This window comes from Bos taurus, chromosome 18 (genome assembly GCF_002263795.3).
Source record: "Bos taurus isolate L1 Dominette 01449 registration number 42190680 breed Hereford chromosome 18, ARS-UCD2.0, whole genome shotgun sequence".
In the NCBI taxonomy this organism is placed as follows: domain Eukaryota; kingdom Metazoa; phylum Chordata; class Mammalia; order Artiodactyla; family Bovidae; genus Bos; species Bos taurus.
This window is the reverse complement of record NC_037345.1, coordinates 13286716-13340085: the sequence shown is the minus strand read 5'-3', so window position 1 is coordinate 13340085 and position 53370 is coordinate 13286716. Positions and strand designations below refer to the sequence as shown.

The following is a 53370-nucleotide window of genomic DNA, read 5'->3' as shown; positions in this document are numbered from 1 at the left end:
ACAGCAACTTGACCATTCCTCCTGCTTCCATGTTCAGGACCACGGCTTCTGCTAAACTTAGGAGGAAGCACGAGCTCCCTTCCCATGGGCCTGGGGTGCAGCCCCACCCAGCTGGGGTTGCTATGCCCCATCCATGGGTCTGGGCATCAGTCAGTCCCTTCTCCACAGCCTCCCCCGGAGCATGGCATCCCTGCCTCCTCACCCCAGCCGCACCCTGGTACTGTCGCTGTTCTCACACTGGCACCTCGTTCCCTGCTGTTTTCCTGAAGGCGGTGTTCTTGCTTGCCTGCCCTCAGCGCTGCGTGAATACCTGCTGGGTGGACACTGCCCGAGGTGCTCTGGCTCCAGGTGCTGCCGGCCCCCCCATCAGCTATGCCCGCTGCCCCGACCCTGGACTGCTGCCCCATCCCGGGAGCGCCCTAGCCCTCCAGCTCTGCGCCTGAACTTTTCTCCATTACTAGGCTCCCCTCCTGTGATGTTCTCCTCCATCACCCAGCCCTCAGTGCCGGGGGCCTCCCGCCCGTGCGTGCTTCGCCTGCATCACACATTCTCGGGTGCTTACAAGTCGCCCACAGGCCATGGGTCCTCGGACAAAAGTTTTGTCCTTCCGAAGTTAGCCGTCATGGCATGTTAGCTGAGTAGATGGAAGAAAGCGAAGGTATTAGATGTTTCAGTTCAGTTCAGTTCAGTCGCTCAGTCGTGTGTGACTCTTTGCGACCCCGTGAATCGCAGCACGCCAGGCCTCCCTGTCCATTACCATCTCCTGGAGTTCAGTCAAACTCACGTCCATTGAGTCGGTGATGCCATCCAGCCATCTCATCCTCTGTTGTCCCCTTTCCCTCCTGCCCCCAATCCCTCCCAGCATCAGAGTCTTTTCCAATGAGTCAATTCTTCGCATGAGGTGGCCAAAGTACTGGAGTTTCAGCTTCAGCATCATTCCTTCCAAAGAACACCCAGGGCTGATCTCCTTTAGAATGGACTGGTTCAGATCACCAGATATTCACCTCCAATCAGGGAATTTGGTGCTTATAACTTGAGAAGTCCAGAGAAAGTAAGCAAAGTGCAGCAGGTGTGAAGGAGGTGTGGAATCTGCATGAAGCAGGTGTAGGACAGGTGTGGAGCAGGCATGGGCCAGGAGTGGGGCAGACGTGGGGCAGGTGTGGGGGAGGCATGGGGCAGGTGTGGGGGAGGCATGGGGCAGGTGTGGGGGAGGCATGGGGCAGGTGTGGGGCAGACGTGGGGCAGGTGTGGGGCAGACGTGGGGCAGGTGTGGGGGAGGCATGGGACAGGTGGGGAAGGCATGGGACAGTTGTGGGGGAGGCGTGGGGCAGGTGTGGGGGAGGCATGGGACAGGTGGGGAAGGCATGGGACAGTTGTGGGGGAGGCGTGGGACAGGTGTGGGGGAGGCATGGGACAGGTGGGGAAGGCATGGGACAGGTGTGGGGGAGGCATGGGGCAGGTGGGGGAGGCATGGGACAGGTGTGGGGCAGACGTGGGACAAGTGTGGGGGAGGCATGGGGCAGGTGTGGGGCAGATGTGGGGCAGGTGTGGGGCAGACGTGAGACAGGTGTGGGGGAGGCGTGGGACAGTTGTAGGGCAGACGTGGGGCAGGTGTGGGGGAGGCATGGGGCAGATGTGGAGCAGACGTGGGGCAGGTGTGGAGCAGACGTGGGGCAGGTATGGGGCAGACGTGGGACAGGTGTGGGGAGGCATGGGGCAGGTGTGGGGCAGACGTGGGACAGGTGTGGGGAGGCATGGGGCAGGTGTGGGGCAGACGTGGGACAGGTGTGGGGAGGCATGGGGCAGGTGTGGGGCAGACGTGGGGCGGGTGTGGGGAGGCATGGGGCAGGTGTGGGGCAGACGTGGGGCGGGTGTGGGGAGGCATGGGGCAGGTGTGGGGCAGACGTGGGACAGGTGTGGGGAGGCATGGGGCAGGTGTGGGGCAGACGTGGGGCGGGTGTGGGGAGGCATGGGGCAGGTGTGGGGCAGACGTGGGGCGGGTGTGGGGAGGCATGGGGCAGGTGTGGGGCAGACGTGGGGCGGGTGTGGGGAGGCATGGGGCAGGTGTGGGGCAGACGTGGGGCAGGTGTGGGGCAGACGTGGGACAGGTGTGGGGCAGACGTGGGACAGGTGTGGGGAGGCATGGGGCAGGTGTGGGGCAGACGTGGGGCAGGTGTGGGGCAGACGTGGGACAGGTGTGGGGCAGACGTGGGACAGGTGTGGGGAGGCATGGGGCAGGTGTGGGGCAGACGTGGGGCAGGTGTGGGGCAGACGTGGGGCGGGTGTGGGGCAGATGTGGGGCAGGTGTGGGGCAGACGTGGGGCAGGTGTGGGGAGGCATGGGGCAGGTGTGGGGCAGACGTGGGGCAGGTGTGGGGCAGATGTGGGGCGGGTGTGGGGAGGCATGGGACAGGTGTGGGCAATACGGCACAGGTTTGGGGCAGGCGTGAGGCAGGCATGGGGCAGGTGTGGGGCAGGCATGGAGCGTGCCTGGTTCACCATGGAGAAGCAGGGAGCAGCCACACTGCTCGGCCCTCACAACAGGAGGCATCATGTAGAGGACTTAACAACATCCTCCCAGACATTTCTGAAATGCAGAATTGAACTTCAAGCTCCCGAAACCTGCCTTGGCTGCTCCGCCCTGCCGCCCCTGCCCTGGCGTGCGTGGCTGTCCCCTGTCTCTGTGCTGGAGCTGGGAGGGAGGGCCAGGTAGCCCAGGTGAGCAGCTCTGAAAACCGTGGGGACAAACAGCACAGGTCCCTCCAGAAGCGATAGGATCACAAGAGCGCCTGGACCCCGGTCCTGCTCAGCACAGCGTGGGGGGTGCCGGCTCAGTCTGCGGCACTTTCATCGTGACAGACAGCCTGGCTCAGGTTCCCTGACCCACAGATTGAGTCACACCTTGGGGGCTCTGCAGTAGAAACGCCCAGCTCCCGCGTCTGTGGAAAAGTTCAAACGTGCGTCAACAGGAAAGAAAGGTCTTCTGTTTCCGCCATCCTTAAGATACATTCACCAACCACTGCACTGAAGATAAAAGCTGTATATTTTTTCAGTGTTGAGATTATTCTGTCAGAATTTCCTCAGTCAGTGAGTTTGTTTTCTTTTACTGGAATTTAAATAGGGAAATTATTTTTAAGCAAAGCAAAACCATCTGATCCTTTTTACTGAACTCTGGAAATCCAGAGGGGGGCCACCCTCCAGGTGCGCTAGCTCCCTGAACACACACAAACACAAATCAAAAGTGTGAACATCAAAAACAGGCCTGACACTCAGGCTCCACTTGCCATGTTCTCTGCCTTGTTTCACAGTTTCGTAATGACACACACAGCCCCTCTCCAGTCTGACACCACTGTTTACCGAACACCCCCTGGCCGCGTGTACCCATTAGTGGGCAAGACAGTCAGGGAATGTGGGTGACGAGATGACGAGCGGAGACCCCGGCCCCTGTGGTGTCTGCATCAGCAGGGGAGACGGTCCAGAGATGATGGGTGGGGCAGGCCCGGCGGGAGCAAAGCGACAGGTGGCCAGAGCTCCGGGAAAAGCACCATGGGCAGGAAGCCGGGTACCCGGTCAGAGTGGGTTTCACTGAGAAGCTGACAGTGGAGCAGAGATTTGCACGAGGTGAGGGGGTGATATCAGGATGGTTCTGGAAAGTTCAGGAGCGGCAGAGGCCAGCGCAGCCGAGATACAGTGTGTGAGGGTCACAGTAGCAGGAGAGGAGGTCAGAGACTGACCAGACGGGCCACATGCAGGGGTGGAGGACTTTGCTCTGAGAGGCGTGAGGATGGCTACGGGGCACATGCACGTCTCACCCAGCTTCTCAAAGAGGGGAGACGCGGGGTGACGGACAAACCGCAGGTGGAAAGCCCCCTGAAGGGGGAGTGAGAAGTGCCAGGTGCAGGACACACGTGTGTCGTGATCTCCAGCCCTACCAGCTGGAGGTGCAAGAGAAAGCGGGGCATCAAAGATAAGGCCAAGGGGACTTCCCTGCTGGTCCAGTGGATGAGAAGCTGTCTGCCGATGAAAGGGACATGGGTTCTATCCCTGGTCTGGGAAGACCCCACGTGCCACAGGGCAACTAGGCCCGTGCCCCACAACTACCGACCCTGCGCGCTGCGGTCCGTGCCCCCAACAAGAGAGGCCACCGCAATGAGAAGCCTGCAAGCAATTAAGATCCAGCACAATCCAAAATTAAAATAAAATAAATAAATAATACCGTAAAAGAAAAAAAAAGGGTAAGGCCAAGGGCCTTGGTGCAAACAGCTTGGAGGATGGAGTTGCCCTCAGCTGAACTGGGAGGCCGGGGTGGAGAAGCTCTTGGGAGGTGACAGAGAAAGCTGATCAAGGCTACAAATCTCCCACTCCCTGCAGCTCTTGAATTCTTGCTCGTTTTCTTTCTTTCTTTCTGCCACACATGTGGCATGCGGTATCTTAGTTCTCCAACCAGTGATCGAACCCCGGGCCCCCTGCAGTGGAAACATGGAGTCTTAACCACTGGCCCACCAGGGCAGTCCCTTTGTAGTCATTTTAAGTTTCAAGAGCTGTGCTTTTAGTCTTAGCTGTCTTGTTTTTCCATTACCCACGCATTTTCTAGAACCTAAAAGGGGCAAAACCTAAAGAAGGGGCATACACTGAGTGGAGGAAGAGTCTCAAGCTCTCAACCAGCAGGGCAGCCCCACGGGCCACGCGGGAGCCCACGCTGCTTTGGGGCAACATGGGTGATGCCCCCCAAAATGGACTGCTTGGCAATTGGATGCAGGGAGGAGGGTCTCATCCTGGGGCATCTGGGATCTCCCGAGGGAGCTGTCTAGTCACGTGAGTGTGAGCGACAGAGACACCGGAGGCCTTCCCGTCATCATGTCCACTCGGGATGGAATCACGGACAGGCCAGGACAGATCATGCCAGAGTCCTTGCTGCCTGCCCAAGCTGGCCACAGGGAGTTGGCTTAGCGCTGTGAGCCACCTCATCCTCGCTGCTTCCCTCCAGATGTCCCTGAGGTGGCCAGTCCGAGGAGGGAGCGAACGCTGGCTCCCAATGACCTGCAGGTTCACATCAGCGTCTACAGGACCCTGTGGGGGTCCCGGCAGGACAGCAACTCATCTGCTCTCCTTCCTTCCAGGCAGAAGCTGGTTCTCCAGGGCACTTTCCCCAGCTGCTGTGGCTCTGGGCCCCGTCCCCTTCCTCTCTCAGGAAAGGCTGGGCTGCCCACAGAGCTGGTGTTGGTGTTGAGGGAGAGGCTGGCGGGGGACACAGTGCACCAGCCAGGTGGGCCTTCCCTGTGCCTGCACGGAATAACGAAACAGCGAGACCCAAAGGGGCCCCACACGGAGGAGCTCCACCTTTTATGACATCTCACAGTGGTTTGGGGCCACTGAGACTGTGTGCCACAACATGGAGGCTTTAAACACCTGAAGTTTGTCCTCTCGGCGTCTGGAGGCCTGCAGTCCGATGTCAGGGCCGAGCCCCCTGCAGCCTGAAGGAGAGGGTCCTTCCTGCCTCTTCCGGCTCCGTGTCACCGGTGGTCTTGGCTTGGGACCACATCCACCCAGCCTCTGCCTCCACCAGCACCCAGTGTCCTTCGTCACGTGGCCATTTCTTACGAGGACACCAGTTGTACGGGGTTAGGGGTCACCCTGCTCTGAGATGACCTCCCTAACTAGTTCTACCTGCAGTGGCCCTACGTCCGTCCAGAGGAGGTCAGCTTCTGAGGCCCTGGGGTTAGGACTGCAGCGCCCTGTTTGGGGGGGACACTCTTCAACTGTAACAGTGGGCAGGGCAGCAGCACATCCCAGAGGAGCCCCCCATCCCAGGGCAGGGCAGGAGGGGAGCAGAAGGGTAGACTGCACTTTATCTGTGTGAAGAAATCGGACTAGAGTTCAGTAGCCAATCCTCTGCTGGTCAAGCCAGGCACCTGGAGCAAAGCCTGGGAGGAGGACTCTGCATCGCAAACCCACATGTGTGGGGGTAGGACCCGGACGGGCGGCCAGGCCTGACCAGGGGCCAGAGCTCGTCACGGAGTGGCCGTGGGTGGGCCGCATGTCTCCTCTGACACCAGGTCCAGCTGAGCTCTGCCCGGAAGGTCGAGGGCAGAATCGGGGCACCTAGCCGGTCAGTCCCTAGGTCCCGGAAGGTCACTGTCTGTCTCACCCTCACACCAGCCCACCAGCCACAGCTCTGTCAGGTATGGGGGCTTCACCCTGCTACCTCACCCACCTTGCAGAGGCCAGAGGTGATGCTGTACCCGGTGTGGAGGGGGACTCTGAATCCTGGAAGCTGAGTTGCATTTCCCACCCCCCACCCCGAAGCTCCATTAGCCTCTCCATTAGATGCAGAGTCGGGGTTTGAACCCAGGGCTTCTGACTATAGGCCTGCATGCTTTTTTGTTTTTTTCAGGTACAAATCCACATAATATGGGCTTCCCAGGTGGTATAGTGTTAAAGAATCTGCTTGCAATGCAGGAGACGCAAGAGACACGGGTTGGATCCCTGGGTTGGGAAGAACCCCTGGAGAAGGAAATGGCAACCCAGTCCAGTATTGTGGCCCAGAGGATCCCATGGACAGAGGAGCCTGGTGGGCTACAGTCCCTGGAGTCTCAAAGAGTTGGACACGACTAAGCACGTAAACACACCCCCCCCACATAATATGAAGTCAACCATTAACCATTTTAAAGTGAACAATTTGGTGGCATTCAGGGTGTTCACACTGTTGTGCAACCTTCACCATCATCTGGTTCCAAGAAGTTTCATCACCACAAACCTGCTACCACTCACTCCCACGCCCCTCTCCCGCCCCAGGTACCACCAACGTACTTGGTATCTCTCCAGCCTCAACATCCTCTGTCATTTCATGTAAATGATACCAGACACTCCCAGGCATCCAGCCATTGCCCTGAGCGGAGGGTTTTCACAGTTCGTCCACATTGTGGTAGGTCAGCGCCTCACTCCTTTTTATGGCTGAACTGGACAGTCCCTTGTGTGCATGGACCGCCTGCATTTATCCATCATCCATCCATCGATTCACTGACAGCTAGTCCTGAACTCTCAAGCCCTGTTTGCCACCACAGTATTGCTTCTCTAGACCCCTCAACAAGCAGGGCCGGCCTTCTGAGCACATAATCAGCCCCCACAGTGGCTGCCACAAGCCTAGAGCCTGGGTGCTAGGCAAACTCTGATTTTTCTTTTTTTAACTTAGTGGAGACCACCATAGAAAACCTAGCCTCAGTGTCTCCAGCTTTGCTTCTACTGTTACTCAGAAATCCCCAGGTCTTGGTTCCACTCAGAATTACAGACATTCACCATGTCCACCCTGTGAACTTCAGAAAATTGGATGACCTTGCTGAGAAGCTGGAGGGTGCTGGAAAGCCTGTGTGGGGAAAGTCACTAAGCCTGCCCTCCACAAGAATGGGGGGTTTCCAATGAGAGAAATGAAACTTTCAGAAGCCCCCAGGAGAGCTAAAATAAAGCCACTTGTGGCCAAAAGAAGTCACACTCATCAATCTAGTCCGAAGGGCAGGTGGCCTGGTTGGGTGAGTGGGAGGTCACAGCATCACAGCTACGATCAAAGGCCCATGGTGGGTCTGAACCTGGCTGACCACTCAGTGTCATATAATAAGCCAGTGTCTTATTCCTCCAGCCACAATCGGGGTCAAGCTATGGCTGATGCAATAATTAAATGACACAAAACATCTTCAAGTCCTGGTTTGGGCTCAACAGTCAGTGTGACAGAGATGCCACACATGTGTTGGGGAAACAGAACTGAAGTTCTAAGACTAATGAGGGCAGTCCCCTGTTCACACGTGCAGACAGGAAAAAACTAACAGAGGAGCACCACCAAAGCACGACTTTTAAGAACGAGTTTCCTGAAGAGGAAAAGACATTTGCTACGTGAAAAGGACACAAATGTGAGTTCCATGCGAGTGCGGACAGACAGCAGGGCAGCTGCACAAGGCAGGGTGGCTTCCACATCAGTGAAGGGCTTATCGGGTACATTTTTTTTCCAGGAAAAAGAGTGAGTTAATGATCCAGGCCCTAGTAGGAGTATGCATACTCAGGCCATCACCCTTGGATTCTGCAGAAGAATTACAACCACAAATCTTGAGTGGTAAGAAGTCTGAGACTGTAACAGCAAGCAAAGAGCCATCCATTTACCAGCATCCCAGCCTTCTGCCTCCTTGCCACCATCTGTGGTCGCTTCCAGCGAGACAGAGGGATGATATAGGTCAACCTAGTCAGAGAGGGAGGCTGTTAACTCTTGCGCTCTCTGAGAGGCTGTACACGCCGTATCTCACTTAAACTTGAAACAACGTGAGAAAGAAGCACCATTACTTCCCCGACCCTGGTGCAAATGTGGAAGGTGAGGCTCAGGCTGACCCCTCACCCCCGACCCCAGAGCATCCCCTGGAGCCTGGGCCACCAGCCCATCTGCACACGCGAGGAAGTGCAATTCTGGACCAGCTGTCGAAGCAGGAGCGCCCTGAGTGCAACCCAGGGGCACGGGCACCTCTTAGACCTTGGGGATGCCCTGCCTGTCAGAGCCCAGGGTCTGTAGGTGCCGCAGAAAGTCACTCGCTCTCCGTGTCTCTTTTGTGGGTTGTATGTATCCATAGAAACAGTAGGCTTTAGGGATTCCCTGGTGGTCCAGGGGTTAAGACTCGGTGCTTTCACTGCTGGGGCATGGGTTCAATCCCTGGTCAGGAAACTAAGATCTGCAAGCCACATGGCACAGCACCACCGCCCCTAAAAAAAAAGAAACAGTAGGCTTTGCTTCCAGTCAAATGCACCTCCTGACGACTTTTGCTTGGAATGCCACTTGACATTGACTCCACTTCTGCTGATTAAAGATTTTTTTCAGGCCATTCAGCTCTCCCCAACTGTTTCCTTCCCAAGGTGAAAAATTTCAGAGTTTGCCCCTCTCCACAAATAGGCAGAGACCAAGCCAGACAGGCAGAAAGGCGTCTTCACAGAGACTCGTATGTTCCCTGAGGAAGATCGCAAACCAGGGCAGGAGAGAAGGGTGCAGCTGGGTTTGGAAAGGAAGGCTGAACTACAAGGCTTTTTCTGTGCTTGTGACTAAATTTTCTTTCAACGTTGGGAATTTGAAACTGAACTCTTAAACAAGATTCACCATGTAAAGAGAGTATGTTTCACTGTAGGTAGTTGAGGAACAACAGAAAAAGAGAAAGAAGAAGAGGTCAAATAGCAGGTGCACCCCCCCCCCATCTGAAGGTGGCTGCTGTTACCATTTTGGTATAAATTTCTTTGATTTTTCCAGCCACGTTATAGGCTCTACTACTACTACTGGGGGTTGAGTTGTTCCTTTGGGATAGACTCTGATCTGAGCACTTCACATATATTAGTTCATTTGCAGTAGGTACTATAATTTTCATTTTACAGAAAGTGAAAATGAGGCCCAGAGTGGGGTAGGTCTGCCCAAGTTCCTTCAGCAGGTATGCAGCGGGCCCAGGTGGGGACTCAGGCGGTCTGACCTTCAAGCCCATGGTCTCTGCCGCTGCTGTGAAATCGCCTTCGTGTACTCTTTGCCCCCAGTTTTATTGGCATATAACCTGGTGTGCGTTTCAGACGTACAACATAGTGATTTGATATGTGCTTATTTTGCAACGTGATGACCACAGTAAGTTCAGTTCTCATCCACCACCTCACATAGCTCCACCTTTTTTCTTGTCATGAGAACTTTTCAGATCTACCCTCTGAGGAGCTTTCAAGTATGCTGTACGGCATTATTAACGATGGTCGTCAGGCTGTACATTAGACGCCCCCCACCCTCCCCGGGACTTATCCATCTCAAAACTGGAGCTTGTGCATTTATCCACCTTCACCCGCTTCCCCACCCCCACCCCCCATTTTCTGAAGCCCACATTTTGCCAGGAGGAATCTGAAAATTCACTGGTTTGGAAATAACAGGAGAGAGTTCAGAGAGCCGGCAGAAAATCTTCAAGGCACCTCCTACACTGGCCCAACATCCAGCCTACCCTTCCTGTGACGGGCTTTTCTCTCCCAAGACTGGACCCAGAGCCGCCAAGCCCCCAGACAGGAGAGACTTCCCCTAAGGGATCATAGTGTGCAACCCCTGACCCAGAGACACAGATCCTCTCATTGAAGTGTGGGGATAGGTCCTTGCTGGGCTCAGCTTCTCCAAGGCCAACACTCCCTGTTCCAAGAGGCCCTGGGAAAGGCTCCTCTGTGGAAGAGGCAGCGACTTGGGCCCAGATTGCATCGTGCAGCCGAGAATCAAACTGCTTGTTCCTCCAAATGTGGCAGCTCTCCCAGAGCTCAGCACGCACCTGGGCTCCTCCAGAGCACCCCCAGGGCCCACCAGATAGGACTCTGGAACGTGACACTCCATTGTTTCACTCATCTGTACGTCAAGAGCGCATTGTGCTTAGAGGTGTACCTCCGGGTTTTTAAGAGCTACGCTGGATCCCACCACACGGATGTAGCAACATTTGCCAAAGCAAGTCCCCAGGGACTTTGGATTATTTCCATGCTTGGCGACTTCGTTCTTAAAACTACAATAAACAATCATGTAGCCAAAACTCAGCACAATCCTTACCACCTTAGATCTACTTCTGCAAGTGCAATTACAGGTCAGGTGAGACACACGGTTTTAAGGTTTTTGACTGAAACTCCCAAGCTCTCCCTGTAGAAATGCCCAAGTTATTCTCCACCAATCCTTGTGAGAATAAATGACATAACTTTTAAGAAACTACTGGCTAGCATTGAAAAGAGTGGGCTTCCCTGGTTGACTCCGTGGTAAAGAACCCGCTTGCTAATACAGGAGACCCAGGTTTGATCCCTGGGTCTGGGAGATCCCTTGGAGAAGGAAATGGCAACCCACTACATTATTCTTGCCTGGGAAATCCCAGGGACAGAGGAGCCTGAACAGCTTCAGTCCATGGGATTCCAAAGAGTTGGACACTGAGGGACTAAAACAACTGAAGAGCACCGCAGAGTGAGCAGAACTGAACCTGCCTGGGACAAGAAGTTGCTTTTCTGTCCACCAGATGGTGCTGTTAGCTAAGGTTTTTGCATCCTGCATGCCAAGTCACCTGTCTCCTGCATCTCCTGCAATGGCAGATGAGTTTTTACCACCAGCTAAGGTTCTCTTGCCTGGAAAATCCCATGGACAGAGGAGCCTGGAAGGCCGCAGTCCATGGGGTCGCTAAGAGTCGGACGCAACTGAATGACTTCACTATCACTTTTCACTTTCATGCATTGGAGAAGGAAATGGCAACCCACTCCAGTGTTCTTGCCTGGAGAATCCCAGGGACAGGGGAGCCTGGTGGGCTGTCGTCTCTGGGGTCACACAGAGTCGAACACGACTGAAGTGACTTAGCAGCAAGGTTCTAAATTTCTGGTAAGGGAAGTCTGAGGTACACACACACACACACAGACAATCAAGTTTACCCTTGGAAATCTAGTACACTCTCACACAAAAACCAGGTAGAAACTGACAATGGTGGCACAGCTGCCATGAGATGGTGGAAACACCACTGGAGGTTGTTACCATCCAGCTATTAAGTCTTCTGCAGGTTCCCAGAAGCCCCCACGGGAGACACCGACAAGTCCACATGCATATCCCGTCCCTTCCATCTCCCTTGTTAATTCTTACCCTAGGAAAGCTGTAGTGGAGTGGCCTGGTTCCTTCCACCTGGCTCTGGCTCCTTAGAGCCCTGGGCTTATCATGGTTGTTAATTTTACACTCTGATGAGCAATTATTGATTGCCTGTCTATGTCTGGAGGAGGTGCTCCAGGAGGTGCCTGCTATGGGAGTACAGGGTGGAGGAGCTCGGGACCTCTCCTTAGAGCATTGCAAATAACTGCCATCCTCGTAAAGCAAATTTAGTGATAAATAAACCACAAGAAGAGAGGCGACAGAATGAGCACCACATAGGTTCAGGGCACTGGTCAGACAAGTCCCGTTGTTCTGCTGAGACTGTTTCTTCATCTACAGTAACATCAGCAGCTCTTCTATTAAATGAGACTTTGTACACCAAGGGCTCACACCTGATAAAGGGTCAGAAAGTTTGCTTAGCTTTGGTTGTCTGGTCTTTGCAAGGCAGCACCCTCTAAAAGGACAATGGGAAGAACAAGAGCTGAGAGGTTATTCCTGATTCCACCAAGTCACTGACTTAGACATCTCGCAAGCTAATATTTGTGCTATGTGATCTTCCAGCTGCCAAGGCTTGTCGAAGTGTTTGGTTCGAACACTGCAGATGAAGGGCTGGCCTGTTGGGGACAGCGCGGGGAGAGGGGGGATGTGGAAGGTCCAAATGATATGCCTTGGCTAAATCCCCGAGATGGGATTCTAAATTCTTTCTCTGTGCACACATCAATTTCATCAGCAAGCATGTCTGACTCCTGCTTGCAGGCCTGCAGTGACTGGTCATCTTGCATTTCCCCTTCTGACTCAGCACTGGTTACCTGCTGGCCCTCCAATCCAGGTGCCTCTGGAGTCCTTCAAGGCTAAGGCCCTTTCACCCTGCAGACCGGGCTCCTTCAGGAAACCCTCATTCTGTCAATGTAACCGAGCTTTCTGCAGAGTCCGGTTTTCCCAGATTCTTTGTCGCTGCTCCTCCAAGCCATGAGCCCTTGAACGCTGCTCATTGGCAAAGCCGTTCCCCCTGCGATAGAATGAGAATTTCCGAGCCCAGGAATGAATGAGCTCAGATGCGAGATCGTGCTCCTTCAGCCCTGGGATTTAGGGTCCTAGGCCCAACCTGGATCTCGAGAGCTCGCCACCCACCCCCACTCCCCAGAGGCGGTTCTGACCATCTTAATATATTCCCCAGGTCCCCGGGATGAGCGGACCAAGCGGGGTCCTACCACCTCGGGCCTTGGGCGCCCTCCAGGTTGGCAGGCATTGCCTCCTCTGACTGAGCCCCCAAGACGCCCCAAATCCCACTCATCCTCTGCGGTGGCCCCAGGTCGTCGGCCCTGCTGTAACCCACCCGCTTCCGCTCGAGCAGCTGGGGTCCCCAGTGCACGCGGGAGAGGGGCGGCGATGACCACGGAGCTAGTGAGGGGGTCGAGGAGCCCAGTGCTCCGCGCGCGCGCGCGGCGGAGCCGGGATTCCCGGGACCACGTGGGGCCAGGAGCACCAGCCATGCAGGTCACTGCGTACTTCGCGTGAGCCGAGTGGGAGCGTCCGGTTCTTAACGGCTGTGGAGGCCACACCCCCGGGGCGAGGCGCGTCAATGACGGGGCGGGCCGGGGGCGGGGCCACCGTCCCGGTATAAATGGTGGAGTTTTGTTGGCTACCGCCACGATCGCGGTAGGAGAGCCGGTTCTCTCCGGTGGGCGGCGCGCGCCGGGTGTCCGGACTTTCCCGGCCCTGCCCGGCCCGACCCTGCGCGGCAGCATGGCGGGCTCAGGCCCCAAGCGGCGCGCGGCGGCGGCCACCCTCCCGGCGAACGAGAAGGAGGAACGGCAGGCGCGGGAGCGGATGCTGGCGGCGCGGGGCGCGGACGGCGCGGAGGGCGAGGTGACCCTGCAGCGCAACATCACCCTGCTGAACGGCGTGGCCATCATCGTGGGCACCATCATCGGCTCGGGCATCTTCGTGACGCCCACCGGAGTGCTCAAAGAGGCGGGCTCGCCCGGGCTGGCGCTGGTGGTTTGGGCCGTGTGTGGCGTGTTCTCCATCGTGGGCGCGCTCTGCTACGCCGAGCTGGGAACCACCATCACCAAGTCGGGCGGCGACTACGCCTACATGCTGGAGGTGTACGGCTCGCTGCCCGCCTTCCTCAAGCTGTGGATCGAGCTGCTTATCATCCGGCCCTCCTCGCAGTACATCGTGGCGCTCGTCTTCGCCACCTACCTGCTCAAGCCGATCTTCCCCACCTGCCCTGTCCCCGAGGAGGCTGCCAAGCTCGTGGCCTGCCTCTGCGTGCGTGAGTACTGAGTACCGGGGCCCTGGGACACCGGCGGGCGCGGGGAGGGTTGGAGTAGGGGATGTGTGCCGAACCGTGGTCGCCGCATCCTTGGCCCTCCCGGCACTCCTGGACTATCCCTACACCCCGCGCCCCCGCCCCCCTCCCCGGTCCGACCCCGGAGTTCTAGACTGAGGGCAAGGGCCCCAATACCACGTGCGTTTCATTCATTCCTTTCCACACAGTCTTGGGAACTCCGCAGTGAGTTACACAGCAGGGTCCCCGCCCTGAGCCTCGCCAGAAGCGCCTTTCCACTCGGTCCTTCCGGAACCATGCTTAAGCTGACCCTTACTTACCTCCTGAGAGGCACCCACGTGGAGTGCCTGAGAAGCCTGTCTGTTTCTGTGTTCTTTGATTTCCCCAAGCCTTACTGTTTGTGGAGAGAGATCGTAGTTTAAAAAAAAAATCAACAAACGTCATTCAAACATGCTCAGTCGGGAAGGGCTGACTCTTACAAAACCAATAATACATGTGTGTATTATTGGTTTTGTAAGAGTCAGCCCTTCCCGACTGAGCATGTTTACCTGTGATGGATTCATTTTGATGTTTGGCAAAACTAATACAATTACGTAAAGTTTAAAAATAAAATAAAATTAAAAAAAAACAACCAATAATAGTAAAATTGTGCGTGGGTAATGAATGAGTTGCTCTTGTAGACAATGGAAGGTTGCATCCTCTAGCCAGTCTTAAAAGAAGGGGCTTAACTGCATCTTAAGTGTGTGCAGGGTGGGTGCTGGCTTTGGGATCCCAAGCTGTGCTGAAATACACACACTGGGCACAGCCCAGATGTTGGTGGAGGAGGTCCCAGGATGTTGGTGGAGGAGGTTCTGGTATGTTGGTGGGTTGTTTTCTGGTGGTATTTCAGGAAAAAATTTTTGTACTGAAAGCCACATGGTTTTCGTATCTTTGTCTATGGCTGCAAACATCTCGGGAGACGTGCAGGGTGGAAGTGTCCAGCCACCTGATTTGAGGCCTTGCCTAAACCTTGAGGTGCACAGAGGTGTGGAGCCAGCAGGGCTGGTTTCTGTCCAAGCCCCAAGACTCAGGGAGCCGTGCCATCGCTTGGAGCGGCTTTGACCAGCAGTACGCGCTGGTGCTGTTGGAATTCTGGAGCCTGGGGCACCAGCTCACTGTGTGTGTGTTGGGTGGGGGGCTTTCAGAGGCATTCTCTGAGAAGTGGTGTCCCAGGGAGACCTGAGACCACAGAGCGGCCGTGCCGGGGGAGGGGGACGTCTTGCCTTTGAGGGGAATTTCAGCAATGAACATCTCAGCTTGTAAAAACCTTTGGCCCAAATCTAGGAACAGTCACAGAGATAGTTGATCTGCCTGAAGGCAGGGGAACCTGTGGCTTCCAGTGGGCTTCTCAGACGATGCTTTGGGCCGAGTGAGGAAAAGCCCCTCTTTGTTGATTTTCTGTCAGTAGAATTTTCATTGTCCGATTTTCATCGTTGCTAGGTCTAATGTTTGGGCCCAGGATGTGATGACATAACACTGCCTTAAAGGGCCCCTCTGTGATCTTGGAAAGTGGATTCCTCACTTTCTCAAGCTTTTGGGTTTAAGCAGGTGAAGCCATGGGATGGATTCTGGAGTGGCTGTGGCGGATAAGCCCTCACCAGGACTCCTGTGGGCGGCAAGGAGGGTCACATAAGTTCCACCCCTTCTCATGCAAGCTGGGATGATGTTCTTCACGTGTCCATTGGCCATTCTCTGCTCTTTTCCCTGAACCACCCTTGCGAGTGTGTTGTGTGTGTGTTGTGTGTTGTATTTTCTGGTGAAAAGGAGATTTATAGTAACACAAGGATATGCTGTCTGAAGGAGGGAGCGCTAGTCTAGAGCCTGCCACATATAGAGGGGGATGGGGGCTTGTCCGAGGCTGGCAGGAAGGTCACAACCACCCAAGAAAGGGTCTGCTCTTGGGCGCATCTGAGATGGCAGTGAAAAGCCACAGTTTCTAATTGTTGTTGATTATTGCACACATGCCAGGTTCGCACTCCCTGAGCCCCCCGCTTGTGGCAGCAAGCCCATGCGCCCCAGCCCAGCAGCCCACAGCCTGAGCCAATGCATGGTGAACAGCCCAGGGGCCCACCCTTTGAACAGCATGTTGTGGAGCCACAGTTTTGCCAATTGCCTTTCCTGCCCCAGGCATGCCCCAGGACAGCTGCTCTCTACGTATGGTGGCTCACATTGGCTCTGGTGCTTAGAATGATCCTGCAGACAAAATAAATGGGGGAAGGTCCCTTTTCTTATAGGTCTTTCCACGTCAGACCTACATGACACGTGGAAATGACAGCGTGGGGCCCTTTCATGGTGCGACCCTGGGGTTTCTGTCTTTCCGTGAAGGTGAATGACACAAGCTCCGTGACTCTTTGCTGACAGCCCGGGAGTCCGCTATGACAGCCTGGGAGTCTGCTGTGCGTCTAGGTTTGCAGGGATCATCCAGCACTTACTGATGGCACCTGAGATTCAGGTGACCCTGGCTTTTATCAGAGTGGCAGAGGTCACTCAGGTGAGTGACTGAGGATCTCTCCAGGCCAGACTCAGAAGCTGTCTGAGTTTGGACACAGAAGGTGACCTCGAGTCGCCCAACCTCCCCCTCGCCCTCTCCCACAACCCCCTAGTTATCACCCATCTGGTGGAACCTGGCAGGTCTGCTGGTGGCCAAGAGTGGGACTCTACATCCCCTTCCAGCTTGGTGGCCCTTAGTGGGCCTGGAGAGCACAGCTTCCCTCCTTCTCCCAGGGGTCAGATGGGATGCCAAGGCTCCCCTAGGGTGAGCTGGCCTCACTGGGCAGCCCGTGTGGAGTGGGGGTGGGGTCCTCAGCTGTTGTCCTCGGGGACCCATGACCTGGGATATCTCCTGCTCGTGGCAGGTGAAGAGCCTGCATTCTACATGTGGACAGACTTGGGTTCTGTTTTAGAGAAATTCACACAACCGCCCAGCCTGTTTCTGCATCTGTGACTCGGGTTCCTGGTGTTTGTGGGAACTCTGCCATGACGTGTCTGATGCACGTGGCACCCCACACAAAGGGTCACACCATGGCCGTGATCATTCTCGCCCTCGATGTCTTGAGCTAGAAGCCATTCCTCGCACCCCCTTTTAGCGTGGGGGGTGGCGGCGTTTCAGCCCACCCCACTGGCGGCCCCTCCCAGCACTGGGGCAGCCATTGCTAGCTGGCTCCAGGACAGGATGGTCAGTTGAGGTCATGACGTGAAGAGGGGCTGTGTGGCAGCACACCTCTCCCCCAGGATTCCCATTGTGGTCCCCCCTTCCTGGCGATGAGAGACCCTCCTGGCGTGTCCACCACTGTGTCCCTGGGCCTTAAACCAGGCCTGTCCCAGCAAGGCCGGCACACCATCCGCACCCACTGCAAGCTGTCTGGATGTCTGCCAGCTGCCCGGCCTAAGCTCCTTGCCTCGCGAAGCAGAGGCTTCTGGGTGTTTCCAAGGAGCTGGCGACCCTGGGATTGCAGGCTGTGAGCTGAGTGCAGACGACAGCCGGGTAATTAGCCCTGAAATCCAACTTTCCCGGCCAGACATGAAAGCGCTCCGGCCCAGTCACGGGGTGCAGCGAGTACTCGACAGAGCGCGTGACCCAAGGGAGGCGGGAGACAGCATTTCTGACCCTTTTCCTCTGGGTCACGGGCCCCTTGATGATCCCTCCCAGTATGCAGACCCTGCCCAGAGATGTTCCCCCCAAACCCTCAATCGCAGGTTCCCAGACCCCCGGGACCGCTGCCCCTATCTTGAAAGAAACGCCCAGCCTTTGAGATCTGCCATCCCCTCAACTTTACAGCCAGGGAGACAGGGTGTCCTCGTCCTGAGCCACCTCTGTCACCCGGCATGTGGGGACGTGGCCATGTCTGTGGTGAGGGTGGAGGGTGCCAGGGTCTGGGACAGTGGCCGATACCATGTCCAAGTGCCTGGTCATCAGGGGCAAACACTAGTGGATCTGAGGTTTGTGCCCTGGACTTCCTGGGAAGCACTCCCCGCCATATTCCACCCCTCACCCTGTATCTTCCCCCACTGTGGGGAGTCAGACCTCTTACAGGGAGCTGTTTAGGAAAACGCCATATTCCTCTCAAGACCTTCCCCTTGCAAATGACGTTCCAGAGCAGGGTGGCCAACAGCTGCCCTATGGGTTCCAGCTGCCTTGTGGCCACGGGCCCTGTCCTGTGCCCACGCTGGCCTCCAGTTCCTGTCCTCTCCTTCCATGAGAGGTGCCGGGGACTGGGCATACGTGACTCCACACCCCCAGTTGGTGTGACCTTCCTGGGTCTGCTGGGTCTGGATTGACCAAGGGATCCCAGAGCACACCTGACGCCCCCACCGCCCAGTTTTGCCCCTTCCCTTCCCCACAGTGGGACCACTGCTCCATCCAGTGGTGGTTCTTGGCTCATGGTTGGGGTCCTGTCTGCATCCTGGCAGGAGGCCCCCACCCAACTCTTTCTTTAGTCCTGGAGGAGTCCTGAATTCTTGCTTGGGAGGGTGGGCTGGTAGGTGGCCTTGACACCCTCTTGTGCCGGAGGGAGGTGTATCCTACCCCAACCCGGTCCGTCCAGACCAGCCTCCAGGCAGAGGCAGTTCTCTGGGCCCCACCCACCCCACCCCCGGGGGATTTGCCTGTTCAGAAGCCTCCAGCATGCTGTAGGCAACCCAATCCGCCCTCTGAGTCACCCTGACCTTGGTTGCTGGCTGTCAACCCAGAGGAGAGTCACCCCAAGTGTAGCCAGTACAGAACCGAGGTCTCTGCCCAAGGCCAGTACGGGATTCAGCCCTCAGCAGGGACACAGGCTACAGGGCTGGGTCTTCTTCAATTGGTACTTGTCAAGGACATCCTGTCAGCCGAAAGGCTCCTGAGGCCCTGGCTGTGTAACCCAGGGCTGGGTGCTGGGCCTCTCTGGTCCTGGGTTTCAGAACCTGGAGCAGAGCAGTGCGGGCAGGTTGTACCTGCAGAGGGTGTGTGAGTTCTGACCCATTTCAGCAGGGGTCCACTTTCGGAAGGACTGGCCAGGCAGGAAATGACAGAGCAGGTGTGCCTGGCAAGGGGACCAGGAGCTCCGGCCCCACTGGGCACAGGGAGGGGCTGTCTGCTCAGGGGGTCTGGGCAGGGAGGAAAGGTCACCAGAGTCTTGACAATCATGCATTCATTCCCTCGGTTATGGGGATGAATGGGGGGGGTCCCTCCAGAGTTGGTGGCTGGCCCATCACAGGGGACCAGGGGAGTGTCCTCGGGTCGTGTGGGCAAGGCGCTGTCTGCCTGCACTTTGGTGCGGGGTCCTCAGGCCCTGAAGTCAGCCCTGTTTGGTCCACATGAGGACTCTTGCTGGGTGTTGAGGCTGAGTCAGGGGAACAGATTGGGGATGGGGGCAGCCTCGCTGGGAGGCAGACACGCATGAATGGGGGTGTTCACAGCGGAGGGCAGGCTACTTCATCGTGCTTCCCCACATCCTGCTCGGGACCCCTGCCCCAGGGCCCCCACCAACGTGACAGCCTGCTTCAGAGTCCCCTCCCCTCCAGGGATGTCAGCAGTGTGTGTGTGGTGGGGCCCTAAGGACTTGGCCCAGTTGATGGGTCCCCCCACTGACTGCATTGGAACCACCTGGTTGGGAGGTGTGACGTCCAGGCCCCCCAGGCTGACCAGTCTGCAGTAGCACAGTGTGGGAGCCTGTCACAGGCACCGGGGCTGAAGACCTCAGGCAAGGGGCCACCGCACAGGAGTGGGACTCGGGAGGCCTGGATGTCCTCACCCCCCTCCCCTAACTAGCAAACTAGGTTTCAGAGTGGGGGCCGTGGGGGCCCGTCACCCTCAGGTGCAGCAGGTTTGCAGTGAGCTGGGGGTTTCCAGACCAGGGAGGTGCGAGCCGGGCATGGATACTAACTGTGGAGACACCCGCACGCACAGCCTCGGCTCCTTAGCACATCTTCACTCGACCATGACCGCTCAGTTTAATAACTTGCAGGCTCGACAGTCAGGGCCTGCAGCAGTATTCCCAGTTAGCTGATGAGGAAATACAGAGGCTCAGACCCAGTAAGTCACCAGCCCAAGATCACACAGCATGTGAGAAATCAGGACCAACTTAGAAGGGGCTCCTTCCTGTGGCTCCTGGGTGTTCTTGGGGTTGTGGGGGGCCTTTGGGAACCTCTGTTTATTCTGCAGGGCTCTGCTTTGGAAGAACCCAATAAAATGAGATGTGGCTATTCATGGAGTTTCCTGCTAACTTCAAGGTTTGTGTGTCAGCAGATCTCAGGCAGGACTGAACCTGCCTCTTTCTGGTGTGTTTGAAATGAAGTGTCAGTCCCGGTTTCAGATGCTGGCTGAGACTTCTGCTTCCGAGCAAGGGTGGGGGAGATCTGGCCGGGTGTCACCCAGCCCAGGTTAAAAATGGAAGACACGAAACACGTGTTCCGGGGCTGGTCACATTTTCAAATGTGACTTGGCCTATTAGTAATTGTTTTCATAAGAAATCAGTGATCGACAAGGGCTACGTCCCAACTGGACTGAGGTTTTGTGTTTGCCTGCTCCTGCGTCCACGGCCTGTCTCTGCAGAGATTGGACATGGGAATTAGATGGAGCCCTGGGTCCCGTCTGAGCAGCCCCTGCCCCTGGAATTCCCTCATTTTCGTTCAGTTCTCCAGACTCGGGAAGCTCCGATCTTGAGTGGCCAGTGGTGGGATCGTTGGTGGTCCTGGAGCCGAGCTGCCGCCCTGCGTAGGCTCTGTGCTCCAGTGCCTCTGGAAGTGAGGCCAGCCTCCTGATGTCTGGGGTACGGGTGAGTCCTGGGCATTCACTCTCTTGGAGCCAGTAAAGGGGAATTACATGTCGTGAAGTCAGCTGCTGGTTCTCCGTGTGGGTCCTCTGGACAGCACCCCTCAACTGTCAGAAACGGTGGGTTCTCAGGCCTGCCCAGTCAGATGCTCTGGGAGGTGGTACACTCAGTGGGAGACCAGTCTGTTATTGGGTAGGGGGAGTTAGGGCAGGAAGGGAAGAAATGCTGGGTGTGGGGCACAGGCCACCATGGAGGCTGGGCCTGGGGGTGGGGGGCTCACCCCAAGCCCAGAGGACATTAGGGAGTCCGGGACCAGAGCGGAGGACCTGGTTCACCGAGTACCCTCTGAACCCTGGGTCCCTGCATGCCGAGCGGATTTGGACAATAGGTCAAGGCAGGACACACCCCCGAGAGCAACTCGCTGCCTTTTCAGCAGTCAGCCCCACTGCCAGCCACTCTCCCAGCCACCTTGGCCCACCTGCAGCCAGGGCTCCGAGTCCAGATGCCCAGTGAGTGACCCTGTTTGATGGGTAGAGGCTCCGATGATGGGCAGGCTGACTGCCTGGGCCTGGGGCTCGTCCGGCCGCAGTCGCAGTGGTCAGCACCTGCTGCTCTCTGGCCTGCTACCAGCTCCTGCCCCAGGAGACCAGCTGGCCTGGCTTCCTGCAACCCGTGTGGCCTGCCAGCCACTTCCTCTCCCATCTCAGAGCCCACTGAGGGCTGTCTTGGGGCACTGCTGGGGGCCTGCCAGCAAAGCTCTGATAAAACGGTGCTCATCTCCCTGGCATCTCAGTCCCTCCCACCTGTGTGGGGTCAGCATTTACTCCTGGGCCTCAGACTGTCTTTTCCTCAAGTGTTGCCCCTTTTTTATCAAGGACCCTAAAAAGAAGGCACCTCTTTCAAAGAGACTCACTGGCAGCTTGTTGATAGTGAGGTTCCAGGCTCTGGCCCATGGGCCCTTCATCCTTTCATTCTTGGGGGTGGGGGCGGATGGTCCCTGCAGACCTGGGGACAAGGGAGGGTCCATGGCTGCAGCCCCCTCACAGACATGGGGACGGTGGCTGAATTTTCTGATGAGTGGGGGCAGCCAGTCCCCAGATGCTGTGGTTCTGGATGGTTCTGTTGCCTGCCCACGACCTTGCTCTGGTGTGTTTGAACTCCAGCAGAGGCAGTTAGGGTGAGGGACCCTGAGGGCACTGAGTGGGGTATAGACAGTGGATGCTTATACTTTGCCCCAGCTGTCAAGGTTGTTATTTTGTTATTGGCATGCACAGAATCCAAGGGCAGCCCTGATAAGGCTCATGAGGGTTTTACCTCTGGTCAGAGAGGGAAATGGGTTTTGGTGTGTTTTTGTTTTTAAGTGAAAATAGCCCCCGCTGTGTTTCAAGTCCAGCATATGCTGAGGGCTGGGAGGCTTGCCCCCAGTGGCTGACAGCTGACAGCCTGTGTGTGACGAGTTATCGGAGGTGGACCCTAGGCCTGGAGAGTGAGATAACCGGTCAGGCTGGGCAAGGCTGGGCAGAGCCTTTGGGTGCTGCTCAGATAGATAAATGCCCTGGGGCACACCTCCCGTTTGTATGCTCACCCAGCTCAGAATACCTTCTTCTACCTGCAAGTCGGCATTGCGGGGTGGGGGTGGCTTGCAGTCTGCAGACAGGACTCTGAACTCAAGCCACCTGGTTGGCCAGGTTGCAACTGGAGTTGGCACTCCTGGTCAGGCTCTAAGCATGACCAGTGGTCCAGGGGGCCATGGGTTGCGAGCAGCCCACCAGGCCGGCCGGGGGTTGTCCCTCCCTCACTGGGCAGCATGTCCTGCCCTCCCAGACATGAGGATGGGTGCAAGTCTGTGAGTTCGTTACGGGGGGATAGTGACTTTGCAGGAGGTGGCTGGCCCTCTAGCGGAAACCTGAGGTCCTGACCCCCTTGCAAGGTAGAACTGGGGCGCCCCTGCAGGGCAGCAAGGTGCCATGTCACAGCCAGACAAGGCCAGGACAGGCCCAGTCCTGAAAGCCTGAGGGACCAGCCACCAGGCCCCACCTGCCCTGCCATCTGCCCACAGCCCACAGCCACTCCTCTCCCAAGCCCACCAGGCTCTATCTACCGGCCCCAGCTGTTGCCTGGTGTTTATCTGGGGGGTGTCAGCACTGGGAACCCCAAGGGGGCCAGCTTCCAGCCAGTGCCTGCCTACTGGTGCCCTGGGGCAGACTGTGTCCCCTGCCCTGAAGCACAGGTGGGAGCTGCCCCTAACCATGGTGATGACAGCAGAGACCCTAGTTTTACCCGATGACCCCTCCATCCTGCGATGTGGAAGCTGAGGTGCCTTGTTGAGGTGATGGACTTAAAGCCAGGGCAGCCAGAGGCCGACCCAGCTTCCCAGACGGCCTCCCAGCCCTGCTGTCTAAGGCTGGGATGGAGCCCCATATAGAAAGGACATTATGGGGAGTAGTAAAGCGTTTACTCATCGGCCAAAGTCAATGAACATTAACGTCTCATTCTATGCTTTTATTCTTCTTTCTGTAAAAAGAAAGGAATATTACAGAGTCCCCTTTGTCCTGGGATCCAGCCCATTTCCCTCCCGACCAAAGAGCCTCCACTGTCTGAGACAGAGCTAAGCTCAGGGTCCACGGAGCCCTGGGGGTCCTGGGGCTGGGCTTGGCCAGCCACACCCCTTTCCTGGGTCCACAGGGGCTGGGACGCTTGCCGGGCATGGCCCTGGTCCCCTGAAAGGGGGCCCTGGGGCTGGGCTTGGCCAGGCACACCCCCTTCCTGGATCCTCAGAGACCTCATCTGTGGGGTGGGGAGGGGAGCCCCCGCTCACCCTGGGGCGGAGACCCCCACACCCGCTGAGGTGTGCAGAGATGACAGCAGAGAGGGCTGCTGGGCAGGAGCCCCGCCTCCCCGTCCCGTGGCTCTGGCCACGCCTCTTCCCCGCCCCGCCCCCAGCCCGCCCGGCTTCCGGCTTCTGACGTGGAGCGTGAATGGAGGAGTGATGCAATCCTCCAGCCTCTTGCTGCATGCGGAAACCAAAGCCTCAGGGTTTTCACTTTCCACCTAAGGAAATATAGGACTGCCCAGAAAGGTCCCTCCTCCCCCAACCCTTCCCCGCTCTCTGCTCTGCCCAGGCTCCTCGGGCCACTGGTGGGAGGGCACCTGGGCTTGCCCTCCCAGGGCCCCTCACCCTGGGTCCCAGCCACGTGGTGGGTTGCACCATCCTGGATGCTCAGGAGAAGGAATTCCCTGCTGCTCCACCTCTCCCCACCCACAGTGGGGGTATGTGTATCAGAAGGGCCCCAGAGTCCCGGGTCTGGCCCTGTCACTGAAGACGGGTCCTTTCTAAGCCTCTGGCTCCTCTTCTGTGCTGGGAGTGGCAGTGCTGATGTGCATAATACAGGACAGCTGTGTTGGGGCTGACCTGGAGGGCCTGGACTGAGTGTGTGTCCACCCCCAAGCCACACGCTGAGAGTCACTGGTGCTGTTTGCCCCTTGCACATGTCGGCCCCTTCATCTGAGCCTCTCCCAGCCAGGGCTCAGCTCCTGCCGCTGAAGACGGCTTTGGTGCCCTGACAGGGACTCTGCCCCCACGTTCTCAAGGCCTCACATGGGCCCCACTACCCTGAAGCGGGTCCACCACCAGCTTCTGACAAGTGCAGGACCACCAACTGGGAGCCCTGGGGGCCCGGCCAGGGTGCCCATGAGTGAGGGCCACTCCGGGTCCATTTGTCACAGCCCTCCACTGTCGTACCTGGTATGGGGAACATCTGAAGGTTTCAGTTGAGGAGCAGGGGCCAAAGGCAACTGGTCTTAAGGCAGATTTTAACCTCTACTTTCTGGCACGTGGCAGATGGTCCTAATCAGCCATTGCACAAGCCAGGCTCAGCGTAGCAAAGAGAAAAGGACAGGGAGGGTGGTATTACGCTATCAGTTAATTTCCGAGAGAGAAGCTGTGGGTAGGGGCTGGTCCTAACCAGAGCTCATGGGGCCAGTTCCTGTTTTTCGCCCACCTGGACTGTCGTGTCTCATTTAGTTAATTAGCGTGGATTTATTTCTTTGAGGGCCTTTCTCTCACTTTGTAAAAGTACATGTAATTAATTTAGCTGGGGAGCGAGCCACGTGGCACCTGCCAGCCCAGGTTGGTTCTGTCTAGAGAAGTGCTGTGTGCGGGGCGTGGTGGACAGATGTCCTTCCCATGGGTCCAGGCCATCCGGTTAATGTTAGACTGCCAGCCCGCCCAGCATAAAAGGCCCTACCTGCGCCCTGGCCATCCCCCTGGGCAGCTGGTGCCAGCAGCAGCATGAGGCAGAGCCACCCCTAGAGCCGTCACGCCAGGCATGTTTCCACGGGGGACACAGTGGAGAAGGCATGGGTGTTGGGGGCTGGTTTGTTCCTTTGTTTTCATCTCATCCACAAGGGATGTGGTGGAGGAGGGCACCGGTAGGGCTGGTTCCTTCCTTCCTTTTCATCTCATTCTATTTGCTTTTGAGTTTACAGAGTTGGCTGCCTTCACGCCAGCTCGCCAGGCCCCTGAGCACTCAGCCCCTGCCCCTGCTCAGGTCTGGGGTCTCCCCGGGTCCCAGGTGGGGCCTGCCTGTGTTGTTGAGTTTGTGGAGCCCAGCTTGCCTGCCCTGTGTCCCCACCCCACATCTCCACCCCACCGTGGGGACTGCCTTGGGGTGGGGTCTTCTGTACCTGCCTCGACACCAGCAGTGGAGTTGGGCTGGTTCTCTGGTCTAACCACTGGGACCCCCAGCTGTAGGTCTCCTTCAGCCCCTCCCTGCACCCTCCCCCCTGCCGACTTGTCAGGCTTAGGTCTCATCCTCTGTGTCCCCAAGGGATCCTATGAGGACCCTCTGAAGAGAGGGTTCCCCCCTTGAGAGGTTAGGGTGTCAGATAAATTGTGCTGAAGTGTCAGGTGGGAGCAGAAAAGTGACTGTGTGCACACACACCACCCCCACCCCCACGTGGCAGCTTGTGCTTCTCAAGGGCGCCCCCTGGAGGGACTCAGGTGCGGGTGGAGGTGTTTTGATTCCCCATGGGAGGTTGAAATCTATCCATCAGGAAACCTTCCCTTATGGCAGCCTGGGGGCACCTGTGCTCAGCCTGTAGCCTGGGGTTCCCTCCCTTCTAGAGTCCAGATGGTCAGACCCGGGAAAGGGGCTGGGGAGTGCCTGCCCCTCTGCCCGCGTTTCCACAGCACTCACTCGCTGCCCTCTCTCCACAGTGCTACTCACGGCCGTGAACTGTTACAGCGTGAAGGCCGCCACCCGCGTCCAGGACGCCTTCGCCGCTGCCAAGCTGCTGGCGCTGGCCTTGATCATCCTGCTCGGCTTCATCCAGATCGGGAAGGGTGAGTGCGCCTAGGGTGGGGGCTCTGTCTCTGGACACCTGGCCCCAGATCCACCGCCTTGGCTAAGGGGATTCACTAGAGTCAGTGGGTCGGGTGGTCCCAGGAGAAGCGCTGATGCTGAGGTAGGCCTAGTGAATGTGGTGACCAGCAAGTTGTCAGTCCTGGAGCAGGGGGAGAAATGGGGCCACCACGCAGACCATGGTCCCCTGTCCACACAGGGCGGGCATGGTGGTGACGCGGAATCAAGGGGAGAGCTTGGCGATGCACCTGCCGTGTCAGGAGTGTGGCCAAGAGGTGTTGTTGCCAGTGCTGGTGGATCTTCCACTTGGGAACGTGCCCCCAGCCCTCTGCAGGGCCCCCGGTTCCATGTGGATGCCCGCCCACCGTCCCCACCCCTCCCACGATGGCCACCCACGTGGCATGATAGGTGGCCCACAGAGCTTCCGTTTCTGAAGGAGGGTGTCTCGGTGAACAGAGGCACAGCTGGATGGTAGGCCAGGCTGGCCATCTGCTCAGCTGCCGCAGGTCAGTGGTCCCGCAGGGCTGAGGTCCCCACCCCAGCCCCGTGTGTAAGGAGGGACCCTGGAGCCTCACTCTGCATCTGGGTGCTGATAGAGTCGGGGGCAGTAGGTGGGAGACCAGCCTGTGTCCCCTGGCTTCCTGGGATCTCACACCCCAGCATTTTCCTGAAGACAAGACTGTCTGGAGCACGCTGGCCAGGCCAGGCTCCAGGTGTCAAGGGGGTGACAGCTATGAGGGAGGTGGTCAGGGCGGAGGGGACTCCCTGCTGTCTGGAGCTTACGTTGGGAACCAACAGTTTGGGACAAGAAACCCCTCCTGTGCCACCAGCCTGTCCTGCTGGGAACTGTGTCATGTCTCCCAAGGAGGAGGACTTGCTGAGGGAGATTCGCCTGGCTGGTGTGATAAGATGCAGACTGACGAGGAATGCAGGGGGACTGGACTTCTGTGAAAACAGATTTCAGCAGGGATAGCAAAGAGCTTTTGTTCAGCTTGAATACATAACGTGTTTATAATTCTGTTGCCGTCGAAAACATCCTCCCCCTGAAGCCATTCCTTTCTGAACCTGGGAAGCAGTGCAGCGTCTGCAGAATTCCTGTCTACGGGTTTTCCTCCAGATGGTCCCCTCCCTTCTAGAGGACTTTGTGGAAACCACCCTTTCCCCATGACCGCTGCCTGATCTCCGCTCCGGTGGCTGCCCCAGGGTCCCGAGCTGAATGTTGGCAGGAGGGCCAGGACCCTTCACGCGGGGCTCAGCACCATGGTGCCTGGATGGCCGCGGGCCGCACTGCATCTGGAGGGTAGACCTGTGTCTCACAGACTGGCCCATGCCTTGTTCCTGCTGTCCTTCACCCAGTGCCGGGCCCCACCGGCCTGCCTGGAGCCCAGGGGTCTCAGGGCTGCAGAAGGGGCTGGGGCGTGGGGCCAGCAGGTCTGGTTCCAGGCCTCTGTGGCCTCATCCTTGATGCCGTGAGACTCACAGGCAGTGTTGCCCTCCTTCTCATCCTTCTTCCCCAGGACCAGACCATGAATAGGAAACTCAGATTGGGGAGGGTCAGCCCCGACCAGGATGGCTTTTCTGAGGGCTGGAGAGGGGGTTGGTGTGTCCAGGGACCACTCTGCAGTCCTGGACTGAGATTTCAGGTGTGGGAGGGGCTCTCTGGGACTGAGGGTGGGGGGGATTGGGCGTGTGGGCCCTCAAGACCACTCCCAGCCTTTTCAGGAAAGGGGAGACTGAGATTATCTCAGATCCCAGCGGGCACGGCTCAGCCGGGGGAAGCCCCAGAGAGCAGCAGGCCCAGCGGCAGGGTTGGGACTGGAGCCCTGACGACCAGGGCTGAGCAAGAAGAGAAGCGTGGGCAGCTTTTTGTGTTTTTGCTTTTGTCTGCTGGCCATTTACCTACAGCACCTGCAAGGCCCTCAGCCCAAGGTCAGGCTGTTCCCGGATTGGAGGGTGGGAGATGTACAGAGAAGGCGGGTCCCTAGAGCCCAGCCCTGCCCAGAGGACACATGGTGGGACCTCGTGGGGGTGTGGATGCAGTGGCTGGGGTCACCCTGCAGATAAAGGGTGCCCCTGCTGGAGGTCATGGGAGGGGACCAGGCAGCCCCGCCCCACACCCCCCACAACAGCTCCCACGAGCTCACCTGGCACTGGGCCCAGCAGGAGTCCTGGGTGTGGAGGCCACTGTGGATGGTCACCATGTGCAGGGACGTAAGCTCCCTTGGGTCAGCCTACCTGCATCCTGCTCCAGGGCGGTGTCGGCAGGTGGTGGGGAAGGCCCTGAGTAGCTCTGCTGGTGGTTGGGGGGCAGGGGGAGCTGTGGGGCCTGGAGGAGACCCTCATCCCGGGAGGATCTGGGGCTCAGACTGTTCTCTCCAGGCAGAGCCCTGTGCCTCCTGGAGCCTCGCATCCTCATCTGATAAGCGGCCGCAGCAGCCCCAGGCCTGTCTCTGGGTCGTGGGCAGGTGCCTCGGGCAGCCTGTGAGCAGAGCTGCTCTCTTCAAAATCGGGGGGAGATGTTTCGGATGCTCCTAGGCCCGGCCACCCCAGTGCAGGACTCAGGGTGCCCGTGACAGAGGCCGTCTTAGAGGGGTCGGGACCACACTAGGACTGCAGGATGTTGACTGGGGCCACGAGGCTGGACTTCCGTCCTCCCCCAGTCACCCATGCCCCAGAAGACAGGGCCGGCGCTTGGTGGGCCGTCTGATGCCCGGAGCAGTGGGTCACATGCAGGCGGGGCGCCACAGCTGCCGTGGGAGGACTGATGCAGGCGGCTCACCCCCTCGGGTGGTCTTTGATGGTTTTTAATTGAGACCTTTCTGTCTGCCTGCGCAGCTCACATGCTTTACTTGTGAGGCCCGCCCAGAAGAAATCAAAGGCCTGGCAGCTGGCTCTGTCTTCCTGCCGCCCCCACTCAGCCCCGCCCTGGGTGGTCAGCAGCAGGCCGGCGGCAGCAGGGCAAAGCCCTGTGCTGGGCACTATGGGTGCTCGGGGGTCTCCCAGCCTGTGCAGTGGGCACAGTGGGTGCTCGCGGATCTGCCTCCCGTGCAGTAGGGAGAGGGTCCTTTGAATCATCACACCAGTCTTGATGTCCAGCAGCAGCTCCTCCAGGAGTTTAAAAGATGGATGACACAGACAGGCTGGCCGTGGGAACCGTCCAGTCCTTGCCCCCCACCCCCTTAGGCAGAGCCAAAGAACAGGCACCAGACCCCAGGTACCCAGCCCAGGGTGGGGAAACAGGAGAGAGGACCCCTGACAAGCCCACTGCAGATGTAACACCCACCCCCCCCACCAGGGATGCCTGGTCTGTGGATGGAGCAGAGGGCAGAGCTGACTCTCAGCAGAGCTCAGCCCTGCAGCCAAGCACCTGCTTGCTGGCCCAGTGATAGAGAGGCGGGGTCCACGGCCAGGCTGTTTCACGTCCCAACTGTGCCTGTGCGTTGCGGAGTGGAGACTGGGGCGTCTGAGCCCTCGCTCTGCAGAGTGTCCTGGGGCGGCCGCAGCACAGGACACGGACAGGGCTTCAGACACTGCAGTTTTGGTCTCAGAGTCTTGGGGCTGGCAGTCCACAGTCCAGGCCGAGCTCCCTGCGAAGCTCACAGGAGGAGCCTTCCTGCCTAGTGCTTCCCAGGTTCGTGGCCACATCACACGGCCTCCATCCTCACGTGGCCCCCACGTCTCTGTCTTACAAGGACGCTTGGGGAATGGGGCCCACCCTAGTCCACGGCGTCTCGCCTTGCGATCCTTGCCTTGATTACATCTACAAAGACCCTTTATCAGAGCATGTCATGTTCTGAGGTTCCAGGGGGGACATGAACTGTCGGGGGTACCCTGTTCAGCATCTGGCACCACGTGTGGAGCCCCAAGAGTTACAGAGGGACCAAGTGAAAGATTCCAGCACAGTGGACGTCCCCCGCCCTGGTTGAGGGGGTGACTTTCTCACAGTCGGCCTCCCATCCGGGGAGGGGTTCTAGGGGCTGTGGCAGGAGGGGTGGGTCCTGGTCACCCTGAGGCTTTGGGATTTTTCTGGCTTTCTGCCAGCCACCATCTCCAGACTGGCTGCGGGTTCCCATGCCCGGGCCCAGGCCCAGCCGTGGTGAGGGTGACAGGCCAGGCCGGTCCCAGGGGGACACAGAGACCTTGGCGAGCCTTTGTCCTCTGATCCGGAGGGGCTGGCGCGTTCCAGTGCGCACACGGCCCCTCTGAGGGCGGGGCGCCTGCACCCCCAGGCTCTCTTGGCTGGTTCCCACGGCCCTGTCTGCATGACGCAGGGGTTTGGGCTGCTTTTCCTGAAATGGGCTCCCTGGGGCCTTGTGAACACTCCCCTCCCAATCCCCCTTGTTCTCAGAGGGATCCTGGTGGGCAGGCGGGCCTGCCTGGTGCCCAGAGCTGCCCGGGGGCCGGTGTGTGGCTGTCTGCTAGCTTTCACCTTCCTGTGGCCCTGTGAGGCCTGCAGAGAAGCCCCAGAGAAGGGGGTGCCCAGGGGACCCCACTGAATTGCTGGAGTTCCCACACCCAGGCCCCACAAGAGGGCCTCCCCACCTGTCCACCCTGGTGAAATTCCTGTCTGCCTCTCGTGGGTCTGGGGGCCCTGTGAGGACAGAGCTGGAGTGGGGAATTCCATGGTCATGGGCAGGGGTGGGGGATCGGCACAGTCATCTCTCTCGCGTCTGTTTGGTGCCTGGAGCTCTATGTTTAAACAAGACTCGCACTCCAGCTTGGGGTCCGTGGGAACCCTCTCACGTGGCCCAGACACCTGCCATCGCTCTTGGGCGGATCCTGCCCGGCAGTGTCTGCTGGGGGAGCCTCCTCGTGCTCTGTCCAGCTGCACTCGCTTTCGCCCACCAGATGGCCCCCACCCCAACCCTTACCCTGCATGACAGCCCCAGGTGTGTCTCTGGTCAGCACCATGTCCCCTGCTTGCCGGGTCTGGTGGGTGGCTGAGACCACTGTGTGGAGTCTGGGGTCTGCCCTCCCAGAAGGGCTCCCCCGTGTCTGTTCCCTGCGCTGGCTGCTGGCACCGGGCAGCTGCCCGCACCCGTGGGGCTCTGGCCGCCTCACTCGGCTTTTTGCTGTTCTGGAGACAGGCGGGTGGCCCCCCTTGGCTCTCCAGAGCTGTGTTGAGGGCCCCATTCCCGACGGGATGTGTGGATGGCATGGGCAGGTGAGGCCACTGTGCCCGTCCCGGCCAAGTGCCGTGTGGAGCCAGCAGAGCCGGCGCCTGCTCCAAGGCGCCTGTGGAGAGGAGGGCAGCGCTCGGACAGCATTTGGTTGGGTGCCCGGTGCAGCTGCAGGCCTGATCTGGGAGGCCCTCCAGCAGACAGAGGCTGGACAGACCCAGGAGCTCCACTGAGGGGGCCTGTGTGGGTTCACTTGGGGCAGTTCGGCGGGAGGGAGGTGACGGGGTGGGGGCAGTCCAGAGGGGCTTGCAGTAGTGGGTCGGAGCCCAAAGCTGCCAGATTCCCGGCGGAGCTCCCCCGAGCCCCGACACTGTGCCAGGAGTGACGGCAGGGGGATGCAGGGTCTGGGATGCTCCACTTTGCTCCAGGGAAGTTGGACACTTTGTAGACAGGAAATGAGGCCCCAGACAACCCGGGAGCTCCCCGCAGGACGGCCCAGCCACACCTGTCCTTCAGAGGCGTGGGCAGCCCAGTGAGATTGTTCAGTCTGAGTTCGGGCAGAGCCACTGTTTTCTTGGGGTTTCAAGGCTACAAGTCACCCTGTACATCCAGGAAATTCTGGGGACAGGAATTCCATCCACTGTCTCGGGGCGATGATGCTTTCACGTAAGGACACCAGGCTGGTTGTTGTCCACAGAGCTGAGTAAACCCTTGATGAAAACAGAAGCTTCCAGATGTCAGGGCTAAAAACCATGGTTCTTACATGAAAACCCAGCCTGTATTTCAAGCCTCGAATTTCATCCTTGGCAAAAACAGCAGCTGTTCTGCGTAGTGGTGTCTCCAGCCCACAAGTGCACGTGTGTGTGTTCCTGGGTGTGCACCCACGTGCACACACATGCAGGCAGTGTCACTGCTTCAGGGTTGTGCCTGAGGTGGGAGCCAGTTCTAGCAATGCACTGAGGTCTGTCTCGCAGCCTGTGTGCAAAGAAGCTTCCTGTGAATCCGCAGGAGACAAGGAGGCGTGTCCTGGTGGGGAAGTGGGGCAGGTTGAGGAGACAGGTTCGCTCCTTGGAAGCAGCCCTTGTTGGCAAAGACCTCTGATGCCCTAGAAACCAGTGGCAGCCGCAGCAAAGCATGTGGGGGTGTGGGATCTGTGCAGACCAGGCATGGTGGAGCCGCTAGGGGCTCCCCTGGGCTCTCTGGAGCAGCTGCAGAATTCTGAGAGCGGTGGGCGCCTCATGGCCCCAGAGCTGGGCCCCTGGCAGGTGGCCTGAGCCTCCGTATCCCTGATGGTGGGACAGATGTAAAGGGATGTACATTCCAGAACATTGCGTGGGGACTGGCTGGGCTCTGGGTGCTGTGCTGAGGTGCACTGTCCAGCTGTCTGCGCCACCCCTGGCCCTGCTGATCACCCTGTGACTGGGCAGTCTCGGGACCCAGGCATCCTACTCGGATCACATGTGGGCGGCGGGCTGGGTGAAGTGCCAGCCGCCTTGGAGCCTGTGCTCATCACGAGATCATGGCCTCATCTGGTGGGCAGAAGCGGCCTCACGCATCCCCCGTCCATCTCCTAGCTTAGGCTGGAGGTGAAGGGCAGACAGAGTGCAGGCATGCGGACCCAGAAACAGGCACTCAGGGTCCATCTCTCCCTCAAGGAGCTTTATTGGAGGAAATGGGTGCTGCCTGGAAGGAAGTGCAGGCTTCAGTTGGGTGGGTGGAAGGAGGGGTTCATGGGAGTCTCCCTGTCATGCCCCAGGGGTGGTGTGGCAGCCTCCGTCTCCCCATCCCCCGAGGGGCCTGCAGACCTGCTGGCCGTGGGCCACAGGGACCCATGTGTCAGCCCCGGGGTCCCGTGGACCTGAGCCAGCTGTTCTCAGACCCTCACCTGCAGGTGAGAGACTGTCCCTGTCCTGATTTGATGCTCAGCTCCTCCAGCCCCGTGTGCCCAGCACACTGGCTCTGCTCCCCTCAGCACCTCTGCTTCTGTTGCAAGCCTCTCCCACGAAGGTGATGGTCGCTGAGGTGTGTATCAGTGCCCCTGCCACCCCCAGAGCTAGGGAGCCAGGAACTGACCCCCCATGGGGACTGGCTAACCCCCTACTGGGTCAGTGCCCACTGTCAGGCTGGCGCCTCATTATGGAGCAAGTCTTTCCAGCCCTGGGTATTAAGGGGCCATTTCACCAATGTTATAACAGTCCAGAACAGGCAGGCCAGACACCATGCTGGTAGCCAAGGACCCTTCTGAGACCCCCATGTTTCATGTCTATTGTACCAAGTTGAGGGGGGGCCCCCGTGACACGTCTAATGATATATGGATTTGGCCTCATTTAGGAAAAGGGAGGAATGGAGCTGAGGCCACTCTGGTTTGCTGGGGCCCTGAATCCAGTGACACATGTCCTTTTAGGACACAGGAGTCACAGCCAGAGGTGCCAGGTGATGGTGGGGCAGAGGTCAAGCCATGCAGCCACAAGTCCAGGATACCCGGGGCCCTTTGGGGTAGAAATGGTCAGCTGGGAAGCCAGCCCCCTTGTGTCCAAGAGCCAGTATGTCCATCTGGGTTAAAGAGCAGCCCACCTTCCCCAGCTACAGCCCCTTGGGTCTGCCGCGTCCAGGGGCAGGCGTGAGAAGCCTGGGTTTACAGCTCTGGGCTCCTGGCACTGAAGGGGAGAGCAGGTCTCTGGCCCAGAGCCACGTCACGGGGTGTCCTATCCCCCAGGCACAGACAGGCAGGGGTGCTCAGCATGGGTCTGCAGAGCCACCAGTCCCATCTGAGGGTCCAGAGGAGGGCCCTGGGGGCTGCATTCCTCATGCTCAGGGCAGAGCCGAGCTCCCTTGGCCCCCACGCCCTCGGCCCCGGGTGGCTCACAGGTGCATTTAATCTGTTGCATTTTTGTCTGTTACCATGTTTTGCTCCAGGAACATTCTGGAACTTGTGGCTTGACCTCGGTGCCACGCTGTCTAACCCAGAATTCCTTTCTTTCTGTTTGTCCTCTGCCAGGTGACGTAGCCAATCTGGATCCCAAGTCCTCCTTTGAAGGCACCAAACTGGACGTGGGAAACATCGTGCTGGCGCTGTACAGCGGCCTCTTTGCCTATGGGGGATGGTAGGTTCTAGAACTCCTAGGCCCCAGAGCGCCCAGAAACCCACATATCTCGGTCGTCTGTGATGATTCTAGGGCAGGAGACCCCTCACATCCCAAGGAAGCACAGAGGGGCCCCCATAGCAGCCCTGGTGCTCTTTGTGGCCCCCAAGAAGGGGGCCCCCAGATAAACTTCTAGGGACACTGCTGACCCTTCAGAGACTGCTGCTGCCCGGGTGTGTGGGGAGGGGCAGGACCATCGCCATCTCAGTAGGGGCCTGGGGGTTGTGGGGTCCCCTCTCCCCGCCCAGGGCAGCTGGGAAGGGTCCCATGGGACCTATATTCTTTTGTTCCAATGACAAAAGGAATGTCTAGTAAAAGTCTGCTCTCTGAATTCTAGGAATTACTTGAATTTTGTCACAGAGGAGATGATTAATCCCTACAGGTATGTGTGTGATCAGAGGTGTGTGTTTTCATCATTTTCACCTGAGAGGAGGAAGAAGCCTGGCTGTATCCAAGAGCCCATCATTGGGCCCAGCCCAGTGCAGTGCAGGGAGGGTCCCTGGGGTTGGGCTCACGGGGGGCTATGTGACCTTGAATAGCATACTCCCACAGAAAGGGTAGGAAGCCCACTTCACAGATACGGGCTGGGTTGCTGGCCCATGTTTGCACAGCTGCCCTGCCCCATGCACCGCCTTCCAGCCACGTGCCGCTCCCCCTGCAGTGAAATGTGGGCTCAGCCACTGAGGGGTCGGCTGGCCCCGTGCTGGGCCTTGTTTTGTTGACATGCCCGCCCGGTCCTCTCAGAAACCTGCCCCTGGCCATTATCATCTCGCTCCCGATCGTCACCCTGGTGTACGTGCTGACGAACCTGGCCTACTTCACCACACTGACCCCCGAACAGATGCTCACGTCGGAGGCCGTGGCCGTGGTAAGATGCCAGCCCTGCCCTCCGAGCTCAGACAGGAGCAGAGGGGGCCCCTCCTTTGCAAACCATCCTCCTACCAGGAGGGGTTGAGCCGGTGCTTTGCCAGGCCTGCTGGGCGTGCAGGGTACTGGCTGCGCGTGGGGACCACAGGAGGCTTTAACGGCGCTGGTGCTCAGGCCGCCCGGACGGTTTTAGATTGGCTCAGCGGTGCTGGAGCTGAGGGGCTGAGTCCATTACACACCTCCAGCCCCACCTCAGAGGCTGGTCCACCATCTGAATAAATACTGAGCTCCTCAGGGAGGGTCGTGTGGATGAGAAAGGGGACTCTGGGGCCGGGGGTGTCTCGGGAAGGGACTGCAGGGCGGGGGTGTCTCGGAGGCAGGGCTCACGGTCCGTGTACATCCAGGACTTCGGGAACTACCACTTGGGCGTCATGTCCTGGATCATCCCCGTGTTCGTGGGCCTGTCCTGCTTCGGCTCCGTCAACGGGTCCCTCTTCACGTCCTCCAGGTGAGCCCGGCCAGGGCGGCTCTGTCGTGCGGGCCCCGTGGGGCCAGAGCAGGACAGGGTGTGGGTCGACACTGCACATGGCTTCCTCACGTGAGTTCTGAGGGTTCTCTTTCTTGTTACTTTGAGTAACAATGTAGCCGTCAGGATGTTCACGTGACTTGGAAATAACCCAAATCCCTGCCTAGAGGTGACACAGCTACCCTGTCCATCCAGACCCTCGTGGGTTCATCTGGACCTTGCTGGGCCGGGGCTGATGGGACCCCTCAGCAGCCGTCCACAAGGGACACTGAGGCCCACGGCACAGGCCCCTCCACCCCCACCTGCCTGGGTCCCTTGGCCGAGGCTGACCGCCACCCCCTTGTCCACAGGCTGTTCTTCGTGGGGGCCCGGGAGGGCCATCTGCCCTCCATCCTCTCCATGATCCACCCACGGCTGCTGACGCCCGTACCCTCACTGGTGTTCACGGTGAGTCCCCGCCCTCCACGTAGGGGGTCACTGGCAGGTGGAGGACAGGTGTGTCCCTTGGGGATCACGGGGCTTTGAGATGGTGGTGCATGCCCTGTCTGGGGACCCCTGTGCTGGTTCCACCTGGTGTCAGCCAGGCTGGGGATCAGAGGCTGAGATGAGATGTAGATAGGTTATCACAAGTGTAGTACCCTTCATCACATGCGCCCCTGGATGCCAGAGAGCATAAGACAGTTTTTTGTTTCTCCAGAATTAATACACGGTAGTTGTTAAAAAAAAAATCTAAAATCAGCATAGAGGCACTTGAAGCCAAACCTCTCGACCAGGGTAGACATGGCCTCTGCCACCTCTATGAAGCCCAGGACCTCAGCCACCTGCCATCAGCACGTCCCTTTGCTCTGAGGGCCCTCGCGTGGTGCGGACCACTTCTTCTGCTAAGAAGGGGTGCGTGCGGTCATCCCTCCCCCTGGCTCATCCTGAGGCTCATGGCCTGCCCTCTGCTTGCAGTGCATCATGACCCTGCTCTACGCCTTCTCCAAAGATATCTTCTCCGTCATCAACTTCTTCAGCTTCTTCAACTGGCTCTGCGTGGCCCTGGCCATTGCTGGCATGCTCTGGCTTCGCTACCAGAAACCGGAGCTGGAGCGGCCCATCAAGGTGAGGGCTGGGCGTCCACGCTGTCCCCTCCACAGACCAGGGCTCAGGGCGCCTTCCCCAAGGGCACCTTGATCAATGCATGAACACCTTCTGATCTGGACGAGGGACTGAGTTCGGTCGATGACTGGTGATAACCAAGCGTGTGATTCCAGGTGCTGGGGTTCATTCAAGATCACAAATGACCCCCTAAAGCCCTGCTCTCCTAGAGCTTGTCTTCTGCCAGAAGAAGAGGGGCAGAAGAAGGCTGCCGTGCCAGGCAGGTGTGCGGGGCAAGGGGACTGAATAGCATGGGGCAGCACTGAGCTGCCTGGCCGAGGGGATGGGAAGAGTGAGGATTGCCATGCTGTCTGGGGAGGGGCGGGTGCTGGCGTGACCAAGGATGGGGGTGCCGCGACAGGCTGCAGCGTAGGACATGTCCCCCGACTTTGTCCTCGATTGGTCCTTTCAGACTGTCTGCCCCCTGTCCACCTAGCCTGAGAGGGCCTCTCCCTTTCCTCCACTTGGTAGTGGGGGCAGCTCCCCAAGGGCAACCGTTTTTTTGCACAAAGAGGGCCACATACCTGCCAAGGCCCTGGTGAACACATTGGCTCTGTCCCCCAACAGTGGTGTTGGATCGAAGGCGGAGCCCCTCTGCAGCTGACACAGGCCTCTTGCCTGCTTCCCCACCTAGCAGTCCTGCAGAGGCCAGGCCCGGCCTTCCTGCCTTGGACAGGTTCCCCAGGCGCCAGGGCGACCTCAGTGCCCTGGTCCACCTGGCTCCCTGCTTATGGGGGGGTGCTGTCCCCGTGAGGCCAGGCGTGGTGTAGGCAGTCTGGGCTGACCTTATGGGACCCTTGCTCTCCCCAGGTCTCTTGCCAGTGTGTAGACAGAGGGTGGAGTCCGTGTGTAGACAGACTGCCTGGCAGGAGGCACAGTGTTTGCAGAGGGGGACGAGTGTCCCTGGGCCCCTGGCTGTGTGTGGGTGGGGCTCTCTGCCCAGCGGCTGTGTACCTGTGGTCCAGCCTGTCCACAAGGGCCCTCTGAGAAGGCAGGCACATCTTGCTTGTTAGTGGTGGCCATGGTCTTCCTAGAGGCGTCACCCCCCATCAGCCGACCGTGGGTGGGGGGCAGGGTTCCCTCCTTGTGATGTGGGAACCTGGGAGTCCACCCTCCTCTGACCTTGAGAAGCCTGCTTGTTCCTGCTCACCCGCCGGCTCCCGCTGGTCTTTGGGTAATTACTGCCTGCTGCCCGGTGCTGAGCTGGGTCAGTGGAGAACACAGCAGGGTCCCGTTTCTCAAGAGGCCGGTGTGGCTCAGGGAGGCCAGCCTGGGGGAACCTCAGGCCCTGGCAGACAGCAGAAATGCTGCTCAGGCAGCATGGTGGGCCTTTTGGATCAAGAAGGCTCAGCTAGGCACAGGGCTGTCTGGGGGTCTGTGGGAGAGGCCGGGTGGGCCCCAGGGAAGGCCAGCTCCAGCAGGGGCGGAGGGAGGGCTCCAGGGGTGCCCGGGTCGTGTCAGGTGTGGACGGGAGGAGACACATGGAGGAGACTCCAGGCTCCCTGGCGTCAGCTGCAGCCCCCCCCGGCAGGTTCATCTGGCCCTCCCAGTGTTCTTCATCCTGGCCTGCCTCTTCCTGATCGCCGTCTCCTTCTGGAAGACCCCCGTGGAGTGTGGCATCGGCTTCACCATCATCCTCAGCGGCCTGCCCGTCTACTTCCTTGGGGTCTGGTGGAGAGACAAGCCCAAGTGGCTCCTCCAGAGCATCTGTGAGTCCCTCCCTGCCTGCTGGGCCTCCTCTGTCCCCCAGAGGTCTGTTCCGCCCACCTGGCTGTGCTCCTCTGACCTCAGTCCAGTGGCCAGGAGCAGCACAGTGGGCAGTGCCCCCCACCCTGGGTCACTGGCAGGGTTGGGGGCGGTCAGCATCAGGATGTGCGAGGTCCTGGCTGAGGGGCCCGCAGTGGCCAAGCCGGGCCTGTCTGGCGGTGACCTGGCCCACGTATTTCAGGATAAGACGCTGAGCCTGGCACCACCTAATCTCAAAACAAAGGATTCCAGAAAACCAGGCTGCTCTTGCCAAGTAACAAAATCCGCCCTCCCTGTCCCCCCGCCACCGTCTGCCTCCAGCTTAAAGCCATCCAGCTGACCTAGAAAAGCAGGGGAGGAGAAAACGGGATCCCTCACAGCGGTCACGGGACTCACTGACAGGCCTGTTCAGGACCTGCGCCGAGACCGCTGTTAGTGCAACGGGCTTCTGGGTGGGCTTCAACACCCCCCAGGGAGCCATCCCAGAATTGCTGGCCACCTGCCTGGGGCCCAGGGCGCTGTCCATCAGTGAAATGATGTGAGCAGTCCCTCACACGTAGGGCCCCTCCGTCCTGAAACGCCCCCCCTAGTGATGCTCCTGGAGTGTCTATGGGTTCACCCGGGCCATAGCACACACACCCGCCTGCTTCAGCCCCTCTGAGGCGTGTGGTGGGTGTGTGGGCAGCCGGGACCATCACCCCGTTATGGGTCCTGGGGTCTGAACTGGGGTGAGGGGTGGAGGCAGTTTACTTGCTGCCTCCATTCCTAGGATCCTCCCTTGCTAGGATCCTTGACCACCCCCGCCACCCTCCAGTAATAGTCCCAGCAGAGAGCCAGGGGAGCAGGCCATGCCCCCCCAGCAGGAGGCCTGGGGCCTGATGCCCACACGTGAATTCCTGGCTTCTCTTACAACCTCGGGACTTAGACAACCAGGGCTGGGTGAGCCCACGTCCTGTGCAGCCCTGACCCCCAGGCACCAGGCCAGGGCACCTGAGTAATGCTCTCTCCTCCTGGCAGTTTCTACGACGGTCCTGTGCCAGAAGCTCATGCACGTGGTTCCCCAGGAGACGTAAGCGACCAGAACCAGGAGGCCACCCTGAGAGAGCAACTTGGTCCTACCATCCAGGCAGCTCTGCCAGGGCCCCCGCTGTCCCTGCCCCAGGGGGCGGCCGGGCCACGGTGAACCCTGGTACGAATTTAGTCCCCGAAGGTGGATGTCCGCAGATACCTCTCGAGCGTGGAGGCAGGAACATTGGACCAAGGAGGCTGCAGGCTTCCTCCCGAACTGGGCCTCCTCCCTTCTCACCTTTGTTTATTTGTATTATTATTTTTTAACTTAAGTCTTGCGTCAGGTTGACATTACCAAGACAATTATTTTTTTAAGAAATGGGGTGGAAGTTTCTCCCCAAACGCTGTCTGCAGCACAGCATTCTTCCGAGGGGCCAGGTCCTGTCACCAGATTCTGGACGGTGACCTGGACACATGTGCTTGGCTTCCCTGTTTCTCCGTTGTTGTAGATGCAGTGACTTTCGTGAAACTAACCTCCGGGCTTACGTCTCGTTGCCTTAAAGCCCTGCGCTAGCTCCCTCCCCTGGAGAAGAGAGAGAAAGCCTAGAGGCTTGTAGAAGCAGGGCCTTCGGGCTGGTGGACAGCGGTGCCTTGGCACCTGCTGTGGGCAGGGGGCTCCAAGCAGAGGTCAGGGGCAGCTGGGCCACCCCGGGCCTCCCGTCAGTACGTGCAGTTGTGGGGGCGGACTACACCCTGTCACTCAGAACATCTCCAAGGTCCTGTCTGTACACCCCACCCTGAACGCCAGCCTGAGCAAAGGCCCGAGGAGTCCGGTGGCTCCTGTGGCAGATGGTGGGCAGTGCAGCCTCAGGCCTGTTCTGCATCAGTTTTGGAATCAAGCTCTAGCTCTTTCAAACCCTCACACTTGAAATCTGTAAGCAGACCCCTCGACCCCTCAGGGGCTTCTTTTCTGTGTCCCATGAGGCTGCACCCCCCCACCCCACTCCCAACAAGAGGCTGTGCTTTTGTTGTTGTAGTTCCCATAGCGTTCTCCGCCGGAGGCAGCCAAGGCCCAGAAGCTCGTCTGGCGTTTCTGGGCGGGCTCTCTGTCTTCCACGGAGCCCGCTTGGGGAGCAGTGTCATCCACGGTCAGTCTCCCTCTAGGCCCTGCCTCAGCCTATGACCCCTGATCTTCTCACCAGGGTGGGGCTGAGCAGAGCCCTTGGGCCTCGTTGCTCAGCTGCAGCCAAAAAAGCTGCTGCTGGTTCCCAGGGGCCACGTGACCTCCGCGTGGCCAGTCCACCGTCACCCGCCTGGGCTCTGGGGCCCCATGTGGTCCGATAGGCATAGAGAGAGCAGCTTAGGGGGGCCCAGGATGGACATTGAGGCTGAAGTGGAGGCAGCCAGATGTCCAGCCCTTCTCCCCATGCTGGTCAGGAGACCCTGCCAGCCTGCAGCTCCCAAAACAGCATCCACCGTTGTCTCCTCACCAAGCGAATCCTTCTAGGCGAATCCTTCTAGGCCACGGTCCACACGTCAGGGGCCCGGCTCAGCGTCTGGAGGCAGAACGTCACCGAGGAAGCCAGAGGCCTGATTTGAGACTGTTGGGGCCTCAGTTTTCTTGGGTGTACATGGGGCACTGCCCTCTGCCTCTCCACGGGGCTCCAGCAGCCTCATGGCAGATTTCGGCCTCCTCCCGCGGGACTCTGGAGGCGGCACTTGGGTTACCTCGTGGTCCACCACCGGCTCTCAATGTGACCTGGCGGAGCACAGGGGCCAGGTGACTGTCCAGAGCTTGGTGGCCTCCCTGGGATGTGCACCTAGGGGTGGGGTACTGTCACCCCTGAGCTCCCTTTATACGGAAAGACCAGGGGTGTGGCTCCCCAGCATCTGTGAAGGCAGGCTGGGGGCCCAGGCACCCTGGTTCTGCTGCGTTGGCCTTCTGGGCCGACTCCACTCCTGACCACACTACTGACAGGTGTCCTGAGCGTTCCTGCTTGTGGGTTACTTTTTTTTTAAGCCAGGTTTTGGCATAACGCGCATGTTTGTCCAGCCGTCGTGCTTCACTTCACCCTCACGTCTCCCTGAGGGGAGGGCGCCGTGTTTATTTATTGTGGGGCGATAAGCAGCCGTGCCGCCCCGCGGGTTCCGGCCGCGTCAGCCGCCAGCCACGATGTCGTGTGTGACTTAACGCCTTTCTCTGCTGTTAACGCTAACGTGTTATGCTTAGCTGCTTTGGGATGGGGAGTTTTGTGTTTTGTTGGGGTAATTTGTTTTTTAAGAATTGGAATTATAAGCACTGCTGATGGTCTTTTTGTCTTTTTTTCCGCGCCAAGTTCTGGGTGAGGGAAGTTCCAGGAGGAGGGTGGTGATCACACAGCTCCTTGCCCGGCTCATTTAGTCACTGCGCTCATTCATTCACTCATTAACAGGCAGGTGAGCAAGGCCAGGGAGGAGGCAAGGGCACTGAGCCGGAACTTGGAGCCACTTGTTGGGAGAGGCATTGAAGCCGAGAAGAGGAGAACAGATGGGCTTGGCCTCTTGGCAGCTGCAGGCTTTGGAGTCACCTGGCAGGGGTCGGCACATGCCAGCTTGGGGTCAGAGGGAAGGGCAAGCTTCCACAGCACAGCCTCAGGATGGAGCAGGGCCGAGAGCCACGCCAGCCCTCACTTGTTGATGGCAAACTCCATTTCTTGCAGGGCCTTGCACAGCCAGGTGTAGGTGTGCCAGAATGGGAAGGGCGCCCCTGGGCTGCCACAGCCTGTCATGGCAGCTGCTGAGCCAGCCCGGTCTGCTGGGATGTGGGGCCTTGGGGGCCTCTGTGGCTGTGTTCGTTCCAGCCCCTGGGCTTGGGTCCTGGTGCTGCCCTCAGCAGGTCCGCTGCCCATGCCTTGTCCATCCTGCAGCCCCTCAGCTCCTTCAGGGGCCCAGCTGGATAAAGTCCCAGGTCAGCTCTGTGAGACGTGGACACGTGCGTTAACGTCCCCTGTCCATCCCAACGGCAGCAGTGAGGGGAGGGCGTGTGCCTGCCACAGCCGCTGATGGAAACGGGTCTGGACACAAAAAGGATGGGTCTCCAACCAGCCCAAGCAAGTTGCCCAACACATGTGTGGTCCGAGCAGAGCTGGTGGGTCTGGGTCCTCTGTAGGGGGAAAGAAATGTCCCTTGGGGGCTGGGAGAAGAACCGGGCATGTTCACCCAACAACCTGTGTTGCTCAAACCCTGGGCACCCAGGCACAGAGAGGATGTTTGTTTGGAGAAGGGGAAGAAGGTGGAGGGGTGCTGGCTCTTGCAGGAGACCTCTCTCTTTGTGGTCCCAATATTCTTGGGAAGGGGCTGGTAGGGTGGGGGTGTGGGCAGCGAGACAGGGGCCTCTAACATCAGGGGTTAGCCAAAACCACCAGGAGGGCCCAGGATCTTGCCTGGCTGTGGGGATGGGGGCCAGGCAACAGAACTGGATCCCAAGCAGAGTGACAGGGGCCCAGGGGGAGAGCTGGGAAACCGAGCCATCGTGAGCTACCGGGGAGGAAGCGGTGCCCGCCTTGTGCTCCTGCTTCGGGACACGTCCTCCGAGATGGTGAAGGGGGGGCCGAAGACCTGGAGAGAATACCCCTACTCCCAAAGGGGCTCTCTGTACTCAGGAATCTGCCCCAGGCGAGCAGCTCCTTGTAGCCCCAGGACCTTTGCCCTCCTGCCAGAAACTGCTCCTAAATTCCTCCTTGTGCACAGCCACGTCACACAGGTCCAAGCTGCAGGCCCTTCTAGGGGTCCAGCTCTGGCAAGACCCAGATCTTTGTCCTCCAGCCAAAGGGTGACTTAATCCTGCAAGTAGGAACTCAACTGTAATTAACTAAAACACTTAAGTTTAAATCACACCAGCGCCCCGGGTGATCAGATCTTCACAGAACTCGTCTCTACCTGTTTTCCCAGAGGAGAACCTATCCTCTCTGGATCTAAGATGGGCATGAAAAAAAAAAAAAAGATGGGCATGGAAGGTTCCCTCGTAGCCCTCTGCAGGCTGGCTGGAGGATGGCATGTGTCCCTCAGAAGGGCTCTTACCCACTTCCTCCCCAAGAAGGAGGGCTCTGGGCCCAGAGTGGCATGCGCCTGCCCCTGCCCACCTCTGGTCCCAGCCCTTCCAAGCCTGGGCAGGTAGTGGCTACCCAGGCATACTGGGCCCTACCCAGGCCCCTGAACTTGGGAAAGGGATGTGTTCAGGGCAAGGTCCTAAGGGCTGACTGGGCCTCCGGGCCGAGACTGCAGGCTGGGGCCACCCCTCACCTCCGGGAATGTTCCATCTCATCTGCCTGTACAGCCGCTGAGGCTGGTTCCTCCATGGCCACGGCCGCTCTGTCGTGGTTGCTGGTGGAGCGGGAGGCCGCCTGGACCTGACCTCTACCCCCGCCCGTTCCTCTAGCTGCCATGATGTGTTCCAGGCTCTGACGGCGGTCCCATGGGACAGCCTGCCTGTGTCTCAAGGAGCCCCAGGGGTGGGGGGCTGAGCCCCTGCTGTTACAGAAGAGCTGCTCCGGTTCTATTTCTGGGCTGTGGACCCAACAGGGAGGGAGCTGACACACAGGAGCCAGATCTGGCCTGAGGAAGGAGGTATGTTGGACAGTCACTGCAGAGAGTCCCTGACTGAAGGATGGGCCCACATTTGGGGCAGGGTCGGGGAGAGAGGGGAGGAGGCCAAGGGTCTCCATAGGGAGGGGAAGGGGTCAGAGAGGGCCTGGGTGGGTGTGTGGTGAGGGCAGCCAGGAGGGCCGTGGGGAGGTTCCTCCTGTTTCAGGAGCCGCTGTCAGCTCGGGGTCTGGGCAGGGAGGGGAGTCACCAGAGTCTGATTATGAGCAGTTCGTCTCCTGGGTCAGAGGGCGAAGGACAAGCGGCCCCTCCCCGGGCCACGTGTGGCCTCGTCACAGGGGAACAGGAAGTGTCCTCTGGTCTTGGGGGGTTCTCCAGGAAGTTGAGCCCCATCTTAATGAAGTCAGGCTGTTTTCTCCTGTGGTACCTGGCACACTGCCCCCCACCCCTGCCGGCTCCCACTGCTTCCTGCTGCCCAACACCCTTCTGAAGGCCATGGACGTGAGCCTGGCCTTGCCAGCTCTGTTCCCCCACGAGCCCCCCAGTTACCAGGGCCACCTCCAGCGGTAGACAGCCCCTCGGCCAGTAACGGGTGCTGCAAAGATTCCCAGGGTGATGAATATGCATGTAGGGTTGAAGTCTGCCCACCGCAGGGGAGCAGGAAACAGGTGCTGGGGCCCGCCTGATCTTTAAAACCACCGGCAGAGCAATAGGAAGCTGGCTAAAGAAACTGGCTCAAGGGGAGGGGGGGTTCAGGATGGAGGGGACATGTGTATACCCGTGGTCGATTCCTATTGATATATGGCAAAAAAAAAAAAACATTGCAATATTGTAAAGTAATTATCCTGCAATTAAATAAATGTTTTAAATTAAAAAAAAATTTTTTTTAAGAAACTGGCTCAAGCCCATGGTGGGTGGAGACCGTGGAGGCCAACATGGTGATGAGACAGTTCTGTGGTGGCAGTTGCACAACCCTGGAAGATGCTCTGGAAACTGTCGGGGGACTTGTTCAGTGTGAACTATGTCTCAATAAACCCATCACCAAAAAAAAAAAAGGAAGAAAGAGATGAAGACTTGCCTTATAAACAGCGTGTACCACTAAGCAGTGTGTGGAATGGTGGATATGGTTGTTCAGTTGCTCAGTCGTGTCTGACTCTTTACAACCCCATGGACTGCAGCACGCTGGGCTTCCCTGTCCTTCACTATCTCCTGGAGTTTGCTCAAGTTCATGTCCATTGATTCAGTACTGTTATCTAACCATCTCATCCTCTGTCACCCACTTCTCCTCCTGCCTTCAATCTTTCCCGCATCAGGGTCTTTTCCAGTGAGTTGACTCTTCGCATCAGGTGGCCAAAGTATTGGAGCTTCAGCTATAGCATCAGTCCTTCCAATGAATATTCAGGGTTGATTTCCTTCAGAATTGACTGGTTTAATCTCCTTGCAGTCCAAGGGACTCTGAAGAGTCTTCTCTAGCACCTACCATTTTTACCAAAAAAAAAGGAGAAAAGAATCTCAAGTGTATTTCCCTGAGTATGGAGGGTCTTCGTGGATGGGCGGTGGCAAGGAGTTGTTGGGGGGGTGGGGGGCGGTGCTCCATCCTGCAGTAGTCGTTGCCTGGTGTCTGCAGGAAGGGCCTTGAGTCCCTGGGGAAGGACGCCCATCTTGCACCCTTTGCACCTCTGGAGTTTTCGATCACACGGGTGATTTACACATTCACAAAAGCAGTACTTTCAAATTAGCTTTTAAAAACTCAGCAGCCTCCCTGGGATGCTGGCACTGTTCTGTGTTTAGATCTAGTCGGGTGGAAATTTATCCTGCTGGGCACGAAACATTCACACGCTTCCCTGTACGTGTTTTTAAATGTGCAGCGGAGGCTCGGCTGCCTGGCCGTCACCTAGATCTCGCAGTGGGTCTTTGATGTGCCCTGCAGACCCCAGGATCACATCCCTCAGTTGGATGTGACTCAGGGTCTATTGCATTTGAGACAAAGACCCGCCTCCATTAATACCCCCAGGGCCTTGCACATCCGCCCCTGCACCTGCCCTTCTGACTTTACTGACCCACCGCCCCTCCCTCTGTACCTCACCCACCAGCATGGTCTCACAGCAGCTGGGAGACCCCTAGGGCTTTGCACCTGTTCCTCCTCCTCACCTGCAAATGCCTCTTGCCCCCCACCCCCACCCCCACACACAGAGCCCGCCCTCTCTAGGCCCTGGGATCTTGGGGCCTCTCAGCACCTCAAGGTCCACAGAATATCATGAGCTGCCTGTTAACATTTCTTTCCCTCACTTGTCGCTAAGAAAACGTGGGCAGCTGGGGGCTCCTGGACGCATGGGTGGAAGCCAGAGAAAGGGGGTGAGCTGCCCTGTGAGCTTCCCCAGGACATGAGCGCTGGCCGTGTCTGTGTGGCGTTCTGGCCCTCCAGCTACAACAGCCTGAGCAACGCCTCCTGAGCCTCGGTTTTCCCACCTGGAAGGTGGGTGTGGGAGGTGGGGAGGGCTAAGGGAAGCGGCCAGGTCAGTGTAGCATCCACCCTCCCTCCAGGACCCTGATCCCACTGCCCACTCCAGGGACAGACAGACCCATCCAGCACCTGCTCCAGGAGCAGCCAGTGGCTGGGGGAGCCCCCAGGAAACGTGCGGGGGCCTCTGGGCACAGTGCCAGGAAGAGGCCGTTTTCTTCCCTGGGACACGGTGTGAGTTCTGAAACCGCTACTGCTCTGGATGTGGCCTGAGAAAGAGGCCCGCATACACAGGGCACGGCGCCCGAGGAGCGCGGGAGAGGCTGCCACAAGCACCCCTCCCTGGTGCTCCAGGACCGCAAGTGTCCCACCTCCCGGGGTGGCTGCTGGTCGCTCTCAGCTGGGCCTCCCCACTTGCCCTTGGCCTAGGGGACCACTCACCCAGAGCTAACCCTGGCATCCAGTGACAACTGGACATGTCCCCGGGTGTCCCCAGCTGTTACCGAAATTGCAGCCCCCTCTGTACAGTGCCGAATCAAACCTCAGAGACTGAATTTGGGGAGAAGTAGAAAATGATAGCTTTATTGCTTTGTCAGGCAAAGGGGACCACAGCGGGGTCCTGCTCCAAAAACCTATGTGTGCTGACCCAAGAGGATTTGATGAGGGTTTTATAACAAAGGTGGGCTCCCTGACAAGCTTAGGGTGTGGCAGGGCCTGCACGCCCTCGATCTCATCTCAAGCGGTGGTCTCCTCATCTCCATGGTTTCCTGGCTGCTTCTCCCTTGATTAGCAACTGTTGGAACCTGCCCTTTGGAACTCAGGAAAGGTCATGGAGGCCGGAGGCTTGCCTACAAGAAACGGGACGAAAGGCCCTCTGCGGCTGGGAGCCCCAGGGGGCCCTGCTCAGTTTCAGGACAAGCCCAAAGCCTCCCCGGCCCCAGAGCTCCTGTGGGGTCAGCTGGGACCTCAGCTGTGACCAAGTGCAGCTCAGTGGGACGTGGAGCTGATAGGGCAAACACACTGACTGAGACCACCCACCCTGGCCAGGCACCACAGTAACCATTTGCATGAGTTATTTACGACAGTTATTTTAGGAAGGAACAAGGAACTAACAAGCCACCACCAACCAGAAGAGTTAAGAGAAGGTCAAAATGTGACAGCGTGTGTCCAGCCACCTCCCAAAATCCTCGCTGGCATCCGTCTTGGCTGAGCAATGCTTGCGCCACCAGGAAGGACCCTGAATCAGAATGATTGGCCAAAGACAGCCCAGAAACGAATCCGTCACATCTCAGGCTTCAACCCGAGACTGTGAGCCACGTGGCACAGCAGTTCTCCTGGGTTCCCTTACCCTACTGCTCTCTGCCCAGGTGCCCCTTCCCAATAAGGTCTCTTGCTTTGTCAGCTCATGGGTCTCCTCAGTCCAGTTCAGTTCAGTGGCTCAGTTGTGTCCTGCAGCACGCCAGGCCTCCCTATCCATCACCAACTCCTGGAGTTCACTCAAACTCACGTCCATTGAGTCGGTGATGCCATCCAACCATCTCATCCTCTGTCACTCTCTGTGACAGCCCACACTCTGTGAAGTGTTTCTCTTTGAATAAATCCACTTCTTAGTTATCAGTTTGTCTCTCACTGAATCCTTTCTGAGGTGAGACACCAAGAACTGGAGTTTCAGTAGGTCCTGAAACCAGGTCTGTGATCTCAGTTGGAAGACCGTGGGTTTTGGCTGGATCAGGTCCCAGCCACGTGAGTTACAGCCCCAAGCAGGGTGTTGGCCGGGTTCAAGTCCCAACCTGAGGTGAACAGTTTCACTAGCATTCCCACCCATTTCTGCAGCTGGAAAATCTGTCCTCCTGGTCTGGCCTCCTCTCCATCCTGCTTCTTTCTCTGGCTCCTTCCAAAGGGAAATCTCTGTCTCTTATCGAGGCGCTGGGGACCACTCTGGAGATCTGGCCCGTGGCAATGTGTTCCTGCCAATGTCCTGATGCTCGTCTCCCAAAGTGCAGGGCCCCACAGGCCAGGGCAAGGAGGAGAATCATTAATTCTGCCAAGACAAACTAAACACCTCGATCCCAGGGATCAGGACCAGTTTAGTCAAGGTCTCTAACTGGTTTTCAGGATCCTGCAGGCGGCACAAATTCCATTTGGCCAACTCTCCCCCGGATCACTCAATCCTTTTCCCTCTCCCTGGGAGGGGATATAAATGAGTTCAATCCTTTGGAAATGGTGAGGCAGCACTTGCTGGAGCCCATGACTCACAAATCCGCTTCTGGGTGTGTACCCAGCACGGATTTCAAGATGTGTGCAGGGCATGTTTGAGAACGTTCCAGTCACTGCAGCTCACACTGGAGACTACCTGGTGTTCTGTGAACTGTCAAGAGAGAGATTGTGGTGAGGTCATGTGTGGGTAGTAAACCGTGGTGAGGATGAGGGGCCAGCCACAGCCACGTGCAGCAGTTCCACAAACCCCATGTTGGACGAGAGATGCCTGGACCATACCCTGGCTATGTGCCGGCGTCCCAGAAAGTCCGTGCTGGGGACACACCTTTGAACCAGTGTCCTGGGGCTGTGTTCCCCTTAGTGCAACCCAGAGGCTTTGTCAACAGGAATCTGTCCCGTCGAAGTCCAGGGGTCTGAGGTCCACAGTCAAGGTGTGGGCTGGGCAGTGATCCCCTGAGATGCCAGGGAGGGTCCTTCCTGCCTCTTCATCCATCCAACCTCCACCTCCATCCTCACGTGGCCTCTCCCTGTGTCTCTGAGGCTGTGTGCATTTCCCCTTCTCTTACAAGGACTCTTTAATGGGATTTAGGGCCCATCCTAGTCCAGGATAAGTCATCTTGAGATCCCTACCATAATTCCATCTGCAATGTCCCTATTTCCAAACAGCGTCCCAGCCTGAGGCTCTGGGTGGACATGAATGGATGGGGCGTCATCTTAATCCATGGGAGGTTCCATGGGACTCAGGCTCTCCCTGCACCCTGATATGAAGATCTTCAAGCTTGGTCTATGCGGAAGTCCACCTGGAAACTTGACCCAGATGATTGTGGGGGCGGGGAGTGTGGGGGTGAAGCTGGGGTCTCAGAAAACTTGACAACACCCCCATCTAGACCGGAGTCTTTACACTTCGGAGCAAATAACCCTTCATGCAAACAACGGCAAATGGGGAGCCAGGGGTGAAGCAGACAGATCAGCGGGGCCTCCTGTCTCTGCTCCCTGCCCTCCCTACCCTATAGGGTGCCCTCACCCTATAGGGTAACTACCCCGGACAGTGAGGGCGAGGAGGAGGCCAGGGGTGGGAGGGAGGGGGTGCAGAGCTGGGCTACCATGGACTTCTGGCTAAGATACCAGCCTCTCAGCCTCTGTGTGCGCCCAACATGAGGGCTGCCTCCCAGGGCTGACCCTGCACTCTGTGATAGCCCGCACTTCCATTTCTGGATTAGCATTGATTAGGTAAATTAATTAGCATTAAGTCAGAACCACAGACCCAGACAGAAATGGCCAGAGGGTGTGGGACCCCACAGCTAGGACGACCATTCCACAGACCCCCAAATCCATAAGACCCTGGTGGTCCACCCCACCCCCTGCCTTCCCCTTGCTCACCAGGTCGCCCCGCCCCATATCCTGGGTGCCCCAGCCAGCGCAGGCAGACCAGGCTCAGTTGGGAGCCTTATTCAGCCCTAAATCTCCCTCACCTGTCACCTCCCAGGGCCAGTCACGTGCTCAGCGAGGCCTTTTCAGACTGACTTCTAACCCCACTGGATCACCTGTCATCCCAGAGCCCAGCGCCCTTCTCCAGGCATTTTCCTAGTTTTATTTCTGGAATAAGCACTCGAATGCGGCAGACTTCCACTAAAGAAGAATTTCTCTGTTTCCTAATTTACACCCAGCGCTGGTGCTGGGCCCAGAGCTTCAGCAGCACCAGAGCTCTACAGTGACCAGAAGCCAGGCCCTGGGTCTGAGGCTGGGGATTGTCCCTGGAGGACGAGGACCCCATCAGGTCACGTCCATCGCTGTGTCCTGGTCGTTCTGGGTCTGCCCCGGGCCCAGGTGCCCCTCATTGAAGATAATCTTTTCCTCCTTCAGGCAGCTTCGTCTCATAGGACTCAGACCATCAGGGAATGTGAGCCCTTTGCTGTGGCCAGGCTGGGCAGAACTCCAGGCTCCGGCTCAGAGAAGACCCTCCAGGGACCTTCCAGGCAGCCAAGCTGCAGTGGGGTCGCAGGTGCCCTGGCTGTTTTAAGGATTCAGCGTCAGAAGAGAGTACTGACCACTTCTGGCTCCAGCAGGAGGTGAGTGCGAGCAGGTGCGGCCGCCCCTCCCTCCATGGCCGCCAGGCTCCAGCCTGTGGCTCTGTTTGCCGGTCCAGGCCCCCCTGGGCTGTGCTTCGCCTGGGTTGGAGGGCTCCTCCCCGGACCCTGGTCCACACAAGGACAGGCACCCTAGCTGTCCTGTGGGACTGCTTTCGGGGCGAGGCAGGGGTGGCCTGCCCTCAGTGTCCCAAGCTCTGGGCGGTCGTCACGGCTGTGTGGATACGGGTGAGCTCCATCCGCCTCCACAGTGCCCTAACAGTGAGCCGTGCTTCTCAGAACCAGCTCCATGGGTCACTGTGCGGCAGAACCACGTGGATGTTGGGCTGTGGCCACGCAGTACAGCAGCTGCCACTCCTATGGGGATGTGAGAGGCAGGCTGGGGGAAGCTGTGGGTGAGGCCGGAGCTGGTCTCAGCATCAGCCCAGAGGCCTATGAAGGATCTGGGCCCTGAGACCACATATTGCCCTGGCCAGGTGTCCTGGGCTCAGATGACCCGGAGCTGGGGAGCTTTAGAACAACAGAAATCTCTTTCCTCCAGCCCAGGAGTCTGAAATCAAAGGGTCGCAGGGCTGGGCTCCCTCCACAGGCCTTTTGAAGAAGGTCCCTCCTACTTCTTCCAACTCCTAGGGGCTCCAGGCGTCCCTCGAGTGGTGGCCGCCTCCCTCCAGGCTCTGCCTCCATCATTACATGTCATCTCCTGTGTGTATGCGCCTCAGATATGAGGACACTGCTCATCGGACCACCCTAACCTCAGTTTGGAACTCATCTAAATTCAGCTGACTATCTGCAGAGACCCTGTTTCCAAGTCAGATCACACCGGTGTTTCCGGGTAGAGGTAAATTAGGGGGTCACCGTCTTTCTGACAAACAAGGTGTTTGTCACCAGCTCCTGGCATGTCTGGCATAGGTAGTCCCAGCCGCTCCCCTGGGGTGCTCCAGGTCAGGGTAGCCCTGCAGGCCTGACTGGACTCCAGCCCCCCGCACCCCAACCTCATCATTTCCACGTGGGTAGGTTTCTCCAATGGGGAGGAATCTCCTGTCCGGCAGGAGGATTATGTGGGCGCCACCATTCAGATGAGCTGGCAGACGGCTGTCACCTCCCAGGGTCGGGCCTGTGTGTGGGTGTCCCTGAGTCTCTGCGGAGAGATGGTGACCTCAGGACATCCCTGTCAGCCTGGACACTGGGCGCGCTTTGTTTCCTCACTGTGGGCCACGTGGCCAGGCGAGGAGCCGCTGGTCAGAGGCGGACAGCAGCTGGGGAGAAGCAGCAAAAATGTCCCGGGGGGCCTGGGGGATGGAGGAGGGGCTGCACAGGGGAGGCAGGAGGGGTCCCCGCCAAACGCAGGCCTGGGCCTCAGGGTCCCCTCCTCGCCCGGTTGTGGCCATTCCTTATGTCCTCTGGGGGCCAGAGCAATTGGCTGAGCATGATGGCCCTTGCCCTGGAGGGCTTGGGGGAGCCCACTGCACTGAGCTTCTCGTCAGTCTCAGGCCGTAAGCCACCTCTGTCTCTTCTCTCCCCGAGTTTCTTTCTTTTCAAAAATGTGTTTTTAAAAAACTTTTAAATCGAGGTGTAGGGAGTTCCCTGGTTGCCTAGTGGTTAGGACTGAGTGTTTTCACTGCACTGGCCCGGGTTCCGTCCCTGGTTGAAAAACGGATGTCCTGCAAGCTGTGCAGTGCAGCTTAAAAAAAAAAAAAGGAATAACTCGTGTAATGTAAAATCAGTCATTTAAAAATTACAGTTCAGTGGCATTCAGTACCTTCACAGTGTTGTACAACCAGCACCTCTGTCTAGTCGCAGAACGTTTCCGTCACCCCAGCAGGAGCCGCTGCAGCCCCTGGTGGTCACCCCGCATCCTCTGTCCCAGTCCCTGCACTGTCGCTCTGGACTTGCTGCTTCTGGATGTTTCACACGCGCGGAACTGAGAGGGTCAATTCCTACACAGGTTGATAAGAAGTCCGGGGTCCCCGAGGAGGAGAAAGGTGTCTGGGGCTTTCAAGGAGAAAGGGGTCTGGAATCCTCAAGGAGGAGGAAAGGACAAACATCTTTTTTTTTTTTCCTCTACATTCCTTAGTCTTAGTCACATAAAACGTTTTTTTCTTTAAGCACAACAAACAACTCAGTTTAAACTCTGTACTAAGGATTATAAAACAACAATGTATCCTGCTTGAGGACAGTTTCTCCTTCCTGAAAACCTTCTGGCTAATCCTGTTATCTTAAAATGTGAATTATGGGAGTGGGTTTGGTAAAATTTTTACAACCTTGAGACATTCTTTTGATTTATTGTAATAATGAATTTAAAAAAGTAATGTAACTTCCTTGCTAACACTAGCAAGGGGGGCACTCTCCACCCCTCTTCTGATCCCTGTTTATACTTTAATAAAACTCTGCTATGC

The 53370-nt window shown here is 58.2% G+C and overlaps 1 protein-coding gene across 1 annotated transcript; it reads left to right on the top strand.

The window, feature by feature from the left end:
• The first annotated feature begins 13281 nt into the window (after positions 1–13281).
• SLC7A5 (solute carrier family 7 member 5) lies at positions 13282–41927 on the top strand. Its single transcript, NM_174613.3, has 10 exons — positions 13282–13909; positions 25934–26059; positions 34197–34302; positions 34679–34723; positions 35086–35209; positions 35613–35716; positions 36085–36181; positions 36689–36838; positions 38406–38583; positions 39638–41927. The coding sequence occupies exons 1-10, from the start codon at positions 13378–13380 to the stop codon at positions 39691–39693; spliced, it is 1518 nt and encodes a 505-aa protein (NP_777038.1). The 5' UTR covers positions 13282–13377; the 3' UTR covers positions 39694–41927.
• Positions 41928–53370: the final 11443 nt, after the last annotated feature.

Coding starts and splice junctions, on each gene's coding strand:
- SLC7A5 (NM_174613.3), top strand. CDS start 13,378: ATGGCGGGCTCAGGCCCCAAGCGGCGCGCGGCGGCGGCCACCCTCCCG. Junction 34,724..35,085: donor GAGATGATTAATCCCTACAG/GTATGTGTGTGA, acceptor CGGTCCTCTCAG/AAACCTGCCCCTGGCCATTA. Junction 38,584..39,637: donor GTGGCTCCTCCAGAGCATCT/GTGAGTCCCTCC, acceptor TCCTCCTGGCAG/TTTCTACGACGGTCCTGTGC.